Here is a 72,089-nt window from a genome sequence, read left to right as displayed (position 1 = left end):
TTATGGTGTCGATATCATGTTGTTATGGTGTCGATGTCATGTTGTTATAGTGTCGATATCATGTTTTTATGGTGTCGATATCGTGTTGTTATGGTGTCGATGTCATGATGTTATGGTGTCGATGTCATGTTGTTATAGTGTCGATATCATGTTGTTATGGTATCGGAACCGTGTTATTATGGTGTCGATATCATGTTGTTATAGTATCGGAACCGTGTTATTATGGTGTCGATGTCATGTTGTTATGTTGTCGATATCATGTTGTTATGGTGTCGATATCATGTTGTTATGGTGTGGATATCATGATGTTATGTTGTCGATATCATGTTGGTATGGTGTCGATATCATGATGTTATGGTGTCGATATCATGTTGTTATGGTGTGGATATCATAATGTTATGGTGTCGACATCATGTTGGTATGGTGTCGATATCATGTTGTTATGGTGTCGATATCATGATGTTATGATGTCGATATCATGTTGCTATTGTATCGGAACTGTGTTGTTATGGTGTCGATATCATGATGTTATGGTGTCAATATCACGATGTTATGACGTCGATATCATGTTGTTATGGTGTCGATATCATGATGTTATGATGTCGATATCATGTTGCTATTGTATCGGAACTGTGTTGTTATGGTGTCGATATCATGATGTTATGGTGTCGATATCATGATGTTATGACGTCGATATCATGTTGCTATTGTATCGGAACTGTGTTGTTATGGTGTCGATATCATGATGTTATGGTGTCGATATCATGATGTTATGATGTCGATATCATGTTGCTATTGTATCGGAACTGTGTTGTTATACTATTGGCATCATTAAACTGTATCGCTTTGTTGTTTGTTATATATTTTAGGAGATCACGAAATGCTGGCCCTAGTGTCATGTATTACGGCCAAACCCAAAACAAGGTTTTTTCTGCTGTTCCTTTTTCTGAGCAAAGGCTTGGCCAACCGCAAGAATTCAGCTGCGCTCTATTTTTTTAAACATTTTTATTTTAAAGTTAAGTCGATGTGGATCAAATTCAGAAAAGAAAAGAAAACATGGCGACAGATTATCATATGTCATCAGTCAGTCACAGTCCAGTGCGTTGAAAAGTAGCGGTAAGGTGTGCTGATCCCAATAGAAATCGGATATGTTGTTTTTTGTTGACTACTAACACTAAGGACAATCATGAAACTGTTTTGTCAGCTAAAAAGCTGTATTTGGTTATAGCATCTGAACTCCTTAAGAAACATAACAAAGAAACTAACGACGTGACAACAGAATATTATTCAAACTCAAATTCGATAAAACAGGGGTAAAATATGAACACCAGAAAAGTTTACACGGAGACTCTTCTAAAATAGAATAGGTGTCCCCTGTTTCACAGCACACATCCGCCTCTAAATTTTGGCCAATCCAACTTAGAAATGTCACGTTCCAGGATGAGAATAAGGAAAGCATAGATGGAACCATTAGGTTTACAACCACGCATTAAAAACGTCCAACTTCTCATCTGATCAGTTCGTTGCGATCCAAACGCTTTCATGCCATATTTCTCTACAGTTATACAACGTCATTACATCGTCGCTTCGTTTGGGGAGTTTCACTAATGGAAGATTTTGGACCGAATAATGAACATCTGATTAGATGCAATATCACAGGACTGTGTGAGGAAAGAAACGTTTTCTGAAAAACAAGTCATGAATTAAGTCATATATTTGTTTGCAATTAAAGTACACCATTACATATATACAACCTGGCGTCTCAAATAACATTCGTATCTCAACTAAAACCAAGCGTTGCAGAAGGGTAAGTATATTCTGTTTCATCGAGGACACCTGCCTGTAATCCAATTATTTGGTAAAAACATGTCTACGTTTGTTAAGCAAAAAGAGTCACATATGTACGGACTTATAGAAATATATATTTATGTTGTGTATTGCCAGTTGTTTTATGGATAATTTAGATATTAAATTTAAACGTGAAGTTAGTATTATTTTAATAGAATTAAGGCTGTTGCTGATATTGTCATCAAAAAAGTCAACAAGGGGATAAACATTAAAATCTCTCTCTCTCTCTCTCTCTCTCTCTCTCTCTCTCTCTCTCTCTCTCTCTCTCTCTCTCTCTCTCTCTCTCTCTCTCTCTCTCTCTCTCTCTCTCTCTCTCTCTCTCTCTCTCTCTCTCTCTCTCTCTCTGTCTCTCTCTCTCTGTCTCTCTGTCTCTCTCTCTCTCTCTCTCTCTCTCTCTCTCTCTCTCTCTCTCTCTCTCTCTCTCTCTCTCCCCGCCCCCTATCTCTCTCTCCCTCGCTCCCCCCCTCTCTCTCTCTCGCTTTCTCTCTCTCGCCCCTCGCCCCCTCTCTCCCTCGCTCCCCCCTCTCTCTCTGAAAACTCCATGTTATTTTTCATTACTGTAGCAACTCTAGTTTGATATGATATTAGTCTACGTGTCCGCTATGATTCATCAATAATGTTTCGATACACAAGTATAATGAACGGATCCTCAGTCATCACCTTGCCTGCATCCATCACGAAATCGCCTTAGACAAAGAAGTCAGTAAAACTGGGATATTTTTCGCATTGCACCAGTGCTGAGGATTGTGATTCAAATTTCATATAATTACACTAGACTTTTATCACAGAAATGTTCCAATCATTAGATTTGTTAAAGCTAACTCAATTTATTCCAACATTGGAAGAACTTGAAATGCCATTTGCAATGTCCAACCTTTCTATAACAGTAATTGTACGTGGATATGAACAAGATAATAAAAGGTTATTCGTGTTGCTCAGTATTAAAACAATCCTTCATTATCGGGTTTAGCTGACTCAAGCACCATATGAACTTGATTTCATCCTTTCCGTTTTTATTTTTAGGATCATATGTCCGTAAAAACTTATCGATACTAAATTAATCTTTGATAAACATGTACAGCAATTAGCCGCGTTCTTCTGCCCGGGCATGCGCTTTTTGTCAATCATTACCTTGCCACCGCTACATTTAGACTGACAAGTGCTAAGTGGTCATTTTCGCGTTCAAAGGTCAAACAACTTGTTTACTTTCCTGATTCCGCTATTTAACCATGTTCAGATTATTATTTCTGAAGTCTCGGCATCAAACCAAACTTTAGAGTAACTTTGGGATATACTTATCTGAAAAAGTCAACGTGACCAGATTGTAAGTTCCTGATGTCTAAAGAGACCTTAAATCTAGGTTTTTACTGGATATCGACATACACCCACGAACTGTACGTGCATGAAATTGCATTGCGCCAGCAAACTTGCAAAATTTGATTAGTCAAATTTGATAGTATCAATTAGTGTATTATCTTATCTTGAGAAGTCGCCCCTCCCTTAGTAGTAACACTACTAGGGGATGAATGGTCTCCTTTATTAGCTGGTTATCACTAGTCTGCCCCGTCCTAGACGTTGGGCAATCAGCCTGGAGTAGAAATTGCTGTTCAAGATCTAACGATGTTAATTCTAACAGTGTATGTACCCTTGTATCAAGTCAAAGTTAACGATAAGTACTAAAGCGATGCTCGGAAATTCCATAAACTTGTAGTTTCAACCGTATATATGTCCTGACATTTTGCGGTATATATTTATTAACATCCACATGCAAAGCTAAATAACGATCATGCATATCGGGTGTTATTGACATTTGAGTCTTTATAATTTCGATTTGGTGAGTCAACAACCACTTATCATAGATATGTTCGAAACTATTTTGGTTAGAAATAAATCAAGAGACTAAACAAAAACCGAGCATTTCCGTCATGAACTTGCACTGCATAACAACATAGCTTAAATGCAAACAGTAGATCGCACAAAGGTTTGAATACGGCAGACGCTTTAAACAATGTGTCAAATATCAATATAACTGTTAAACTATCGGTCATGCTATCATGCTAACAAATCATACCAAATTATGTTACTTTGTATTAATGAAAACGTTGAATATTTGTCCGTTAAACTTTACAAAACATTACATTGCTTCGCGAAGTGCAATGTACAAACTCGGTCATGTTTATATTACGTAGTCAATTTTATTTCGTCCTACTACATACAGTTAAATTCCAATGTAGTATTATGGCTTTTCCGCATCACTCGCTACGTATCGTTCGGATACACCTAAATTGGGAAAAAGTCATTGTGAGTTATCATGGTTCAATGGATGGACTAGCACGCTTTGTGTGTGTGATTTTTGGAAATTGACTCATTTGTTGCTTAAACTATAAGGTTAGCTCAAGCTCTCTGTAATAACAAACCTCCCCCATCAAGCGAAACCTTGTTTGTGTTTAGTGACGCATTGTAACCGTTCAAGCGTTTTAATTTGTCGGTACATGAACTCGCAATGTTTACGTTTTTTCCTTGTCTTTTTATTTCATGACGTAAACACTATTCTTGTTTATCAAGATTTTTCGAATGAAATGTACTTCGCGTGCTTCTTGTTACACGTGGAAACCTAAGGTGTAGGCGTATATCGTACGACTGCAAACACATGTTCATCGGTCAATTTAACACTCTGATCAAATCGGCCTCAGGATATCCATGTCTGAGATAGACCTCACAAAATACATAATCGCCTAGTTCCTGGGATGAGATAGACGAACAAAATGAGGCATCTTGTATATCCTGGGCTGAAATAGATTCTACAAAATACCCCATCCAAAATTTTCGATTTAACGCAGATAGCCTAAGGGCTGCATTCGTTGTCGACGCATCCCCACCACAAACACGCCCGCTGTCGTCTGCTGCATTTGTTATCACACTCATAATTCCATTATTCACGGCGTAATCCTTTGTACAATTTTCGTCGGCTTCTAATTATGTCTCTATCATTACAAAAGAGCCCATTTTGACGCGTTTTTCAGTCGATAACATATCAGTGCACGCAGTGAACTTACCGATAGATCCATTGGTTGCGCTTATTTTAGTAGTTTATCAAGGATCGCTCAACGTCTTATCTCATTTCGCTCATTACGAACCGTGTCGTAATCGACTGCTTCATCAAGGTAACAATTAATGTAGTTTCTCACTAATTCTAGGATAGAATGTATCATGGAGCACAATGTCAAATTTCATAAATTAGTGATATCTGTTTCTAGGTAATCAAATTCATGACGAAAAATGCTGGCTCTCCAGAGATGTCCTAATATATTTATATTTCCAGACACATTTTAAAATGAAATCGATTGTTTAAAATAATTCTAATTTTTTAAATTTTACTACCATTTGTTTATTTTGTGGAGCATGGTAACATGTTTGTTACATTAATATTTTTCATTTGAAGTGTATTTCGGCAGTTATATTTTTTTCTTATTTGGTTGCAACTGTGCGTTATTCAATTATACAGTACAAATGCTATTATATAAGCTGTTCATAATGTTTCATAAATACATCCTAGAGGCTATTTGCTTTTATCCCTCAATCCAGTCATTAGGCGTTCAGTACGTTTGCAAATAAACTGAATTACTGTGAGAAACGAAACCATAATGAGCAGTGTTGAAACTTAAACCATCACTTTTAACGATGTTTTACTATGCGCCTACGTTTGTTTTCATCCTGTATCTGCATTCATTTCAACACGTTTACAATCTTTCATTGTTATTTTGTAAATCGTATTCCATCCCTAGACTAATCAGGAAATCGGAAATTCTCACCAGAGTTGATATATTCAAATTACTGATGTCACTTATATAGATACATCGTAGATACACATACATATGTATGCACATTTCACAGGAACAAAATTTCTCCCCAGAGAACACCATTATCAGCCAAAGTCAATTAAACTTTGCCATTTGCATTGGAAATTAGACGGTCTTTGTCGGATACAATATCTACTTGTGATCTGGCAGTGGATTACTTCCACCAACCTGTATTCCTCGGAGAGACAGCCGAGCCACACGTCCAAGGAAAACCGGTCTTTTAGGATAAAATCATGACGTTTTACCGATTGATCATATATGCGTTATTTGCTCTAAAAATAGACAACTTAGTCTTAAAATCGGCTTCGGATCTGAAATGAATAGAGATCACAAGGCGTAAATCTTGAATAATGACAATATGAAAGAGTCCCTAGCTTCGAGACAAACGAATATAAACTTGGACAAACACAGATTTGTAGTACATCACAATGCATTGTAGGATACACACTAAACACTGGCGGAGACAACGGGCGAGGCTATCTGAGAGATCGGCGCTAATGGCGTGTACATACCACAGGGTCTTATATAACGCTGCAAAATGAATGTAGTTTACATGGATACTTATGCTTTAGACTAACGGGGCATTAGACGTCCTGGGAGTCCATTAGCACTGATTAGATAGACAGAATAAACCACTGCGATGTTAGTACATAGCAACAACAAGGGAGTCTGTAGGACTGAAATAAAATGTTAATTCCAGTTCAACGTCTTTTAAGAGAGGAAGTAAATGCAAATCTTGGTTAAACGGAATGAAATTTGTGCCGTTATGTAAACGAAAAATCTTTAAAATAATCAATTTCAACTAAACAATGGATTCAAACATATTTAACGGACTAGATTATCTAAAGACACAAAACAGAGAAAATGTTAGTTATATAAAAGTGTTTGTTCATACCATGTTAGCTGATATATGTATCGAACCGACGTGGCTCTTTGATTAATATCGTCCATATATGTGTTATTAGATCAAAATCGTCTTGTTTTCAAGAAAGACCACTTTGGGTCGTCTAGACAGTTAAGAATAAACATAAACTGAATGTGTTCTGCAGATATGGGTACATGTATCATATAAAGACATTCTCTTTGCATATCACCTTGAATGAGGTTAAAACTTGAGGTGCTATTGAGAACAAGCCGGAATTGCTCTATGTATTCTTATCCCAAAAGAGCTTCTATTCACAGAGACAGATGCATCCTCCTTGTTTTTAACTATAACGTCCCTTACAACATCTGCGTGTTAAACGTATTGTCCAGTTTCAATAATTGAATAAGCATGTACGATTTTCTGATAAATGGCGGAGTTTAATTCTTACCCATTTCGATGATTGCAGATAAAGGAAGTCGACAACCTGATATGTATCTACTTCTCTACTTTTAGACTTCGCGCTATCGCCGTCCCACTAGGAGAATGACAGGGAGATTTGAACTAATATCTCATAGTAACACATTTTAAAGCATTATCACAAGACGATTTTCACTAGATATGGCGCCTCTTTACCGCCTCAGGTGCTTCCGCCTGTAAAAGCGGAGTGCGAAAAAATGTTCGAACGTTGAGTAAGCCGTAGGCTAGTATCATCATCTATACAGAAATGACTTCTTTTTTTAAAACTAATAGAAGAACAGTATTGTAATTGCGGTATGATATAAGGTTTAATGGATTTCTTGTTGTTGAGTATTATAGAAGTCTGACTCAACTCTGGCCCGAAGACAAAAGAAAGACACTTTTTTGCATCACAGGAAAAGTCACACTTTCGTGAAATAAAACATCAATGTTATAACGCTATATTCCTTCCGGTGATATGGTTTTTTGCTCTGATACTTCTTTCAGATTTTCATTTAAATGAAATATTTTCTAATATCCCTTAAAATCCCTTTTCTTGACTGTATGATGATAACCGATTCAATTGCCTGGGGTTCCCGCTCTCGATTTCATTAAAGGTATGAAGAAAGGTCATTCCATGTGTAATTATCGCCTAATTGTGATGAAATCTTTAGATAATTATGTAATAAAAGTTGTCGCGTGATTTAAAAGCAATATTGAAAGGAACATAAGAAACATTGTGACATTATTAAAGTATGGTATGATCCTGTGGGACTTCAGTGGTTCAATCGATTATTTGTTGAAACAATTTGATTGCCATCATAATGTTAAAAGAAAACAACCCCGGGAAAATCTGAAGACGGTACTTACTCTGTTTTAAAACAACACAGAAAATACCAACTGAATTCAAACTCAGAATCGATAAACTATGGCAAAATATGAACAAAAGAAAGTTTTACATGACGATACCTTCTAACGTACAAGAACAAATAAAAGAAAGTGTTCCGGAAGAATGAGCGTCTTCTGATTCCTCCACGACATCTATACAATTTAAATAGTGGACAGTCAATTATGTAATATCACGGCAAGGTTAACAACAACAGAACTGTGGTGTATACTGACGAGCATCGAACACGTCCAGCTTCCAATTGAACAAGGAAACAGAATATTTCCCAACGAGATTCCTGTAGCAACCATTAAACTTCCTCATAGAGAAAAAAAGACATGTATTGAAATAGTTACGTACATCGTTTCAAAATTAAAGGTTTGTCTTTGATACATCACAATGAAAGTGTTTGGAATTTACAAAATCAATATATCTCAAAGTATCCATTCGTGAGTTATCATATACTGTATCTATTTTATTTTCTAACAGGACAAACCCAAGTTCGATGTCTGGAATGTATATTAATACACTTTTTTAAAGAAATGTCCTATCTGTATTGGAATGCACGCTGCGTGCTGAAACAGAAATGTCTGCGTTCTATAAACAACTACATCAAAGTCATATTTCCATTTGGATTTTTTTCAAAGATAGTATATTTAAGTCAAAATCAATGAATTTCTCTATATTCGCACCGACAAAGTTTCATCCTGTGGTTTAAACAATAAGAAGCTTAACCAGTGTTTGTTATTTGTGTGTCATTCCTATTGACAGGATGTTGCTATAATCTTATGCACGTGGCCACATTTCACGTATACAATACCTATCGACTGAATAAGTAGATCCCAGTAGGAAAGAGAAAGTGATGTCACATATGGTCAAGAGCATTGCCTCCATTATTGTTTGGTCTGGTAAATGTATCGATATACATCAATATGTTTTCTTGTATCTCATTGCGTCAACCCGTTGAACTATTAAGATCTTTTCTTCTCCATACTTATCTGATATGTGCAACGTGCATTTTTTCACAGTTTTAGTCATAGATGATTCACTAATACATCTATATACAGAATATATTTGTTGGTTTGTTGGCGTCTAGTGTCATGTATATACAGAATATATTGTGGGTTTGTTGGCGTTTTGCGTCATGTGTATACAGAATACATTTGTAGGTTTGTTGGGCGTTTTGCTTCATCTATATACAGAATATATTTGGAGCTTTTTTGGCGTTTTACGTCATGTATATGCAGACTATATTTGTAGGTTTGTTGGCGTTTTTGCGTCAGCTGTATACAGAATATAGGTGTAGGTTTGTTGGCGTTTTGCGTCAGCTGTATACAGAATATAGGTGTAGGTTTGTTGGCGTTTTACGTCATCGCCGAACATAAGGGATTGAAGTACAGTATATATAGACTTCAAGTTTTTCAAACGAAGAAACAAGATCGATTTCAGTTTCTTCAATATTTTCAAGACAGGAAACACGGGAGAAGCATTAACCAGACTCATGTATAGCAAATCGTTGTCTACTGAGAGTTCATTCTGTGCCAAGTCGGTACGTTATCATATACAACATATTAATTTCTCCGTTGGTACAAGAACGCTTGTAATGTTTCGAAATGTTCATTAACTACCGGGTCAGATGTTCGGGTCATACCATGTTCATCAAAGAAAAGGGGAAAAGGGGGATTCAAACGCTTTGTTGATTATTAAAATTGGAAAAAACAATTCAATTTCTATTGAATTCAAAACCATAATCTCTATTTAAAATTCAAATATATATCCAAAAACATTGTGTGATCGTTGCGATACCAGTATAACCAAGCTTAAGGCACCGTTTTTACAAACAGGAACCATGTGTCACTAGTACAAAACATGCTGTAAAGCGTGTTAGTTTTTTTCATTGATAGGTAACAGCGGGTATTTACTTGCAGCTGATTGGATGTCCTATGGGAACTTTAACCAATTTACACCTCCGCTATGCCGTAACGCTACAGAAGTCTGCTCAGCGCGCGCTCTCTCAGGAACCATTTTGCCCAACCTTCAGAATTTCATTCATCATACTGTTGTGTAAACAACGGAAGCTGTTTAAACAGACGGATGATAGAGATTGTAAAATAGAATTTAACCCAGTTCAGAGACTTGCATTCAAATCCACATATTTTGTATTATATTTTACCAGCATACACGAGATACACACCTGTAATCGAAAAACCAAATTAAGGTGAATTAAGTAATGTTCACAAGTTAAACAAAACAAATGAAGTAAACTGCTTCGTTTTCTCAAGAACTCTTTGGCGGTGGAAAATTTCTAAAGCGGCCTTAATAAAAGTGAAAATAAACACAGTATTTACCTACTTACGTCATTACGAAATATTAATTTACTTGGTGGTTTTGTTTTCCTAATACATTGTGATTGAAAAATAATACAAATACAAAATGAGTTTGTGTGTCTTAAACCATTCATTATATTTATGTTTGTGTTAGTGATGGACGTATTTCTGCGATGTTTTTGGCAAACATTTGACGTCTTGGTATATTTCGGACACCAATATCACCTGATTGTGGCATTGTATAGGAGGGGGAAAGCTGAGGTGGTGTTCCCATTGCAACTTTAAGAATCTTTCTCTCTTGCTCTCTGCTTTCCTTCGTCTATTTCATCTTAACACCGGTCTCTTTTGTTGGTAATACGTAAAAACTTGGACGAAACAGACCTCTCTGCCAGTTATCAGTACTGCGATCGTACTTAATAGAGTACTGAGAGACAGCCCATCATCAATAATAGAAAACACATCACATATGTATCCCTTAATTCGTTAAAACGTTTGATGCTTTAACTATCATATCTAGACGCTAAGGTAACGAGAGAAATAATGGCACTTTAGGTTAGTCAATAATAGATGTTTGTGTCCGGGCTGTGCGGGACTAGTATACATACAGGACTTCGGACAAGAGACAGGTCGACTGACGTAGCTTTAAGTCAATAACACAGATAAACACAAACATTGATATGGTAGAACTATGTGTCTTTATTCGTGTTTTCGGATAAGACGAGTGTTAAGTACATACTTATACACCACTGGTAGATAACTATAGTACCCTGAAGTCTTTTTGACTTTACAACATTAAAGCGAGTATATAAGTACATTCGTATATTACGAAATCACATTACTTGTATAATATTAACTCAGTATAACCAAGTGCATGACTCCTGGTTATCGGTCTGTCCATGTCATATATCTAATATAAATCTAAGACTTCCATGATTTCACAGACAAACCATTAGTACTTGTTCACAATGAAACAGCCCAGCGAAAGTGGGATTAGTGTAGCTACGTCAAACATTTATTCATCTGATAATATGCAGTCTTAACAGACCGCGGCGAAGCGTGTGTGATTCTATCGTTATTATCAGTAATACTTTATGTCGTGTTTTTTACATAATCGAACAGGTTACATATTGACAATGTAAGTAATTTGTTGGTTATCAGCATTGTCAACGTCCGTGTTGTGAAGCCACTGTACAGCGGAGCAATCTTCTCCAGTCATCTGTAGCACAGGCAGGGGCGAGAGCCGATCTACTATAACTTGCGAGTCGATCTACGATACACCGCATTTCAGCGCCGTGGCTGCTCAGCCTCGGAATCTTGACTTGGAACAGCTTCGGGGACTACTACAGTAATAGTCGTGTATACGTATGGTACCCAACATACTTCTACTGACAATGCAATACATTAGAGTGATCGGGAATGCTTGTGTGCGCTGTATGATACCAGTAGAAGAAATAGGTAATTTGTATAGGTCTATTTAAAGGTTTGGTGAGAAAAGGAAAGTATCACAGAGCTATTGTACTTCACTGTTTCGTTCAGGGGTTTGACACTGGCAGAACTATTAATGGGTACATTAAACATTCACGGGAGGTGACACTAAGGGTCTTTACATGACTGCTGGAATTACTTCCAGGTCCTGGACGGATGGAGAGGCGCCTTGTAACTACCGTGCGCCCTCAACTGTAGCGCCCATACCTAGTGTTGACATTTTCAGTCCCAGTAGCACGTGTATTGGAGATAAAGCGGCAAAATTGTGTGTGAAAAAACCTACATCTGTGACAGTCGGCTTACTTCTGCTGGTGTTGTGTGCAAGTATAGCTTATGATGTGTAACACATGCTCGGGACGTTCGTGTCTATAGAACGAATTATTTGTTGAAAATATATATACATATTTTATCAATAACGGAATATAAGGGCTTCGGTGGATGTAAAAAAAATGGCCCTCACCTGTATAACATTTGAGTTTACATTCCAGAGTTCCTTACACATTCGGAACTAGTTTTAGGTGTGGATTTTACGTTCATGGAACCATATAGTAATGGGATATGGAGATGTCCCTGTTCGGATACTTACCCTGGCCACTATGGGATTTATCATAAAAGTCGTCATTGATGCTGAGGTGGGTACTTTTCTGTTTTTCATAAAATATGTCAGACAACTTTATTTCAGGGTAAAAAAGGAAACATTAAACAAGAAAAAATACCATGAAGTTGAAACTAATACCGAAAACGCGTGAAGAGTGTGCAAAAAGGTTTCATCAGTTATACATAAATGTAACAGATTAGAAAAACATTGCCGTTTTCTTGGGAACATAAAACGAAATGTTAACCGCCGTACATACAGCACACGTGGGTCTCATCGAGTTAAAAATAATACCAAAAATATGAAAGGAATATCGTTTTGTTTGTCAACCTAAATGATGTTTTCTTTGAAAACAACTATCTGTCTACAAGGGTCTGGCGTCGATCTGCTAGTCGAAACAGCACCTGTTTTTCTCATGCACTTGGTGTAGCCGGTCTCGTCACCCTCGGCTGTGACGGGGCCCTTTCAACAGGCTTCTCCGTGACTTGCGTGTTATTTAAATTTACAACGTGTATTTAATAAACATGAACACTCATTAGGACAGCCAATGCAAAATTTCCCTGCACCACCCTTGGTGTCGCAGTGTTTTATGTAAACACTGTCTGTGTTTTTTTACAAATCCGTCAAACATTGCCAAACATATCACATCGCTGGTTATTTTACAGATAATATGGCACTAGGTCATAGCATTAGGCCACGTTGTGACCCCCAGGGGACATGCCCATGACCCTCGGGTCAAAATATCTCGTCTTATCTCCCCGTTGCTTGGCGTTTTTACATCTGTAAGGGCAGGTGCACGGGCTACTGCCTCTGGCAGACAATGTACACACGTTAGTACGCTTAAGTTGACAGTTGAAACGTCAAGAAACTTTTTTTATCTACGTACAACAAACGACTTGGTACTATATAGTGTAGTGCATCGTAAACAACAAAACTGCTGACAGATCTCTCACGACCTACTTGAGATGTGACTGAGATCTACAACAATTAAAGAAAAACTTGGACACAATATTGCCTGTAAAATAATGCTTAAATCGACTATAGTCCTGTCAGAAAGTGTCATATTTAAAAATAAGTTGATGGTCCGTAGCTAATAAGGTTAGTCTTCAGGAGGAAATTATAATTGTTGAGGACAATGTGTACTATTCTCTCGTGAGAGTGCGCGGCGGAGGTCTTTCTTTTTCTCCATTCATCCCAGAGACGGTCGAGAGTTGCTAGGCCCAATAGTTCATTGTGCCTATCTGTCGGAAGTGTAGCTGATGAGGAGATTTAGACTGGAGAGGACCACTCGCCCTTCCGGCTGTCACATGCTAAGAACACGTCGATAATCATGTGCAATGGTCGAGTGCACCTAAATATGTGTTAACGAACGGACGGATAGACAAATTGATTTAGACCGGAGGTGGGGGGATAATATTTTCCACCTACCTGGTATGAACCATATACAATACCTGTTACAAAAAAATAAATAAAGCATACGTCATTCCTTGCTAATGTGTCGTTTCTAACGTATAAATCCAAATTTTGGCACTTTGTATTAAATGTGAGTAGGGACTAAATTGAAAGGATTTTGTATGCTTTGATCTATGGTAGATATGAAAAGGTAGTTAAGCCTCTATGACAGTGTTTCAGGTTCACCGATGAATGTCACAGACCCTTAAGTGTTACTTTTATTTAAACAAAATTTCACAAAGCGAAGAGGATCTCATATCTCTATCTTTGATCAACTTGACCACACGGGCACGCAGTTTGAAATGTGACAAAACCCTTGAGGCTGATTATTGTAAATTCGATCGTCAATCATTTTCATTTAGAAGAAATCAATGTTGTATGTCTTTGATCGTTTCTCTCAAACGTCTCAGATCGACATTACAAAGGCAGGTGCATAGATATTTCATGGAGGTCATTTATATCGGGAAATGTAAAGAAATTGGTCTTGTGTACAAAAAAAAAACTTACAGGTAAAATAGGTTTGTAATGCTTCATCGCTTTGTATAAAAGATTGACCCTAGTTTGAGTAGGACTCTAATAGCGCCCGTTCAACAAAGGCCAGGCTGGGGGTCATTGTAACTGATTTATCTAAAGTTCAGGTGAACGGCTGAAAGGTGTGCCTGCTTTACATTTATCTATAGTAATTACTGCGAAAGGATAAACACATGATGGGATGAGAAAACGAATGTGATAAGAACTGAAACTCTCTGTAATTGATATTAGTGTATTATAAAGTGTACCGAACAATGACACTCTCGGTAAATCGTGAAATCCGATCAGACAAATTACATTCCGAGTAAATATCATACGTGCAATTCACGGCGTTGTGAATAGGTCATATACAAAACACAAAGTAAGCACGTGTCGACATTGTAGTACTGGAAGACTGTGAATACACATGTATTCGATTTAAAAAAAAAACAAAAAACAAAATTGGGGAATGAATTGTCTTTATGTGATATTATAATGTACTTCTTGATGTTATCGGTATTTTAATTGTTAAATCAATATTATCATTCTGAAATCGATACTGTAATATACCAGTAATATGTTCATGTATATTGTGTTATTATCGATATAGGCGAAAGTCTTTCAATATTCTTCAACACTTCTGGTTGTTAATCTGATTGTACTTCAGTTTCTGGTCTGGTATTCCACAATACGCATGATTAAATAACCCTTCAATTTATCCTCTTTATAAACATCTGGTGTCAGAAAGTCAATAGGAGATTCCGGATCCTTTCACCAAGTCCGTTTTGTTGTTTAGTTAGCAATGTTTACAGATCGATGACTGGGTAAATAAATTGTTTGATGTCGCTGTCGGCGTCCTGAGAACGACACATACCTCTGAATTGTAACCAGAAACACGTCTTATTAACAGTCGCTCTATTATTTACATGTTTCACAAGTCTTTTTTTATTTACTTATTTGCTAAATAAATGTATACACGCAGGGATAGCGCCAAAACACCGAAGGATGCAAATTAACGTCTATAATTAAATCAATTCTAGGCATTTGGACTTCTTCAAATCTCGTAGTAGGGATATGTGGGATTACTCTTTCGAAAACGTGGCATGTAATCAAATGAGTAACGCGACTTTCAACCTTCCGCGACATATTTACTGACGAATACGAAGAGACGGTACCGGAGTACGTTTCTTTTCAAAATTTAATAAAGAGAGGGAGAGGGTTAAGAAAAGTTAAAACAAATAATGCGAAGGATGAGCGAGGCCTTATGTTTAACAGTTTTAATTCCAAATAAACTGTTGTTTGTTATGCAATAAACAAAAGTTCGTGCATAATTTATACTTGCGAGTGTAACGCAGCTACAGGGCATCGCTGGTCTTGTTAACAAACGAGGAAACACGAGTGAGAGGCTTGTAATTAAATACACACGGTAGGATATTAATTGTGTAGGAGTTATAGTTTCGAAGTATTATTACTTACATATGTCATAAATATATCCATGCATCTGAGGCCACTGTAATCACTACACTGACGCGTAGTAAGATGCTACTTTCGGCGTTATTTGTACAACCTCAATGAAGTTTGGTCGTAAAACACTCTTTTGTAAGTTCTACTGTCACATGTCACTTACGAAAAAGTGTATGTCGCCTTTTAATGATTTCTACAAGCTCCCGCTCATGTACGTATTTATACATTGATGTTGGTAATTAGACACTGTAAGTATTTCGAGTTAACCGAACTGATCTGTCGGACAAAACATTGCCAGATGTCATGGATTTTATCTTTGCAAGGCAATCCACATGACGTTCATCGATGCAGTGACGCGAAATGCACCTGCATTGTCTACAACAAGGGGAATGCGCTGATTGTTTCTGGCAGACACGGATAGGGGTTTGTCGGCGGCTGTGCATTGCCTGCGTGTTTGTATGAACAGTGACTACAGGACAGCACTAGAAAGCTACTGTAAGTCCTACTGTTTGGCATCGGTGCATACCTCCCTTCCAGATCCCCCTACCTCATCCCTGATCACCTCACATACTCTAAACAAAAGCGTTCTACAACACTTTATCCGTGATTTGCATTGCCATTTACCTGAATTCCTAGAGAAAGCGCTAAATATATACAGAGTTCTGCGTGTTCTTTGCAAATTTCGGCTATACAGTGCATAGGTAAACATCCAAACGAAATAGCTGTCAAGTTTATTGACACACATGTGACTTACATAAACATTTGATTGTGTGTGTTACGGACGATCGGCAGCCGTTTTGTCTGTACAACGAAACACTCCCTGGCCGAGGCACGAGCCAACTGGGCTCCGGGACTTCCTCACGCAACAGTATAACACTACACGCGCGAGGCTACCAAAATGAACAAGTCAGCCAGGGGCATCCAAATTGCAGTCTTTTAATTAGGGATATTAATTATCACCATGGGTCTGCCCCGGAACAAAGCATTGTTGGTGTGTGGCACGATGTGATGAGCCTTTCCAAAGTATTCAATTAGCACGATAGTCGGCTTTACTCCTCCTGTTGTGACAGACGATAGGTCTGTCAGTGCTACTTTGCCCATGTTTTTTTTTCAATGAACTGGACCCACCCGCATGCATTAACCGACTCTAATTGATATTTTGCTTGTAACAAACGCGCCCATGCCGTGTAAATAGCAATGCTTCATGTTATACATAACAAAGAGACTGTTTTGACAGAAAACATTTCTCCTCAATATTATATTTTCACCCAACACCATACTCATCCCGTCGATGATAAAAAAATAGAATATTTATCTTATCGACGGACACATCTTGACCGTTCATAATCTAATTATGGATGCACGCGCTTCTTATTAGCACCACGCGATAACATTAGGCCTAAAATTAGCTGGTGACAAAGGCGATAGAATTACTGTCACACCTCCCCGAGGGATTTAATATGGATTTTCGTCCTGTACATATCGAATGTCTGTCTCTCCTTAAGATATGGGGCACATGATTACGCGATAGCATGCATGGCTAGGCATATGTATGTCGGTTAGTTACACAGTTTAAACATTGTTCGGATGTGTGTTGCAGATATAGCGACAGTCCTTGCATATACTTTTTATTCGAATTAAAAAAAAAGACATGTAGAGTCACACACTCTCAGCGTCCTGGCTCTGTGTATAACCGTTTATATCGCGAACATTGCTATGCCAATTTACCACGACGAATATATCACCATTTGATTAATGTTGCGCACGTTACAAATGTTATCCAAAGTATTGTGTCATGAAAGTTAAACTATCCGAATTCTTACAAATCTATTATCACATTATTTTATCCGAAATGCTACACGTTAAACTTTTGAAATTATATCTACTGTATCTACATTTCCATTATACGAAGTGGTATATGTTTTTCCCGAAAAAATTGTGTGTTTATAATTTCATTATCCTTTTTCAGGATATGATCCGTTTTTGCTGTTAGATCATTCCATTTACTACCCGCTTACTATGACAATTTCCACTGTATTGTATTGGCTGCAGTACCAATATTTGCTTTTCATATTTTCTTGCTAGATTGTACTGAGATCAAATTACTCCTGTAGAGTACAAACACAACTTCAAAGTACACTATCATGTTCTCGCCGAGTCTTGTCCTTGGTATAAGCTATCGATGTTCCATGAATAAGTAACGCTATGCACTGATGTGTTCCATATACCGCGTGCTTTGAATATTAGAGTGCATTCTAATTCCTTGCGGACGGTGTTAAAGCGTTGTCTGTTTAAGTATTTATTATCATTTTAAGACGACGATACAAAATTAGAAACAATACTTGATATTTTTATATGGCGGTCAAAAGTTCAGAAGATGCCAGTAAACTGGCTATATACATCGTAACACTCGATTTTAGGTATTGAAGTAATTTTGCAACGTCGTACGTACGGTATGCATATGTACATGATCCTTGGGTAATATCTTATGTAAGTCCCTGGCACCCCCGGGCTTGTTGTAAATGGGTGTAGATATTATCAAGGAACTCTAGGGAGTTTGATTGCTCGCACCCGGAAGAAACGAACATACACACACTGATTACAAGAAATCTGACAGGAGTGTTAACGCCTCAAGGCTAATGTAAGGGGTGCATTTCCATCGTTACACAAGTCTGGCCTTGGGGATTTCTCTAAGTGGATCGTGACTCGAACCTTGGTCACTGTTATGTCTCTTGGCAACGTAATCGTGTCGATCGCGGACGAACAGATGTTGAACTCTCGACGATAACGCCGTATGCATTTATTGTGCACGGCAGACTGGTCCTGAAATATTTCGGTTGAGAGGCAAGTATATTCCTCCAAAATATTATGATCTGGTCCCTGGTGTTACATACGTATAAAGGGGCATATTTCATACATATTACATAACAAGGTTAATGTCTATATTTCGTTCAAAAAGAACATTAATTCTTATTTGTGGCAATCCAATACCGAACATACCGTCTGTTGAGGCAACTAACATATGCAATTTCCATGTTTACGAATTCCTCGTGTATGCATATGTCTGGAATTCGATGTTCCTTTTATCAGGAGAATATTGATTGCAGTTTTAATCACGAAGATTACCGGCATCACCGTGTGACCTGCACGCGCCCAAGGCCAGCCTCGATCTCATGGATCAATGGTTGCTGCGACTCAAGGTTGTGGCCATGGTTCCCCCGAGCGGGTTAATAAATTTTAAGAAATCAATTATTATTATAACTTGGAGAAAAAGTAGTTTATCATTAAACACCACAAAACATCATCCGTTATCTCAACGACTTTTTAAGAAATTATTTCATTAATTGAAGAGACATACAATCATCAACAGAGAAAAAGTAGGCGGTGTTTAACAACGAGGATAAAAGTTTCGACATAGTTTATCTGAATTATAACTGTGTGCTCTCTTACGCTCTCCGTACCAGACAATACTGCATGTCTACACTATGGTACCACTGACGTGCTATCTGCAAAATACACAATTATTTTAATACGAAATCAATTTTGCTGACAGCCAGTGATCAATTGCCGATGTCAACATTAAACGTGGGCTATAAATCTTCACTTTTAAATAGTAGAGGCCTTTTTTAAGGAAATGAAAGTGAAAAACATAATAAACAGTGTGTGTTTTGTAATCTCTGTTTCGTGTCAAAATCGATTAAAGACAATTTCGTGAATTTTAAATTTGAAAATTATTTTTGAACTTGTCTGGCTTTGAAATAAAAATTGATGGAGTGCTTTTGCTATCTGTCATTTATCGGTAGTTTTCATCTCTATTGTACATCGTGTTTTTTAAAAGGTTAAAATATACGCACTGCCTGTACTTGTTTTTTGAAGTGACACACAGGAAAAGTTAACAAGTAAATAATGTACGATGGTATGTAACAGTCCTGACGTAAAATTCTGTCTAAACCAATTAATGTCACGAGTGACGGGCTTAGGTCATTTCCACAGCAGGTATTCAATTATCCTAATATTTCTATCGATATTGATCAATTAAGCCTATTCAATATCGCAGTAGTGTTGTGCGAAACGAGAGACCCCGGTAATTAATGACCGTATACAATTTCCCCTTACACATCATGTCCATTTCAGCGCGTACCTAACGACCACGTAAGATTTGTTATTGCACAAAGGCGTAATGGAAGACCAACAAGAATGGACAGAAGACTTACAGCGACTATTGCGGTTATTGGATGGACATAGCGCGCGAGAATCGTGTATATAAATGTCTCTTGATATAAAAAGTGAATCTTATAGGGGGATAGACTTACACTGGAAGGATTCTTAATAATATCATGCCACGTCAGATTTACTGTATGATCAAGACCTGTCTGTATTGCATTGGCATTTTATCAAATTCACACGAGAAATGTATAATTATTTTTTCTGTGAAAGATAAAACAGATATCCGATAGACGTTTATACCCGTTAAGGCCAAGACATTATACGTATCGCATTGATTTTATGTGTCGTTACTTATGTTAACAGCTTTGTAGACTATAACAGCAAGGGTATATACATTGAGAACAACATTAAAGTGAGTCGACACTAGACTTAACGTCCAATACAATGTATTATTATTATGTTCCCCATAACACCGCAAACGTCCACCACGATTCGCCGTAGATCACGTGATATACAGGCTGGGTGGGGAGCGGAGTTGGGGAGATGCTTAACTCTACGTCCATTTGCATGATGTCTAGCCTCAGACCGGTATCACTTCCTTAATGGTCATTTCGACTTGACACGAAATACTGGCCTGCATGTAATTAATGACAGCGTATTTAAACCCATCTACTCAGGGTATTTTAAATTCAAATTTCCTTCACGCATGTCCAGACATAAACACTATTGTCAAGTCGACGATGTTTTAGCATAAATCAAGGTGCCATTACGGTCACTGAAACTGACACTATCACGCAGTGGACAGTGTAAAGTGTGTCCGGGATCTCCGTAATGGACCATATCCCTCATCTCGTGCACATTTTGTGGCACGCGTGCGTAACGACGCGATGCTGGTCATTCGTGAAGGTCAATGTGTCTCGAGTTATTGTCTTAGATGATGATTAATGCTAACTGGACTTTCATTACCCCCATTTTGGATGCGGCGGTCAGCTTATATTGACCTTGAGTCTAATACAGCATTTACTGCCAGTAATAAATTACCTTGCCATCAGCTCTTCTCCATACCTTAAGAACACGGTGATAGTTCGCCTGTGATGAAATATACAATCTTGAATATTTTTTGGGTTACACCATGTCTCTTCAACTCTAAACTTTCAGTTGAGAATTATTGTGTTTGTATTTTGTATATACTTGTAACGATGAAAACGTCTCATTACGTGTATAGAAGTCACGACAGTTTGATCACCCCGCCCATCTACAGGTTCGGGGTATTGATGATTTTGCGTTTACATTCTATGTACCTAACTGTGTAGATGTGCCCCTCCCCACACTTACAGAATTATGGTGCTTCAAAAAGACCAAAATTGATCGTCTGCAAACTCTTCTTGGTACTTACACGTGTCATCCTTTCTTCTTCACCTGTATACTTTGCGCTGCACAAATGGCTAATGTTTCCTTTAACATGAAGAACGTGCGGTGATCTAGCACATTAAGTCATGTATAGGGACACGTCTCCACAAATAGCCTAGTATCTCATTACATACTAACGACATTCTACAAGATTCGCTCATACAACATCGACGCTTTTCGAGATTAGAAAGCGACACATCCGTTAACGGTTTATTCCCAACCCATTTCATCAGTCGCAACTTCATTAATTGTCTGTTAATTCACATTCAGCTTCCTCAGGAGTGCAATTCAACTCTACGCTCTCTCTCTCAGTAATCTACAAGTGCCCATGATAGTGAATTTAATAATCAGATCAGCCGTGAAATCAATAGACATAGCTATAACCAAGGGTCCAGTTTTATGGGGCTAACCTTCTAAATACTTTGTTACATATACCACCTATTTCATTACATCCTATCATGTTTATAATAACTAACGTGCCGTTCCCTTCTAATCAGTGTGACCTTTCTAAGCCATTGCCTTCCTCATTACTGATTTCTAATATCTACAATAGATGGGAAACTGCAGTCCAGCGAAAAATATCGCCTTTTGTCACCTACATTAGCGAGAGTCGGAACAATTTGTAAGCGTCCTTACAACCTAAATGACTCTGTTTTCATCTGCGAAATCAAATCAAAGAAAAACCGTGAGACCGCTAATATGATCTGGCATGGACAACAACGAATCTTCATCCTCGGGGTTCATTCGTGTCACTTGATGCTGTCACCCCGCAATCTCTCGTTTTGTCCCGACCGTGTTGTCTGCTCCTTTGGGAGAACGAAGCTGAGCGAGAGTCTCGCGAGAGCGGAATAAACGACAAAAACCTGATGGAGGGTCGAGGCATCCTGTATAAAGGTTTGTGTTTGGTAGTCCAGACATGTGCTATGCTCAATCAATATTATTTTATTCAATTCTTCTAGAAAAATCTACCGATATTTAAAATCCTAGTCGTGTCGCAGACATCGCGTCTACTTGAAACATAATTATACACATTTCTGAAAACGTTCTGCCTTAAGGTGGCAAAGGTTGCCTCCAAGGGGATGTGACCTGCCCGATTCCTGTTATACAGCTCTCAGCTTATTTGAGCGAGTCTGAAGTTTTTACAAGAAATCTACCTCCAAAGAGCATGATGACACCGGTGTTGCGTTGTTCTTAGTCATGTCGTATTATAATTCTCCAGGTTATCGCGAGGAATATAGCAATGTGTCTTTCGAATAGACATCCTCCCCCTGAGAATGTCCGTGACCCATTTGTGACCTTTTTTTCGTTCCACTCAAGCACAAGCATGACCTCAAACTATTTCACCAAATGCCATTTACAATAATTTTGGTAAAAGCGTAACTTTAAGACTTTGATACCTCAATTTGCTCGGGGTGGGAACAATTATCATTCCGCGCCGTTTTACAGAAACCAACTATCGTCAACCAGCCTTCGATTATATATAAATGCGAAGTAAGTTCTTGTGCTTTATTGTCTAAGGCCTTTTTACGTTGCTCGCCAAAGAAACTGCTGCCTTGCTAAGTAATAAAGACTTCTGTGTTTAGTGTCCCTTTTCTGATGTTTATGGTTTGTAGACAATTTTCTTTGACGGTTTAAGCATTTTTTTTTAGAAAACGTTGCTGAACAAAGATTTATAGAATGTTGGTCCAGACAACTTTTAAACTGTGCAATGCGTAATGGCTCCTGTAAACACACAGTGTATCTTTTAAAAGAGAAACGTTACAGAAAACTCCAAACGTTATGTTTTCACATTAATGACGCATTTTTAGTTTCTGGTTTGGACGAGTTCTATTTTATGATGCGTAGGTCTTTTTAGAAAACGTGTTTAAATTTTAAAAAGCTTTTTCTTCAACAGTAAACGGGGTTGATTAGCATTTAGAATGCTTTGACGGTACCTATAGTGTTTATACACTGTAACTATATAGAGACGGGTGGAAACACTGTACATAAACTTATCTTCTGTTCTTCTCGTGTATTTCATATGTAATCTCTATACATATACATCTATATGCAAACGCAGTATTCAAAAGCTAAACCCGAATACTGGCATTTAATTGGACGAAAAACCGCAAGCCCTTTTTGTGTCAGAGAGGAAAATGATAGTAGGGAAAATCACCCTGATATATCAAATGTTTCATTAAGTAATTTATGATTCAATCAATATATATGTATATCAATAATTTGAAGACCACACTTCTCCTTGACATCACTAATGGACACTGCTTCATTCCAGCGTGAATACTTCGCATGACAATCCACAGTTCCCACGTCCATTGATAAATTATGACCAAACACCATATAACCTACTTCCTGTCTCGTGTAAACACGATAACCATTATACATAATATACCATCGCAATGTTAACATGGATTCCATTTACCAGTACCGGATGTTCACTTCCATTTATTAGGAACTCCTTAACCGAAATCTTTGTGATTTTGAGCTAATATGAGACATTCATTTTCTTTCGGACAAAGCTTTTTTTCATCTTTGTTATTAATTTTCTATTGTAATATGCTACACGCTAGTCTTTCCTGTAATTTCACGTCGGTAATGCTGAATGAAAGAGTTCAAGGAATATTATACTTCCTTATCGTTCCATTGATAATTCTACAAAAGACTTTTTTTATCAGTAACGGTCACAGACGACTATTCTGAATTATGCAATAGCTTTTTCTTAAATGACATCAGATGTTATGCATATTTCATTCTTTTGACATAGAAAAGAAACTCTAATATATATCAACATCTGTTTTCAATATTCCATTGTGTACTGGGTATTTCAAGTTTTAAGAAAGCACTGTATGCAATTTCCATTTCACATTTGTTGTCTGTACTTAATCGAAATTCGGCAACAATTCATATCCTGTTACATTGTGATGGTAATCGGTACCACATTTACTTAGATTAGATATAAGCAATGTCAAATACATCTGATTTAAGAGCCAATAACATCCAATTTCGTTTATATTAAGTCATTCCCCCAGACGGCGTTAGATCTGAAATTTACACATCAACAATATCTGACAATGGTGTGTATATAGATAGTTATGTTGCTGTGTTGTGCAGCACTTTCTTTATTTCCTTCCTTGATTTGACGATAAAGAACGGAAATTCGTAATATTTCTCGCTAATTGCAACACGAGTTTCCAACATGTTGCGTTTCGGAAGCTTGTTTGCAACAAACGTTTCAGCTTCGTTAGGTATCACCAAGACGCTTGGGTCCGTGACAGTTAGATTGATGTATGGTTACGACGAATGACGATGATTCTATTGAGGCAGAAACACGCCCATACAACTAAGCTGCCTTTAGGCGAATCCCGGGAGGTTTAACACGAATAAATACAACTCTTTCGATGGGATTTTACATAATTTGTGGTATGAAATTGATATTTCACATAACATTCTTCAGTGAATGCGATGCTATATGGCGTTATGCCTTCACAACATCCCCGTCTCCCGCAGTGTAATGGTTTGATGTATGGTCCGTCGGAGTAATACTAATATTTAAATGGTATGTTTTAGAATTAGGAACACCGTGGTTGGGCCTCGATCCGTGTAGTGAAACAACGCTTTTTCATTTAGTCTTTATTTTCGACACTTTATTTCAATTTTGATGACAATTACGCTATTTCCTGCGATAGAAATGGTTGTAATATCGACAGGATTGAAATAAACGGATTTTATTTACCTTATTTATTTGCCTTCACAAAACCATGAACATTTTATGAATTTAAAACAACAAAACACAAAAAATATAATATATACATATATATATGTCGATTCTCAACACCTTTCAATCAGTCAAAAATCCCATAAAGACCAATGTTGATAGCATTACGATGACGGAGGTAGCCTGACTCAGCAGTACATCATATCCGGATTATCCTTTGGTCGTAATTCCTACATTGTCATCGAACCTCCTTGAAGGTCACTGAACCGCCCGGATGAACATCTTGTGGCAAACCCTCAGATTAAAATGTTTGCCTGCTGTGAAGGTTCGCCATGAACACAACATAAGTATCTATGTTATCCCATAAAATATTTAAACACACAATCAGTAATAGGTGTCAAAGAGGACATTTATGCCACGCGGGCTTGACAGTTATCTCCCATTTTAGGACTAAGTAGGGATTTTCTCCACAGCAGTACTGGACAACATTTTACCGACGGCGCATCGATGTTTGGTCACGTGATCATACACACAATAGCGACATACACATTAGTGTATATAGCAAATACAGACAGATGTTCAGGCGTCATATTGATCAAGCTAGACCTGTACATGTCAATATAACATGTGCTTGTTTTTTCTTCTCATTCATCTAAATACATGAAATATTGATTTTCTCATTAAAAAGGTTCATGCTATGAATATTTTTCCCCTTTGTAATACTTAATTTGAACCGATCAAAATATAATATTATTTATTTTTATTTCTGTACCAAGCTAATTGATATAGAGCTTTTTGTTTTATCTTAATTATTTGTTTTTAGCAATTAAATTTATTTCATTACCTAAACTGAATCCGGATTGTGCTGATGACAATTTTTCTACTCCTAAAACCATGCATAATTCCAACCATTACGTAGCAGTGCTGTCGGCTGTACATGATGTATTACTTAACGTTGTCGCTAGTATGACTAATTACTTCACCTAATAACAGAGCAATTAAAATCCTAAAATGTATTAATGCAGATATAAGTTTTACAATTTAACATGCATAGGTGTAGGACAGCATGTTAAAGAAATACCTTACAAACAACGTAGACACCACGGACAATGTTTGATGCTGATAAATATTGTTATTACAACTAGTTAGTTGAAAGGAAATGCTGGCAATGGTGATGAGCAGGGACCTAGAGTATCTTTCCGTTAGATTGTCTGTATGGCTTCTCTCACGCCTGACGATTCACACTACAACCACAAATAAACTTACGACAGATGTATGTGTCTGACATTTATTTGTTATGAATATCGTAACAAGGTTCTCTCCTGGGATTAAGCGGAAGGACTGCGTGGTGCCTTAAGTGAAGTCTCCATATTAAAGTTGTATTATAGAAGCAGACTGACATTGGAAAGTGTGTTACTGACACAATCAAGTACGCTAGTTGTTGTTGCTTGTATCAATGCGTGAAAGCTCATAAAGAAGCAGATTATTTACGTTTTTTTTATTCTTAAAAATGACATGTGTAAAACAAACATCTGTCTCACGAGCACAGGTATGTGAACCCGTAGATTAGGTCAAATATGCCGTAGTTACATTAGCTCACTAGTGTTATATCTATGGGGAGGTAATGAGGTTTTTTTGATGGGCTCACTGCGGCTCCGAGTGGATCCCAGCAGTGGAAATATATACAGTTTACAAGCAGTTACGATAACGGTTATTTGTGTATATGAAGTTTGTTTTTAAAGTCTACATGTCTGAGAGTGTTTAGGTTCTAACTGTATAACATGTGATGTATATTTATAATGCAAGTCAGAAAACGAACTCTTCTGTACCAGGTGATCTGTTATCAATATGTTTTCCATATGTTGTAACTCCAAACAAGGCAGTATTTATATATAAACTTAGATATTTATAGACATTTAAAAAAAAAAATGTAGTCAGTGTTTTATGTTGTCACTTTGGATTTTATGCGACGAAAGTATGACAGATCCAGTTAATAATTGGGATTTTCAGAAAGTCTCTGGAACATTATCGATGTTTGTTATAAAATCTAATCACTGAGTTATGACAACTATGAAAACGAATCCTATTTCTTAAGAAATATCAACACATTTGAAGCGGGAATGAACCAAAGTACTTTACAACTCTATATAAAGACATTTGTCTTCTGTACCCTCGATGCAAAAGTGTTCAAAGGTGATTCTTGGAAATCGGCCCTGTTCAATATTGAGGTAAGGGTATGTATCAAAGTCTGTATATGTTATGCCCTGAACATCGTTTTTTTAATATTTAATTAACTTCATACGTAGAATTAGATACTTAGCGTTAAAATGGTTCAATCAGTGCATATTGGTTAAACCCCATGAGAAACCATATATAGCTGTAGCTTAACTATTCTTTCTTCCGGTCGATCGAACTGCCCCTGCCAGTCTAATGGACGGCTCTCCCAATGTCTGCCGTCCCCTGCTTGGTTTCATTACACGTAATTACATAACGCAATATACACGGATTTGTTATTGGAGTATATAGCCGCTGCTCAGTCTGGACTCGGTATTGTACACTGCAATGTCAACAGAGGATTCTGTGTCTTTAATCAATTCCTCTCAGTTTGATTAAGATAATATTGTGACAATATGATGTTATGCATGGAAAGGGTCAGTCGGTACGATCCGTCTAAAAGACGGGATCACAAGAAAACACTGGTCTTGTTATACGTTTATCTTAAGTGATCTTGCTTCTCTGAAACGTCCAGTCAGATGGAAATGAGATTGGTGTTTGTCGCTTTTGATACGATCTAATGGTTAATTTATCTCGGGACACTTCCACCAAATATCCGACATGTGTCCGAGGTTCTTTGTAACTTATTAAGTGTCTACGGTCAAGTGCACAGCCAATACTCGGGAATTGCGACTAATGACATCAAACCACTCCGTCGCTCTCCAAATCGATCCAATGGTTTCCGTAAAACACCGAATAGACTGGACGCTTGAGGGAGTATGAATGATTTCCGACAATTTCAAACATTCGTCCGAAGAAAAATCCGAGTGCTTTTTTTGTAAAATGGTCATATATGGTGTGTTCGCCCGCCGTTTTGGTGGATTATGATTGTTTACCCATAGCTTGTGGCATATGGCACGTCAGAAACATTTGTCAATTCATTTAGATTCCCCTGATAACGTGTATTGAACAAATGCCATAAAAATCTGACCACGGGCTCCTAAACTAACGGTGTGTGTTAATGAACACCCTATAGGCACTGCGATGAGATTTCCGATAGAAAAAGGTCGTCAATAGTTCGGTTTACTTGTCCAACATTATAAAAAGCGAAAGATCTATATAAAGACATTATTCATACACGCTTTTTGATTCTACTAAAGCCGTTTGTTCCGTTTTCTAATGCGCAATATTTCATTTTACGTTTCCTCTTTGTGATGCCCTGTTTGAATAGTCAGGGTTATTTTGAGGTGGAACCTCCTCGTAAAAGCTTGTGACCATCCCCACTGAACAACATACAGGAGGAACATTACATGTTGTCTTGAGAAATCAGAGTAAGATTTCTTGCCCACGGATATGCTCAGACCTATCCATTTCTCAGTTTCATGAAAGATAGAACCCGCAATGGTAGTGAGTGACGAATCTTCACCTGCTTTGGCTAATGCTCTGTCGAGGCCCCTTTATAATATGTGCGATATGACGTTTTGATTGATTATCTGGATTAAAAAATACAATCACTAACGTAGCACACATTAATGTTTAATTCTCCATGAAATTCGTGATGAAATCTGACCAGTGTTTCAAAAAGTGTGTGAAGATTTTCAGTCATTGGCTACAGCGAATATGAAAACCCCGTAGGCGCCTCATTTTTGGTGAGTGTCTTTGATAAGAGCGAGTAGAACACGTGACCGGGGACTCTGGGGAGCAGTTAGTAGTTGATGTAAGGCCTATGTGTCAGATACGACTGTTGTTTGACCGCTTCTGACCATCTCTGACATAGTTTCCGTTCGGATTAACGAGGAAGAGACAATAAAACGCACATGAAACAGTTATACGAGGCTACACTCATCCCTTGTCGTAACTTCATCTAAGGTCAAGGACGCCTGTTTCTATTTCTGGCAGTAGACATAATGTAATATTTTATAGAAAACACTCATTTATTTTCCGAAATATCCTCCTAGATTTTAGAATGTAGGGCCCTACTTGACCCTAATATATGCAAATCTGAAATTGGTATTAAATGGTTATATTCACATATGTTTTTCGTGAAACTTTCAAACAAGTCGCTATATTCGTATATCTTCATATTGTGTGGTTTTGAATTTATCACTTCATAAGAAAATTAAAAATTTAGATCAACTTTTCACATTTAGTTTTGTCGTTTTGATGTACTGAACTTTCTTAGTTGGTTTTTTAAGGCGTAGATTAGAACTAATAAACAACAATAAGCAGGGACGTTATCCATAGCTTTGACAGTTAATGCCCATGACACATGACGTTGTCGGGATGACCTTACAAGGGCCACATCTACCCTGTATCAGCTCGCGGGCTGTTTGGCCGGATAAACGTTATCAGTAGTGTTAGTGATGGTTTACTGAAGCAAATCTGTAATGGAAGAGGGTTGATGGAAGGCTTCTCGCCAGTATACTATATCAGTGCTTCCACTTTCAAAGCTTCTATGAAGGTTAACACTGGACCTGTTCTGACAATTTTATGTCTAGGTGAAGGCTCGAAAAAGTTTTCAATGGCTTCATTGAAGGTCGTGTCACCTTATGTTGTAACAAAATGTCTCCAAATGTCACTCTTACTTTTCCTAGATATATCCGAATACCATGTGAGTCAGAGCGGAAGAAGGTCTTACTGACCTTCCAGAAAAACCGGAAAAAATCATAAACCAACCTTGAAGACCTAGACAGCTTTCCGACACACCGACGTAGATAATTTAATTTGCTGTGCTGTGTTCTAGCTTACACATGAACTATACGTGTATCTTTTTGAATCTGCCGGAAGTAGTTTTTTATTAAATAAATTATATATAAAGTTCTTGTTACATGGATCTCAGTTCGATTTACGTATATACATGTACATTGATATCTCTTTCCATTAGATGGTCGTTCCTGTAATTTTCTAAACATTCATTTCCAAAGAGCTCTATAGTTTTCTTTTCTGAATTGTCCGTCCCTGAACGCCTGTTGCATTACTGAACTACTGTGTTAATGCTTAAATGGCTGTTTTGGCAAAGCAGCGCATCACAAACAAACAGTTTTGTGTGAAGTATCATCACCGTGGAGACAATCGCCGACGAGATACACCAACACGTTCTCATAAACCTTGTAGAATTTTAATTTATGGTTACGCTTAAATCTACACAATTAGAAATTGCCATTCTCCAGTCAAGTGAATTACGAGTCAATACGTTTGAACTTAAAACACTGTAGTGTAAATTCCAAACCCGCCTTGATATATAATACATGTTTCTAATGAACAATACCGAAACGAATGTGTACGAAAGAAAACAAGGTTTCCGTTACATCTGGGTTGGTGGAATGCTTTGAGAGCTATACAATAATTCCAAGTGTTTACAGGACGTAAACTTAAGAATAAAGCTGTGCCAAGCATTTAGTGGTTTTCTGATAACTACATGTGATATGGTTATGACAGTCTTACAGAGAAAACAACCTCCTAGATATAGAGGTTCACTACAACCATGTTTTAATTCTCCCGGGAGTCGTTTTATGTACGTATGTTTACATTAAAAAGAAGGTGTTGAACTTACACTATCCAATACAGAAGCCATTGGCTTTATTTAACCGTGGTAGTTGTATAAACCATACCCTGGTCAGATATTGCCCAGACCCCGTGTAACACTTACACCGTAAGTTGATTGAACACATCGATACAAGCGGCCACCGACCTCGGCAATATAAAGATTTCACAAGTACACGGCTCCATCACCAGCCATACAGCATGATTGGATATATGGTATTTGGTCTGCGATGTTCTGAAAGATAAATGGCGTCATCCACATGTAAAATGTAATTTAGTTAAAATGCTCGAATTTTTTTTTTTCCCAAAAATGTTATTGCCAATTTTGTAATAATTCATTGAAATTGAATTCAGACATATCCGAGCGTTCTTAAATTGAAACTTAAGTACACTGCCACGTGTTTCAAGTAATCTAGGCCGTCAGACAACACCAATGAAATCGTATATGTTTATAAGGATCGAGTATGCCATAAGGACATAACTACGACAAATTGTACGCACAGGCCACACTTTCAAATGTCATGAAACGGCCAATTCTTTGATATGATCCCCAGTATTGTTTCTATGGTAACACTTTATGATGTATGATTATTGCAGGTCAGAATGATTGTAGCAAGTTGCATTTAGCTGTCGTCATGCATGTACAACATTGTTAGACTCGTTACCGTTAGATGCTCCTCGTACCCTGTAGGTCAGTAAACTAGTTACTGTAAATCAATGAGAGACGGCAAATGCGATCTCTTGACTTGCTGTCTATATTACTTTCGGAACATCTTCATACTTATTCTACCGTAACTTTTTCATTTCGGATATGTTCCCAGGGTGGTCTTCGTTATATGGCCTCAGCTAATGTATGACTTAAACCTCTTTAAAGAGCACCTGCTTCATTTCATACATGACACAAATTCACCCACTGGATGCCATTTGCGTGATGATAAGGGTAATGTTTTAGTTATTGTATGTGCCATCTCACAACACTGTTCTGTTCATATTGAAACTAAATTATACTAAAATACTCCCGACAAAGCATTATGGTACACCTAACTATTCCAGGTTTGATTAGGTTATTGGAAGTTTCAGAGTTTCTACACATGGTGCCTTTCCGATGGATTTCAGTGATTTGGAGTTATGCATACGTGAATTTCGGCTATTGATTCTGACTTTGGCCTCTAGAGGGTCTGATTCTGGATTCAAGCCGCCAAGACTTCCGTGCCACCACGAATCCGTCATCGCAAATATCCTACATGAACGAGAATCATAGACAATCGTATATATATGAATGTGATGTGGAAATCCTTTATACTGATTTTTGTGTTTGTTTTGGTTTTCCTGACTGAGGATTTACAACTCTCTATAGAATAATCAGCTGTACTCAATAGAACATGCTGGTACTTGTCCAATCTTTACAACGGAATAGACACTATGTAATAGAACATTTTTATTCAATTTCAAATTATTGCGATTTGTGTAGTTTTCATCAGTATCTTTCAATATTACGCTTCTGACACAGTGAGACAAAGACATACATCTAACCATATTAGGCCGTATCTGTCTTTCTGGAAGTTGTTTTCGCCAAGACTGTTTTATCTCTTATTTACAACCATTCTATGATATCGTTTTGTGACCCCACCCGTACTGGAGAGTCCTTAGTTCGATATCTTGAGACCGAGCAGTACAAAAGTACGTCTCGACGCATGTGGAACACTTGATAAACAATTTTGTTATTGATTAAGATAGACACTTGACCATGCCAGGCTTTTGCAAGATAAGACACTGATTCGAAACAGTGACAGCATGACGCAATAACGAATGATCAATACACTGACCAATCATATCAGCACGTTACGACGTGAAAGTTTCGTATCAAATTTCTGTATATTGTGTGTATCCTGAGACAAGTCTGAGATGTCTACAATTACATGCTTAAACCTTAAAATGTCAGTACGCCAACAAGCGTCAGCGCCCTCTGGCGGCGTTGTCCAATATGTGGCTAAGAAGTGACGTGACTCCATATTGATTTTTATCATGTGTATCATTCATGTTAGGATGAACATTATGTTTCTATAATGATTATACCAATAATTTGTTTTATTTTCGACCAAAAGTACATTGTTATTAGATACTGTTGACGTCTCTGCCCATGTGATATGAGATTTAACTTGATAATGAAACAGGAAGGAGATCTTGAGCTCTCCTGGGTTTTATCAACTTAACATATCCGCTTTTTGTTGTTTTGTTTGCTATATTTGCTGTGGAAATTCATTTCAAGCCCGTATGTATGTAGAATATAAATCATTGATATCTAAATATCTCTATAATATTTATCACATATTTAGATTGTCGTTAAGCTGAGACACATATACACATACACGTTCACGTGAGAGACTTTCTCTTCGAAGCCGGAAGACTATTTCTCTGGAATTCTACCTTGAGATGCAGGTGGTGTGGCTTCCTACAGCGGCAGGCAAGATCAGTGTTGACAGACCTACCTATGGGGGGAAACTTGGATATATAGTCAGGAATACGGATACAGACTCCACATGTTTATTTCTCCGTCCAAATCGATTTCAAACACGACCTACCTCAGAGAACAGACATTTGAGAGAAAATAATGCACAGGATGGGAAATTTAATGGGCCACGCTAGGATACTGAAACGTTCTTAATTTCCCCGTCGTACAGTAGTATATTTATCTACAATGGCAGACAGTGTCTTGATCTCGATGACTCCGCTTCCCTGTGCTCATATTAGGTAAAATCTTATGAAAAAAGCTTCAAAAAGCCTCTATCGCTGTTAACATAATTTGTTTGTAATTGACCTTGACACTTGAGCTCCACACATTTTCCCTGAGTGCCGTCATTGCTAATTCGCAAAGTGATTAATTGGCCAGACATGGTCAGCAGTGTTAGTAAAGCAAGAGAGCAAATGTGTTGTACGTGTCAACTTTAATCTCATCCATCTCCCCCGATCCATCATATCTTGTAACTAGTGTCCATCTTTGACATCCCTCGGTAAGATATCGCGGCACCCGCATCGCATAGTTTAAACGTAAATTGAATCAAATGTGTTTATTTCATTATACATTTCATTTTGGTCCGATATCAGCTGAAACAAACATGCATCGATCATTTTATAGACATGGTATACATATCATGAAATTAGTTGATTAATCTACCAGCCGTTGTACCATGCAGCTGTAGGATTTGTTCCCTTGCCCGATAATGCCACCCCTGCGCTGCTGGTTTCTGGTTTTATAATCCAAAGTTTTTTGGCATAAGAACATCCAAAAAGTACACAACCATGAAAAGCACATGCAATCAATGTGCGTGATCCGCGGGAACTACCTGTAGAGTTAGCACGATAAAATGTTAGGGGTAGTATCATATAAGATCTTAATATTTGTTCTCTTCAGAACGTCTTAAGAAAAGTACCTCACTTCGGTTAAACGATATCATACAAGCTGACAGCGCATTCTTTGAAAGCGGTCTCTTATCAAAATCTCCAATAACTCTAGCCATGTGCATCAATTAAAAAATCGTGCATCCTGGAATACATTTTTATGAGTTTTTAAATAGAAATGATGCTTGGATTCATGTTAAGATAAGCCATTTTATACGTGAAACCCTACTGTGTTACTGAAGATATATGGCACGAAATATTCACCTGATGACACCCTCTAACTTGTATAGTGATAAGAATAGTAACGCGTGCATTACTATCACTAGTATTCATGCAACATGTTATTTTAAAAACAACACCGCTGTGAACAAATAGATCGGATCTAGTATCGTTGAAGGATGGCTGAAGTAGCATTGTTGTGTATTCGTTACACCGAGCTTCACTTCTTGGAATAATTTTCGTTTGTTCCGCGTTATGATTATTGGATAATGCAATATCCAGATCTTGGCGAAATGATACGGATCCGAGATAATATCAGTGTTCTGTATTGACTCTATTGAAAAATCAATAAAAATACTGTTGATGTAGTCAGATATTTTAATGAAGACGAAACGAGGTAGGCGGTTTGCCGGCTTGTTATGAGGGCTGCCTTTACACAGTTTTAACTGGGGATTGTCACTAGCAGGCATGTATAACGGCTTCAAACTGCTGGTTCTCACAAAAACTGGAATCTAATTTGTTCACCAGGAATACACCAACGATATAATTGTAACTTTGATCTATATATAGACCGCGCTCTACATAAGGTGATATTAGGAGCGCGGTCGTACTTGTCTTTATTTCCACATGGAAATTTGGCACCTACATTTGTACGTAAATCTTTCAGAACAGTAAGAGTATTTTCAAGGGGAGGTAATCAGTTTTAACCATTATTCCACAAACATTTAAACAAATTTTATTTCCACAACATCAGTAATGGTAAGGCACAAGATATCTCAACGACCTCTCTTGTGTTAAACTTTAAAATGTTTTATAAATATATAACATACAATTTATATATTTTTAATTACGCTGGTGTTCAAAATGGAATGAAGTTCACGTGATTGATATATAGCCATGTTTATCACGTTCAATACGTTTGCTTTCTGCCGTAGGAAGTGATCACAGTCCACATAACCAACAAACCAGATCGCGATATAAAGGATATTTTAATCAATCATGGCGTATACGTTCTGGGTCCTGCAATAAAGTATGTCATAAATCTGGTTTGTTTTGTTGCCTAGGAAACCAGGTTATATTTTTCAATAAACCAGGTCTCATTTTAAGCGCTTGGTTGTGTTCTGTCTAACCATGTATACATAATAAAATTATTATGGTGTTCACTAAGATTTTGTAATGAGGAACTACATCTTTATGCTACCGATACATGTAAATATTTATTGATTTCGATGGTGTGACGATTCGTGTCTGAACACCCACTGGAACCTTGAAGACCCAATAAGGAATTGTAATAGCGTTCAAATGATATAGACAAAGACATGTGCCCATTGTAAAAACTCTAAAAGTTACACATGTGAATCATGTTTTGTCTTATATTTTTGGTGAAGTAGGTTCCGCCCCGGTCGTGCCTTCACCATTGATGAGAAAATGGGCATGGCTCTGTGCCAAGTGTCTCCTCATAGGAATCATGAAACACACATAAAGAATCCATTTCCTTTTCTATTTCTTCCTCTAGTGACGTGATATGAGCTTCTGTACTGAAGTACATCACTCTCTCCCATAACGCTGCAGTAGATGACCAGTTAACACTATCCTCCAAAACGTTAAGTACACAAAGGCGTCCACCTTCTTCTTTTGGTGTATAAAAATATGATGGTAAGTTTGAAGACAAATTGCATGACAATAACGTCATCATTGCGAAAGTCATCTGTATAATTATACTTTAATTTGTTTACTTTAGGAAATGATAATTTTCCATTTTACCGAGCCTCTGGCATGTTAAAAAACGTGTCAAGTTTTTAAAAATTCATGTGAAATGTTTCCGCTTTTTTAAATTGCAAGCATCCGTTCAACTTTATTGACAAACATAAATCTAAGTTTGCGATAGTCTAGCTCTTACATGTCGTTCTTTGATGACGTCACAATAGCAAACATTACACGCGCCGTGAACGTCACAATGGGAACAATAAATTCACAAATAATAACGTAGACATATATCCTTCATGCAAATAATGGAAGACTGTGGCAGTGAATCACAGCGAAAATATGAAAGAAGGAATTTGATCATAACAAAAAGTTAAATCCAGCTTATAGGAACAATAAAGAAAATCCGGACTCATCTACGCTTGGCAAAATCGGCTCATCTCACAGATTGTTATCTGGTTCAAACTTAAGACGATTCTTTGTACATTTGGGACACATGTAATGTTTATTTGTTCCGTTTGGTTTTGATAAATAGCGTTACGTTTTTTAGGTAATCTAACAGTTCGATCATTTTTTTATGATTTTTGACATTCAAATGCCAGAGATCAAGAGAATGAAAAAACTATCATCAATTTGGAAATGAGAAAACAGGTCATCATAGAGCCTTATATTTAATGATAGTACATGACAGTAACGCCACCTATTGGTGTAACTGGACGATTCCGCCTTGGTGTTCCAGTGTTATGAAGTTATGAAGTTAAATCTAACGATCCTGCAGTGTTATCTACACGAGAAACCCTTGGGGATGTAATAACCATTCCAATTTGCCAAGACGTGTCTATTATATAGATTTCTATTATACGTTTCTGTGATTTTTGACATTCTTCCCGACAGTAGCACATATTGTTTCTGTCTGGTAAGTGTCATTCTTGGCAGGCGTTCTGAACCCATGTCTCTCACAGTTGACGATCACAGGAACTGTCATGGTCCGCTGTCCAAGGTCATATAAACGACACAAATCCTTGTTAAAAGTTCGGTCTAGACTTAAGGCAGAAGTGGGTACGATTTATAGATGGATCCGCTATGTTCGTGCCGCGTCATGTTTTACTCGCCATCCAGACACTGATTACACAACGACTGGAAACTCATTCTACATTTGTAATATGGAATCTGGCAGTTGACATTTGCGCATGCGCATTTTTCACACCCAGTTCAGGGAAAGGGGGATATAGAAAGAACGTGCCTGACAAACGGGAAAATGTTGCTGATTAAGACAAAAAACGTCATAGCAAATGATTTATTCTAACCCATAACGATTTGTCTGCAATGGAAACAGTGAATATCTTCATAGAGCGAAATCAAAATATCTAAAAAAAGAGAGAACATCAACAATTGATATTAATTTGATTAGATAACGTTTAGAAATACTGCAAAAATTTTCATTTTAATTACAAAGATATACACAGAACATCAAGGTCCATCACGTGATTTCCTAATCTTTATCGAGGTTCACGTGTTAAGCTGATTGTGAAGTTTTCCAAAAGACAGATTCGATGGTAGACTTGTTCACGTATTGACAACAAATATGTATATAGTTTTAAGTGACTTCCTGTGTAGTTTTTAAAATAATTGGCAGTTTCGAAAGTTTCGGTTGGAGCGTATATCGTTTAGACCTGTTGTGCGCATCACTTTAATGCACTTACTCCAGGAAATTACTGCTAACGCATGCGCATTAGACTACCCATACATTTACCATTTCAATCTTAAAATGACAAAATCGATTCTTAATTATACGTTACAAACTAAAACGCCTTGATTCAGTTTGAATAAAGTTTTATCGACTTGCGTCGTTTTCAAAATTTGTAACTGTATTTATAAAACTTTGACATTTGAAAGCATATATTTAAACCGCAATATCCTTTTAAAATCTAGAGCGATATTGTTTCTTCCGAAAATGCCCTTTGCCAAAGGTTGTCAAATCCTAATGCAGGATTGCAATTTGTTTTTAATTTGATAAAATAGAATATCAATACATTTCCATATTTTGTATAACTCTCTGAAACTACCCAAAGACCTTGCTCAATATCTCAAGAGAGAGGCTCTTCAAGGACTTAAAACCATTCATATATAGTTACCCATAACGTGTGAATAACGTCAGTGCGTGACGTCAGCTTGGTTCCTAATTAATAATGCCGCAATGAAGATCCTTGCCTATGGGAATTCTTAGATGAGCCAAGCTTTCCACCATGACGGATTCCGGGCCGGGATCTGAGCAGTGATGTGTATCATTGTCTCATCCGGGTAGCCATGCGTAATTTGCTTACCACCGTCTAATCAGGGTAGCCGAATTCATTGTTGCATTTGCAGTCAGATCTCGTCCATGGAAACTACATAACTCGTGTCTCTTGTGTGATTTATCATCGTATTTGTCCTTTTTTTTTAGGAAATATGAAACATGAAAATGAAGTAAACCATCTTAACTTAACTCTGAGGTAGGAGAAGTACAATGTACGTGTAGGTACCGTATCAGAGGTCAGAGAAGTACAATGTACGTGTAGATACCGTATCTGAGGTCAGAGAAGTACAATGTACGTGTAGATACCGTATCTGAGGTCAGAGAAGTACAATGTACGTGTAGATACCGTATCTGAGGTCAGAGAAGTACAATGTACGTGTAGATACCGTATCTGAGGTCAGAGAAGTACAATGTACGTGTAGATACCGTATCTGAGGTCAGAGAAGTACAATGTTCGTGTCGATACCGTATCTGAGGTCAGAGAAGTACAATGTACGTGTAGATACCGTATCTGAGGTCAGAGAAGTACAATGTACGTGTAGATACCGTATCTGAGGTCAGAGAAGTACAATGTACGTGTAGATACCGTATCTGAGGTCAGAGAAGTACAATGTACGTGTCGATACCGTATCTGAGGTCAGAGAAGTACAATGTACGTGTCGATACCGTATCTGAGGTCAGAGAAGTACAATGTACGTGTAGATACCGTATCTGAGGTCAGAGAAGTACAATGTACGTGTCGATACCGTATCTGAGGTCAGAGAAGTACAATGTACGTGTAGATACCGTATCTGAGGTCAGAGAAGTACAATGTACGTGTAGATACCGTATCTGAGGTCAGAGAAGTACAATGTACGTGTCGATACCGTATCTGAGGTCAGAGAAGTACAATGTTCGTGTCGATACCGTATCTGAGGTCAGAAAGTACAACGTACGTGTAGATACCGTATCTGAGGTCAGAGAAGTACAATGTACGTGTAGATACCGTATCTGAGGTCAGAGAAGTACAATGTACGTGTAGATACCGTATCTGAGGTCAGAGAAGTACAATGTACGTGTAGATACCGTATCTGAGGTCAGAGAAGTACAATGTACGTGTAGATACCGTATCTGAGGTCAGAGAAGTACAATGTACGTGTAGATACCGTATCTGAGGTCAGAGAAGTACAATGTACGTGTAGATACCGTATCTGAGGTCAGAGAAGTACAATGTACGTGTAGATACCGTATCTGAGGTCAGAGAAGTACAATGTACGTGTAGATACCGTATCTGAGGTCAGAGAAGTACAATGTACGTGTAGATACCGTATCTGAGGTCAGAGAAGCACAATGTTCGTGTCGATACCGTATCTGAGGTCAGAGAAGTACAGTGTACGTGTAGATACCGTATCTGAGGTCAGAGAAGAACAATGCACGTGTATATACCGTATCTGAGGTCAGAGAAGTACAATGTACGTGTAGATACCGTATCTGAGGTCAGAGAAGTACAAGTACGTGTAGATACAGTATCTGAGGTCAGAGAAGTACAATGTACGTGTAGATACAGTATCTGAGGTAGGAGAAGTACACTGTACGTGTAGATACCGTATCTGAGGTCAGAGAAGTACAATGTACGTGCAGATACCGTATCTGAGGTCAGAAAGTACAACGTACGTATATATATCGTATCGTAGGTCTGTAAAATCTCACGCGCATACAAGTAATTGTGTTGTGACATATGACTTTAACATTTCCGCCGACTTCTTCGCTGATGTCACGTGTGATATCCGTCATGATCACCCAAGCATGAACTGGTTCCCGTCCGATCAGTACGAGGTGTATAACACAGAGTCGAACAAACCTAAGATTAAGTTATAATCATGTATAACGTGACATTGACGGACGATTCATGAAGTATTGATACTACATATATAACTATAACATGTTCGTTTTGGAATTTTGCTGTTATAAATTATTCTGAAGGCAACTGTAGTTAATCCTGACCCTATAGAACGCATTACGTACGTTTTTTACAATTAGGATATACATTTCATTGGGTTCTTCTTACAACATGTAACGGATCTCTTACTTCAGATTTACATTTCACAACATAGTTTAATGAGATGGTACGGTGGTACCAGTTTTGAAGGCATTTTTTCACACGAGGGCGGTAACAAGCTGAGACGGCACCAATGATGTCCTCGCTCCGGCTCCCCAGACTTGCACAGTATTATAGACCTACACCTCTGACTTCACGAACCATATCTCACGTCCGATTGATCTGAATCTCGCAATATCTCGGAAGTAACCATCAGATAAAAACCAACTCTTGTATCGACATCTTCACGAGTTACAGCAATATAGACAAAAACTACAAACTTCCATTGTACATAATTGTCAAAGAAGTAGTTTCATTCATAGATTAGTAGTTATTGGGTTTGGTAATATTTCATCAATTGATCAGAACCTTTTTAGCAACTGTAACAAATATTCTGGGAGAAATTAACATTGTTTGAAAAAGGTAAGATGGCAAATAAGTTCGTTCTTTTGAAAACATGAATATCGACATGTATGTCTTTTTCTTGCCATTTGGTCACCTCCTGGACAACTACATGACGTACAGTATATTACCTGTGCCTAGTAATAAGTTTGTATGAAAGGTGCATTCCCTTGTGTCTTGTGCGCGTTTGATAGTGGTTCGATTTTTTTCTCTGTCGCCTAGTAAATATCCACATACGAAGCCGCTGGATTCACCGACGAGACTTACAAGTACTAAAGAGCTGTATTATGCAGTTAAATTAATTACAGCATTTTGCATATACTGACCTAATATAAAATTGTGCGGGAATGTTCTATTGATTTGCGTGTTTTTTGAGAAAGCCTCGTGCTGGAAATCACTCTATTCGGGGGCTATACCCACATTAACCTTCGTGTCTGCTTTGTTTTGCGAACCTCATTTGGTGCATTCCCTGGAATATAACCTTACTATTATGTGTTAATATATAGGGCTCTGAAGCTGTTACTTGTTCCTTGACTATAAACTTCCGTGTATCAGTGATGGTAAATGTCATATCGATGTACATCAATTACACCGTATTTGTACGTAATCAGCCAGAATGGGATATTGGCAACGCATCATGTCGTATTGCCCTCGCCGTGTACTTCTACAGTAGAGGCGGTTATTGATGTCACTTTTCCAATAGGAAGGCTTTGTTGAAAGTTTTAGGAAGAACTGTTTTACAATGCCATTATAACGACAACTAATATGTACATACCATTTCAGTTAAATGAAGTTGTGGGGAAAACGAAATCTACACAATACATTGGGAATGGCATGAAAAATTGGGTAAATAGGGCGAACTCTTCATTGCATAGACTGTTTGCTAACGAGGAGTTGTAGAGATTAAATCTTCAATGAAATCAAGCATGATAATAATTAATGCCAACAAATATTGTGGAGAGGAGTCGGGAGAATCACATCTACCCTGGATTATTGGCCATTGGGAGAGTGTCTTCCTGTTTGAGGAAGATACACATCTGGAGCCTACAGAGTGGAACTGTTCAAATCCGAGTCCATTTATCAATGAGGTTTCTATTTGTAACAGTTTACCGTAGCCAGTCGGGAAGCTAGATTGTATGTGGAAGTCAATACCATACGCATTACAGATAGATACATTCGGATGTATGCTGAGACGATTTAATGTATTATTTGACTTAAACTGTAATGTTACTATCATTGATGCAACTCACAGCTGTTCGTGGAAAATATGCAGGTTGTTATGTTTGTTTTAACAAGAAGACAATTTCAAGTTGTTAATTATGATTTTTTTAAAACCCCATTTGCGAAATTTCCTTTGTAGTCCATGCTGACAGTCCTGCCTGTAGAAAGGGACGCAAACTGTTAAACACTGCAGCCGTCGGCAAAATTAGCGCATCTCACAGATCGAGAAAGGTCATAGAAATGTAACTAGTTTGCATTCCTCTCCTTAACTGACGGGAAAATGATAATTGGAAAACGACAGGGGAATACAATGTCTTATTTATTCAAATTTTAATCATTAAATCTACAAAAGGCACGGAAGTTAGAACCCATTCAACTGCACCGTGAACACCACGCATGCGTTAACACAGCCATGCTGTATTCAGTCTTTATGTTTCCCATTAGATCACACAAAAAAGGATATTAAAAAACGTCATCCCTTGCAACAAATGAACATTTAATTGACTCATTACCGACAAATCGATATGATCTTTTAAGACGCACACAAAGACAGCTTCGGAAGTCTGAGGTCAATTGCTCCCCCGCTCCGAATATCCCTTGCCGCGACATGCTTTCGATCCCAACCAGTACACATTTACAATTGTATGTTTGTTGAATGGGATTTTCCAGGTGCAGCAAAGGATGAGGGCGATGCGGGAACGACACCAGTATATATCACTCGTCTTATCTATGTCGGTGAGGAGTCGGGAAAAGGGGGCATATATGGCACTTCCTGAAAATAAAATGGACGTTAGACGGATTGAAAGAACTGTTGATACTATTGAAACAGACAAAGGAATGCCATAATCGATTTCGTCTTAATTGGGTCAGGGTTGCGTAGTCAGGCGTGATCTATTTCAGCACATACCTTTTCCCTCGTCGATACAACGTTAAAAGGCTATTAAGTCTATATTGATAGATGCTTTATACGAGATACTTTTTGTTGCCGATGAACGCCCAGAAAATATTCACAAAGCGTTATTAGTGTAGATATAGATTGTACATATGAAAGCATTCTGTGATAATATTTTTTTAGAAACTTGATACATTTAAGAAAACCCTTTTAGAAAACAAAACATTTTTAGATTCCTTAACCGTATTACCATCGCTACGTTTGCCCAGCATTTGGTAAGAACGAAGTAAGATACTTTAAGTGACGATACTTAATGACTTTGTCCGACAGTATATCCATGTTACAACGCCAGCTGTGACACCTGAACCCATCAGAAACATGTCCTTACGAGGATGGATGACGTATATATACCTGATTGAACTTACCCAAAATAGACTGGAGTGACCTCCATATTGATTCGCGGGACTATATAAATCGGACGTACATGGCATGTACAATGAGTAGACGCCTACCGTTCTAAGATATTTAATAAAACAATGAATGAGTCCCGTGTTTCTCCCGCTCCTGAATAACACCAATTAAATCTCAATTGTGATGAATGTAATGAATTCTGACCGAATCAATAATTAAAACAAGCAATTAATCTTTCATATGAAAAATGTCAAGTTACTTTTATAAATATGTACAAGCTAACATTTAATCTTCATACTCTAATAATGTTCTGGGACCAATTTTATATTTTCAAAATCAATTAAGAGAGTAAACGCGAACAAATTGTTCAATTTTTTTTTTGTTTCATTTGCTCCACATTTCAGCCACTGACTAACAACTGATGAGCTCTATCCCATATAGTGAAATGCACTAAAAACCATGTATAAAGTTGTACATTTCTGATAAATAAACTAATGGACAATATAATTTTATTGGAAGTGATAAATGATTTAAAAGTCAGATAGTGCCATCTACCGGAGTTCTGGCGGCCTGAATAATCCCGAGTCAAACACAACCACAATCCATCCATTGAACTGAGGATTTCGTCATTCAAAGGTCGATAGTAGATTTGCATGTATTCCTTTTTTTACAGATTCCTGTTTCGATTAAGTGAGACATATTTGTATCTTGCTCATCTCCGCGCTATCAAGCGTGTGACTGACAACTGAGATTGAATATGGGTCATACATTACAACAAGCATGAATCACATGTTGATCTTCAAACGGTGCACGTGGTAGACGCAATCTCACTTCCACTGAATCGAGAGTTCCGCAAGGCATGAGATTGTTGTCAAATTGGTAGTCACGTGAGGTGAATCTCTCCCATATATAGCTCCCTGCTGCAAAAAGATGGTTACATAGGGATTATTGTCATGTTGACCTTTAGACGTTGTCAATGCAGTCTCAATCTCGCTAGGTTTGATTCTGTTAATTTTTTGTTTTCATTTTAATTGTACGGAGAGCTTCTTAAGGAACAAAGGATGGTGTCCTTAGAAGATATATAGGGTCCAGACATATATGATGCACTCATTTGTTCATAGCGACAACGGTTGCGACAACAATATAAATAAGCAAAGGCGTGTTTTATGCCCAAAGATCATAGGAATCATACGTATTGTGTTTTCGATAAGATATTTATGAAAGTATCAAGTGAACAGTTCATATTAGTCAGCGTGAATCTTTTGGAATCTGTGATAATCTGACAATGAGGGGTTCGGATGTATCATAACCTCTAGATTACCCGTAATCTATACAACAAACACGGGCTTTAGATTTGAGATTAACAATGGGAAGATGTCCACGTATATCCTTGTTGTCGTTCGCTTCGGATGAAGCAATTTACCGTGCAGGTCATTATATACGAGGCTCAAAAATAGGTCGATGGTTCTCTCATGCAATTACCGATAAAAGGTCAAACTGGAAAAGCCATTAGGATCTCCATTGCCCTAATTAATTATTGAATGAAACGTTGATAAGAGGTGTGTGAAGTATCGCGTGGTTTTTTATCACCGCTGAACACATGTTGGAACATTGTTTAGCTTTAAAATTGTATTCATTCCTCGATTTTTTATGTAAGTGAATTCTGCGATTGAACACATGTGTTGTATCGTCTCTCCAATCCACGGCACGTGTCTTTTTGTTCGTTGGCGATTTACACGTACACTTTGTATCTTTGGAATTATAACCACTTAAATCGGTTGCTCTATCAATCAGTTTATATCAAGTAAACCATCTGCCGAATGAAAGTTGGCTATTTTGTTATCGACGTACACAGTTCTAGGTCAACTCCCTACGACTTAATCTCCGGAAAGACAGCGGCGCGTATGTTGACCTCCATCGCGAAAGAAATAGCTCGAACATATAGATTCTTAATAAGATGAGAGTCGTATTTATCGTGTATTTAACACTTAAACAAGTGTCTTATGTTCTCCTTCGTTTGGGAATCCTCGAAAGTACACTTAGGAGATGCGTTTACTTTGACAGCGATGTGTACTGTGTGAAAGGAACCCCGGATTATCCACGCCATGGTGCTGCCTATGTGCCAATCATCCCACCGTATCCCTATGTAAGAGCTTTGTCAGGGGATCATCACAGAAAGGGAAGCCTTGGAGACCAGGTTATTCACCCTTTTCTCGAGTTTGGCAGAGCAACACTCAATAATCGATGCAATGCCTTTTTTGTCGTCACTCTTTGAAATCCTTGAAAATTCCCGAAGGATCGAAATCAGTGTATAAGAAGACACAGCGTCACACATGCACTCAGTTTTCCTCATAACGTTAATGCCTCGCTCGCTCACCGAGAATCAAACTTCTCCATTCTTACACATTTTTTTTAGTTTTTTTTTCATTGACGACCGTCTTACTGAAATGTAGCTGCGACATTGATATCGGAGATATACACGATAAGGGCCGCTGAAAGCCGCTTCAATCGCTACTTCTGTTATGTCTCAACATTGTTAGATCTGCTCTACAGGTGCTTGGGCAAGAAAAGAGCTCTAGAAATGTAATGTGGCTCCTATTGCCTTGACTGTATCTATAGAATGAAGATTGGGTACATAAAACCATACGCTAAAAGGAGCTCTGACACTTCCGGTTAAATACCACACATAATTACAAGCAATCAGTAGAAGTATGCCTATTTGTGTCATCCTTGGCTTCTAGACCTTTGTCGTTGTGCTCCTACGAGTCTTTCGATGTTTCCTGCTTGTCGTTTAAGTGTTTCACTCTGTTTGGAATTGCATACGTATACATGATATAATTTGTTTTCGGAAGCAGTTGATTGCACTTTAAAGTAAGCATAACGGCATTTGTACTAATTTTGTGCTAATATAATTAAGTCTGTTAAGTGTGTGAATTGAAAATGTTCACCAACACAGTTCTGCATCATGATGACTTACCCGAAAGCAACCAACTGTAGTTATTTTGCATAACACAAGATAATATACACTATACTTAGGTATTGTCGATGTTATCGGGAAATTAACTTTATGCAGAATAAGCGATTTGTATTGAACAGCACTATTCACAATCTTCGAAACATCTCTTGGATCACATGCTGTATCGGAGTTTGCTATACCTGTGTTTATTTTATCATTCAACCGTATGTTACAAACATCGTTCCTTCCAAATCTTAAGATCAGACATCATTGAAGTTCGTTAGTAAAATACCTCAGATGAAAGCGAGGCTAACGACGATTGCAATAGGAGAGAAAAATATTGCGTCGTAAAAGTCTAACATTTAATCAAATATTGAAATGTTGTGCGGTACAAAGTTTAATTCAAAACAAAAGACTGTTTGAAGGTCAATGTGATTTCGATTTATACTGATTATTTGTTTGCAATACTTTGGAGGTTTAGATGAATTCGGGGATAAGCGTGGCAAGACTAGAAAATTTACAACAAAAGTATCGTGTTTGTGAGTTACTCGATACATTGTGGCTTTGCTGCACCCACAAGAAACTGTTGCAGGCCATCGATTTTCGGAGCATTTATATATTTCTGTAAACTTAATTTCAGATAAAATCCATTTTACGGCTGTACGTTCTACACATTTAAGACATAAGCCATGTAATCAAACGTAATGCACACACATAGAGCAATACTTTCTCATCTCGTCAGCAATACCAGGGTTTCTATCGTCGCCTCAATCGACTTTACCAGAGAGTGAATATAACCATTCCGTTGTAGAAATGTATCCTCTTTGTAAATGTTGTCTTTCTTGTGTTTTACATACAGTCATTTGTGTGTTTGTGTTTTTCCTTTATCGCAGTTCGTCAGTATAAATGAAACAAATGATAAACCGAAATTGTGTTACAAAATGCGTTATACAAGATAAAAACAGTCGGTTAGAAATGGAAACAGTATCCGGACAGATTTTATGGGGTCTAGTGGTACAAGTCTTGATACTCCATCAATAAATATATTTAACTGTTTCAGCGTCTTTCTACAGACACATAACAAGTAATCCTTCTTAAACAATTTCCTCCTTTGTGCGGCATTTAATCATCTTTCACTGTTTGTTTAGCTTTTGTCAGTAAGTCATGATAGTTTTGTTATCTGATATTGACCTAAATAGTTTTACATTTGTATCATCTAAGACACAAATTGCTGTGCTCGAGACGGGTACATATATGTCTGGTTTCTGTTTCGTATTAGTGTTTTTTAATAACCTTTCATTATCCTTGTGATCTGCAGACCACGTTTACTCCTTCATAGTGGTGTCGATAGCTACGGCCATAAGACTACCAGTTCTTCCCATGGGTATCGCCATAGCATGCAACAGCTGAGTTTTTTGTCACCAAATCCGAGTGTAAAAATCACATCTCTGCTCTTAGTATCTTCGGTACCACACCTCTGCGTTAATTCTACGTTTCGCTGTTGCCGCGCAGAATTCTGTCTGCTGTTTCCCAGTCTCACGACAGGCTGGAGAAGGCTGAATGTTATGTTATACCATTATATACGATAAATGAAAGCTTGTTGAATTAATGCGTTATCAAAACATTAAATCATTTAAACAAATACTACACCATAGACAATATCTTTACACTAGAAAATCGTCTGATCTACTTTAGAAAATGGCGTCCGATTTGCCACCAGCGATATCATACTTCAAAAAAGCGCCAATATATGTATCGGCTGTCACGTCTGTTGTATTATCCAATCATTGCAAATGTCAACTTATCACGTACATCAAACATAGCATGAGTAGAGCACGCGTCTCGTGTGATCCTGGCCATCGACCCTTGGCTAAATACCATATTAACTTAATTGAAATAAATATTAGCGGACCCACTGGCACATTGCGAGTGGTTCTTTATAACCACGTGAATGTTCACTTTGTCAGTAATTTGCCGTTCGTTTTACGTGCCACTACAAGCAAATGCTATGTTTCCCCTGTGGAAAATTGGAAATATTCAGGGAAAAAAAATGCCTGTTATTTTATACCTTAACGGAAGTGATTATATTCTGTGAACGGAAGTCAGACTATAATCTCTATCCGGAGAATTATTTACGAGTGATTACGTAACAATATATCGATCATAAACAGCCAATATTATGTCTCAACACATACCACCAGACAATCTGAAAACTTGGTAATGGAGACTTTTCATGGGGGTGTTATTGTTATTTGATAATGTTATGGAAGAGATTACAAATACATTGGTGAATCGTTCGAGAAGCAAGTAATTCAGTAAACGTAACAAAAAAAAACATCCTGTTATCTTTCAATTCCGGATACTCATACACCCTTCAAACATTATTATACCTTTTAACTTCTTCACTTAAATTGTATTGCCATTGTTTATGCAATACAGAAATCTTTGACGATGTTTAAAAGGAAACACTAAATTCTACCAAACGCATCAAGTATGCGTAAAACACATCTATAGCATTTGTGTGATAACACTTAAGTATACATTATACAATATACATACAACCTTTGCGAGATCTGGCCTTTGTATACTTTTATTAGTACTGGTTCTATGAACGGCTGCCAAAATAACGATTAAGGTTTGGTATATAGGGACGAGTAGATAGAATATATCTTGTAGGTAAGTACAGACCTGCTAAAGCACCACCCAGTCGTTGTAAGTATGTATTATTAAATAATTCAATGTTTGCATGTTTCTGTAAGTATCCTGTTTTAGCCGCTGGGGACGGCAACACTTGCCTACACTTCGTGCTGTACAATGCTATTAGGACAGTTCAATATCATCCACACGTGCTAAAGCACGACGGAGGTAAGTACCGGGATAGATGTTTCACGTATCGATCACAGTGGTATGACATGCAAGATAGTCAGCAAACTTCACAAACAGTTTCATGAAATTTACAATACCAACCGTTGCAGTACACTTGTGTTTAATATTTACAACGCCAGGCGTCGCAGTACACTTGTGTTTAATATTTACAACGCCAGGCGTCGCAGTACACTTGTGTTTGGTGTTTAGTATTTGCAACGCCAGGCGTCGCAGTACAATTGCGTTTAGTATTTACAACACCAGGCGTCACAGTACACTTGCGTTTAGTATTTACAACACCAGGCGTCGCAGTACGCTTATGTTTGGTGTTTAGTATTTACAACGCCAGGCGTCGCAGTTCACTTGTGTTTAGTATTTACAACGCCAGGCGTCGCAGTATACTTGTGTTCGGTGTATAGTATTTACAACGCCAGGCGTCGCAGTACACTTGTGTTTAGTATTTACAACGCCAGGCGTCGCAGTACACTTGTGTTTAGTATTTACAACGCCAGGCGTCGCAGTACACTTGTGTTCGGTGTTTAGTATTCACAACACCAGGCGTCGCAGTACACTTGTGTTTGGTGTTTAGTATTTACAACGCCAGGCGTCGCAGTACACTTGTGTTTAATATTTACAACGCCAGGGGTCGCAGTACACTTGTGTTTAGTATTTACAACACCAGGCGTCACAGTACACTTGCCTTTGGTGTTTAGTATTTACAACGCCAGGCGTCGCAGTACACTTGTGTTTAGTATTTACAACACCAGGCGTCACAGTACACTTGCCTTTGGTGTTTAGTATTTACAACGCCAGGCGTCACAGTACACCTGCGTTTAGTATTTACAACACCAGGCGTCGCAGTACGCTTATGTTTGGTGTTTAGTATTTACAACGCCAGGCGTCGCAGTACACTTGTATTTAGTATTTACAACGCCAGGCGTCGCAGTGCACTTGTGTTCGGTGTTTAGTATTTACAACGCCAGGCGTCGCAGTACACTTGTCTTCGGTGTTTAGTATTTACAACACCAGGCGTCGCAGTACACTTATGTTTGGTGTTTAGTATTTACAACGCCAGGCGTCGCAGTACACTTATGTTTGGTGTTTAGTATTTACAACACCAGGCGTCGCAGTACACTTGTGTTTGGTGTTTAGTATTTACAACGCCAGGCGTCGCAGTGCACTTGTGTTCGGTGTTTAGCATTTACAACGCCAGGCGTCGCAGTACACTTGTCTTCGGTGTTTAGTATTTACAACACCAGGCGTCGCAGTACACTTATGTTTGGTGTTTAGTATTTACAACACCAGGCGTCGCAGTACACTTATGTTTGGTGTTTAGTATTTACAACGCCAGGCGTCGCAGTACACTTGTGTTTAGTATTTACAACGCCAGGCGTCGCAGTACACTTGTGTTGGTGTACACTTAGTATTTACAACACCAGGCGTCGCAGTACACTTGTTTGTTGTTTAGTATTTACAACGCCAGGCGTCGCAGTACACTTGTGTTTAGTATTTACAACGCCAGGCGTCGCAGTACACTTGTGTTTAGTATTTACAACGCCAGGCGTCGCAGTACACTTGTGTTCGGTGTTTAGTATTCACAACACCAGGCGTCGCTGTACACTTGTGTTTGGTGTTTAGTATTTACAACGCCAGGCGTCGCAGTACACTTGTGTTTAGTATTTACAACGCCAGGCGTCGCAGTACACTTGTGTTTGGTGTTAAGTATTTACAACGCCAGGCGTCGCAGTACACTTGTGTTTAGTATTTACAACACCAGGCGTCGCAGTACACTTGTGTTTGGTGTTTAGTATTTACAACGCCAGGCGTCGCAGTACACTTGTGTTTAGTATTTACAACACCAGGCGTCGCAGTACACTTGTGTTTGGTGTTTAGTATTTACAACGCCAGGCGTCGCAGTACACTTGTGTTTAGTATTTACAACGCCAGGCGTCGCAGTACACTTGTGTTTAGTATTTACAACACCAGGCGTCGCAGTACACTTGTGTTTAGTATTTACAACACCAGGCGTCGCAGTACACTTGTGTTTAGTATTTACAACGCCAGGCGTCGCAGTACAGTTGTGTTCGGTGTATAGTAGTTACAACACCAGGCGTCGCAGTACACTTGTGTTTAGTGTTTACAACACCAGGCGTCGCAGTACACTTGTGTTTGGTGTTTAGTATTTACAACGCCAGGCGTCGCAGTACACTTGTATTTAGTATTTACAACGCCAGGCGTCGCAGTACACTTGTGTTCGGTGTTTAGTATTTACAACGCCAGGCGTCGCAGTACACTTGTGTTTGGTGTTTAGTATTTACAACACCAGGCGTCGCAGTACACTTGTGTTTAGTATTTACAACGCCAGGCGTCGCAGTACACTTGTGTTCGGTGTATAGTATTTACAACGCCAGGCGTCGCAGTACACTTGTGTTTAGTATTTACAACTCCAGGCGTCGCAGTACACTTGTGTTCGGTGTTTAGTATTCACAACACCAGGCGTCGCAGTACCTTGTGTTTGGTGTTTAGGGCGTCGCAGTACACTTGTGTTTAATATTTACAACGCCAGGGGTCGCAGTACACTTGTGTTTAGTATTTACAACACCAGGCGTCACAGTACACTTACCTTTGGTGTTTAGTATTTACAACGCCAGGCGTCGCAGTACACTTGTGTTTACAACTCGCAGTACACTTGTGTTTGGTGTTTAGTATTTACAACGCCAGGCGTCGCAGTACACTTGTGTTTAGTATTTACCAGGCGTCGCAGTACACTTGTGTTTGGTGTTTAGTATTTACAACGCCAGGCGTCGCAGTACACTTGTGTTTAGTATTTACAACGCCAGGCGTCGCAGTACACTTGTGTTCGGTGTATAGTAGTTACAACACCAGGCGTCGCAGTACACTTGTGTTTAGTATTTACAACGCCAGGCGTCGCAGTACACTTGTGTTTAGTATTTACAACACCAGGCGTCGCAGTACACTTGTGTTTGGTGTTTAGTATTTACAACGCCAGGCGTCGCAGTACACTTGTGTTCGGTGTATAGTAGTTACAACAACAGGCGTCGCAGTACACTTGTGTTCGGTGTATAGTAGTTGCAACGCCAGGCGTCGCAGTACACTTGTGTTTGGTGTATAGTATTTACAACACCAGGCGTCGCAGTACACTTGTGTTTAGTATTTACAACGCCAGGCGTCGCAGTACACTTGTGTTTAGTATTTACAACGCCAGGCGTCGCAGTACACTTGTGTTCGGTGTATAGTATTTACAACGCCAGGCGTCGCAGTACACTTGTGTTTGGTGTATAGTATTTACAACAACAGGCGTCGCAGTACACTTGTGTTCGGTGTATAGTAGTTACAACACCAGGCGTTGTAATCAATGTATAATTTTTATTTTATAAATTCGACATTCCGCTTCTAGTTTTAACATATATTTTCATGTGTTTTTGGTTCTTCAACCTTACAGATGTTATAAGTCCTGGCCATAAATGGTCGCCATTACAGCACATATATGAGATAGAGACATTGTCATTCAAATACTTATTGCTTTTATGTGTTGCATTTTTATACTCCTGCTTTATTTCCGGATGTAAATTCATCAGTTCGCAGTGCGCATGTCGGAACTTTTGACAAACAACAAATGTGAATGACCTCGTGAAGAACGTTGCTCTGCTTTCATGATTAGTGTTATAATAACCAGTTACGTAACGAGATGTGGAACCGACAATAATTCAACAATCTCGAGAAAAATGTAAACCAGCGAAGGTTATAAAAAGAAATGTTCTAAAGATTCTTTTAATTCCTTTTACATTCTTCAAATACAACCTTCCTTTGCTAACATCACTTGTTACAACATTTCGCAGCAATTCCATGAGACCTAGCATTGTATCAAGAGAAAAGCAAAGCATTGAGCCTAATACGTATAAACTTCTCTAACTTTTTTCTACTAATCATGGTACAACTAATGTGAAACAGTTGTAATTGTATGCGAGGAAACCAAGCATCCTATGAAAAACTAACGTGATTGTGCAATTGACCTTATATTTTATCGTAATGATAGATAGCATTTGGAATTTATTTCTCTACATGCGATCGTAGAATCAGCAAAACATATTCATAACGTTATCTAACTATTCATATCATTTTTGTATAATTCAAATTATTCGTATGCCGCATCACGTATTATTGTCGAGTCAGATTGCTGTAAACAACGCGTGTAAACACATCTAGGTGCCATGTCACCGTTGTGAAGAGAAAAGAAGGGATTATTAATGTTCATGTTTGCGTTTACAAAATGGTTAAATTTGAACTTTTTTTTTTGTAATAAATACATCCGTATTTATTGAATTACGATGTTTAAGAGGAGTTGAGTTACAATCCGAATCTTGATCTTCATCTGTTTCATAGTAGACGAGCACCCGATCACGATAACGACCGATAATTTGGGGAAATTGTAAAGGCAAGGGTCATTATGTACAGGCAAAATGGAATATTACTCTATTCAAAATTACACCATAATATTTGACAGTAAATTTTATCGTTATGTCGTTAACGTCACCGGAAACTGTACATGATTTAAGACTTCAAATACAATTGTCGCTTGGGTGCTTTGACCTTACACGCACCTACTAAAATCCCAATGCTATATTGCAAAAAATGTTCACAGAACAAACGAGTTTTCTACCCCTAACTGTTAATGAAATTTCAACATTTAACATGTTAAATCAAGAAATAAGTTTTTGAATCTTCAATTACATATTAACCAGAAAAAACGTCAATTTAAGATAAAATAATATAAGCAAGTAACACCATCCTTAAAATTATTTTTATCTTTAATGCAAAGATTTAAATCGGTAACGAGTATCACATGCACTAATGGTTGTCACATGTGATGCCTTATTTAACGCGCATGTACTTCTACATGTGCGTTGGCATGCCCTGGAGTAAGAGATGATAGAGGAGTGTCTGTTGTAATCGTGACTCTGATGGACTTCCACAGAATACAGATACAAACTAAATCAAATGAGAAACATAGAGTTATATCATTGTTGAAGATAATTAGACACTAATTTGTGACAACTTCTGTACAGTTTTAGACTCAATTTCCATAAAATTGTAGTTTTCTAGAACCTAACGAGCACACAGAGGCCCGCCCAATCTGTGATGAATAGAGCGTAAGGAATAAAGATGTAAATCATCGCAGGTTTTTTAAACATTGACTAATTAGAACTACTGGAATGAATTGCCCGAGGTAGCCTATTAATTGCGCCTAACTTCGATTTACTTCATTAATTCTCTTCAGTTTTAACTTTTTCCCTGTTTTCTATGTTTTCACTTTATGCATCCACACAGTTGACTATCCTGTGTATATGGTGTTATTACACAAACAAATGTTGCCTAACCACCAAAACATGTTATCATGAAAATTGTGCCGACGCTTTGCAAGTTATACAAAATTCTGATGCTGAATCTAAACGATTATATATATTAATGGTTCAACGAGATTGTGAACTTTTGCCAAAACTATTTTATTTAATGAGTGCGGTGAGCCGAGGAAGCATTTTTTAGATTCTGTGGAATCATACTTGATTGTTGGTACTGTCAAAATAAAGTCCCGGCCGTAAATCATCGGGACGCTATCTACACAATAAAGTTTGCCTACTCCCAGACGAACTAGAACAGTTTCCTGTGTGGTGGCCCATAATATTGTACATCTGTGTAGAGAAAGGGTATTAAAAATAACAAACTGATGCACTTTAGTAGTTTGTCCACATATATATACCCCATGCTATATAGACATATATGTAATAGTGGAATCCCCTAGCGTCTACCTTACTCTGTAGATACTATTTTATAGTCTATGGTAACAGTGACGGAATGTTCTAATTCAATTTTTGTCTGAAGGTTATCAGTATTGACCATGTTGTACCATTGTTGTAACCTCATATTACTCCATTTGGTCATTATTTACCTTTGTCCTTGAACTCTTGAACTGAATGATTCAGTGAAACAACAAACAAAATATACATGTCAACAGAATCTGGATAATTCAAACACATAGACGATGAAACTCGGACAATCTATAAATGAAAGAATAATTAACATGGAAACCCCTGAAAAAGTACAAGGAGTAGGAGTCTTCTGCTTCATCGAGGACAACCGCTATGCACATATTGCTCAATCCAAATATGTAATGTCACGTTCTCAAATAAGAACCAGGGTAACAACATCGAATCCATCAATCATACTAAACGAGGATCAAGCACGTCCAGCTTGCAGTATGAAATTTGGACGACAATAAATTTTTCCTACGATCTTCATTCTACTTTTTTCGAATATTTTGTATAGGGGAGGGTTAGCATAGTATAGATATACTGGTTATAATGATAATTCAGAAGTTTTATCAGTCGATATGGTGTCTCTCAGTTTGTAGGAATATCTACAGTCTACAGTTTACGAACAATCACAAATTACCCAAATGAGTACATAAGTTGCTCACAATCACACAATTCAGATCTTGAAATTCACAAATAATTGTATTGAGACATACAAAAACACATTTTGATAAAAATGAACGAGATTTGTTTTATCGAAATATCGATTATAATGCATCATTTAGCTAATTCTCACTCTTATGATTCACCAGTGATGCATACAGAAGGCACTTAAGGAAAATCGAAATTAGAAATCAATGTATTCTTTTATATCTCGTCAGAGATATTAGGGGCCTAGAGCAAGGGGATATATGATACTTATTGTAACCAAATCGTTTGAAATCTATTCATCAAGTCACTATAACTAACACGTGATATTCACCTTCCCACACATTCACAGCTTAATCAGACATGCATCCATTATCTAGTCACACATTCTAACTACTAAACCTATGTTCACAAATTAAGCATTCCATCTTCATACACTAACTGCCAAACAAATGTTCAGAAATTATCCATTCTATTTCAATACACTCTAATTAACTACTCTATCTTCACACACTCTAACTACCAAACACATGTTCACAAATTTACCAAACGAAATAAAGTGACAAATATCAGAATTCACAAAAACAGTTAAAATATTATGCTAACTACACTTAGGTTGTCTAGTGATGACCCATTATCCCCCATATATTATGTTTTGTGTACATTACTGCTAACCGCTAGACACTTTACTGTTAAAAGTTGTTGGAGTCTTTCAACCGCACGTTATACCAAGTCGATACTCATTTAACACTCTAGGTGGCAGACCCGTTGCGTGATATGTAAATATAAAAGAAGGTTAATACGATATCTGATAAACCCATCTGATAATTCTTAACAAAGTCTGGAGTCGAGCTTTTCGCCTTTCGTCAATGACCGTGACAAATGGTTGCAGCCTGCACGCCTGCTGGCGACTCTCTGGTCAGCCATCCGTCTACCTTCACACCTTGGTCTGCCTGTTTAGTTTCTAATGTAATCACAATCCGAACACGTGACTAATCTTACTTGCTTATATGGAACATAAGCAACTAATTGCGTCGTGTTAAAAAAATCGTAGATTACAAAGTTGCTGGAAATTTTCTGCACTCCGTTCGCCATGTTAACTGAAAACGTATGTAGGTAAGTGGAGATTAGAAATATTGTACCAGCTTCGTTCCCTTTAATTAAACAAAAGTCTCCGAAATTCAACACTGAAGACTGATGACGTAATTGAGAATTTTGGTGAAATGAAGTTTCGACACCTTTTCTGCTGAACTGTCCTTGCTTTAGTGCAAGTATCAAACTTATTATGGAACATATTTTGCATGGGACGTCAACTACGTTAATTAAGAACACCACAGTCATTGTGTTCCAACGCTCTTTTTTCGATCTCCCTTGAAGTATTACAAAGGTCTTTGTAAATATCCTTTTCAGCTCATATTTTGACTTTGTTTCATTGACCTGGGTCTAGAAGTTTTTTTTTGCGGTTTCAATTTACGGAAAAAGCAGCCTGATGATTTGTACATATACATAGCGTGGTAAATGTTTACTCTTCAGTACGTTTGTATATAAATATAAAATTGTGATATACCTTAAATAAAAAATCTACCATTTTTATGGCATTTTTATTTATATATATATGTATTTGGTTTTGCCATTTTGTCAACATTTCTCCTTACTTTCCTCACTCTCCATTCATCAAATTTATCCGGCTTATACTCCTTAAATGTGATGTTGATGTCTTTCGTTTTACTTCTACCAGAGACCACGAGATGGCTCAGCGACCCTGGTCTGAACGATTGCTACAAACGTGTTGGTATATAGAAGCCATTAGACACCACTGCTTCCTCTAATCACATTTCAAAAGACCATCTAACCATGTTACAAACAGACTCTTGGTCTTATTGATGTGCTTTTTTGCAAGTGTCATAGATGATACTGCAGGACAACGCACATATCCCGTATGCTTAATCTATTCGGATGCATGTTTTGTAATTAGGTTGAAGACATCGTTCCCCTCCATGTCTGCAATCGACTCAAGGCCAACCACCTTTGTCTAAAATTGACTATACCAATAAAAGAAATAGAAAACATATTGTTATATATATGGTACGGTCTTTGATGGTATTTTAAAGAACATATTTTACATTTTAATGGTTCCCTTTCAAAATAAAATGTGTATACAAACTTGGCAAAATGCCTTGCCCGTATCCAGGCGTGTGGTAGCTATCACTGTGTTCCACAAGTCTGTCTTTCCTTGATCAAAACATTACAGTGTAATTGCGTTTGTATCGGCAACCATTTCATTTAAAATTCAGCTGAATTCGAAACGGGATTAATATGGATGTGTTTTGTCACCAATGAAATGCATTTCGAATCTCAGTAGAATCTGATTTTTTATCCAACGTACCAAATAAATCTTTAATTATACATGCACTCCTTTGATTCTTCGTCGCTAAGCAAATCCTCCGTCAGAAGTGACACAGGTACAGTTGGGCTGGGAATTCATTGCTTCCAATTGATTCTCCTTTCACTAATGGGATTCTCTTCGGTTCTAACTCCAAAAAATATTTTCCTAATTTCCGTACGATCTTTCGTATTGAGAAGCCTTTGGTATTCGTAGTTGTATTGGACGGGAAGTTTAAAATTCAGTCTGACAAAGTAGTGATAATCCCCACTACAGTTTCCATTAGGATGGTGCTAGTCAGGCAATCTTCAATAGTTATTTAGGAGGATGACATATTCAAGAATCGAGCGTTTTATTTGCAGAGCAACAAGCACGAATTAAATTTGAATTCACTTTGGATTAATCCTGTCAAATGTCATTGGGGGTAAAGATCGGTTGCCATGCAAACTAGCGGAGTGACCGAGAAAACAATAGCGACCACCTTTGTAAAATCAACGCCGTTTGTCTTTGACACGGGCGCGGGAGGGAAAAGTTACACGAGATCTTGTTTGTTATATCACATAACCAACCATGATATTCATGAAATATTTGTACAAATGTCAAATGTGTGATACGCAAGTTAGTGATTAATCAAAATATAGACGATGACGTAACGTAAAGAATAGAAAATAGCAAAACAAAATGGCTGCGCCCCTTTGATATTGTCCTCCTTACGTTGACTTCAAGTCATAGGATTAAAAGTGTCAGAAATATGTTTTCACTTTACTTGAGATTTTATGGAATTAGTCTCACCGTTTCAATTTCTACCCGTCTATGTTCGTAAAAATAGATGCTTCTAAGAATAGTTTCATAAGATTTCATAATTTGTTTTTACATCAAAACATGAAAGAAAAACCATAATGAGCATAATAATTGATAGAGAATATAACTGACTAATGTCAGTCCTTCTGGAGATGCATTATTAGACCAGTTGTTCCTGAAATGCGCGTTTTCTGCTTCATCGAAGACACCCGCCATGTAAATTTTGGACAATCTGAGTAAATAGGGTCGCGTTCTCAAACGAGAACACGATATACAGCAATCTAACGAGCATCAAACACATCCAGCTTCATGCCTCTCTCTCTCTCCCCTCCCTCCCTCTCTCTCTCTCTCTCTCTCTCTCTCTCCCTCTCTCTCTCTCTCTCTCTCTCTCTCTCTCTCTCTCTCTCTCTCTCTCTCTCTCTCTCTCTCTCTCTCTCTCTCTCTCTCTCTCTCTCTCTGTCTCTCTCTCTCTCTCTCTCTCTCTCTTGGAGATCCCAGAATATAGCTTTCCAGAAATGAAAAATTCATAATAGGTATAAATACTCCCACTGGAAACCCCAGAGAAACATAACAGCTGTATGATTCAGTCTAGTTCATTATTTGCCTCTACTGTATCTTACTCACAATCTTTCATAAACGTTGCCATACTCTCGTGAAGAATAGTAATGCTTTAAGAATTTTTTTTTTAGAATCTGATCTTACCACTGACTGCCGAAATATGCACTATAGTTAGTACTTACTAAAAGTGTCTAGTTTTACAAATCATTTTAAGGATATAAGGACTCGTTATATCTAAATCCAGATATCCATGAAATCGTTTTGTTCGGTGTGCTTTGTATTTGCCTCACTGTCTTTCAATACGCCATGTGTTCTGCTATGTAATTCCATCACACCTTGACGTCATCCATGTTCTAGATCGTATTGCTTTTGGCAATAACCATTCAGCGTGCAATTCAAAATCATTTCTTGTTTCCAAGTGCCTTGAATAAGCGATACACAGATCAGACCTCTCAAAATCCTTCCGATGCCCCTAAGACTATGCTCACTGACGTAAAAATTGTGAGAATGATTGGTCGATCCGTCTGATAGATATCTTATGGCACAACATTTCCATTTTGTTACTTTTAATACAGACTCCAGTGAACATCGGTAATTAAAGACCTCCCCCGGCAATGATAAGGTATGCAAATGGCACGATACTAGAGAAATTATTCCAAGTCTCAAATCTCGATAACTGCATCAAACAGTGGCCAGTGTAAACGATGAAGTCGGACTGAGAGGCGATGACATAACTAGAGAGCCATATTGAGTCATCCATTGAGAAATCGCTATAATTACACGCAGAGAGTTCCAATGATTGGTCTTCAATTGCCTAGGATTACGACCATTTTTTTGTCTTTGACAACTGCGGCCTCATAATGCCTTTGTTTTCAATGGCATTGCGACCCAATTTAAAAGAAACTGGAACATGATTAAGGTTCGTCGGCGATGTATTAACGAAACTCACGCTGCGAAGTCATGTCAAGTTAACTGAGAGTGACGATGTTTTGACACTTCGTTCTATTATTCGCCGGCATCGAAAATATATATTGAAAACCCGTCGAGTCCAAGCGGTCTGTTTGTGAAGTACATTTGAGGTCACGGCGTTTATTGCTAAAGCTTCCACGACAGGTCTAGGCGGCTCGCGTTTAAATAATGATACAGAACAAAATGCTTCTACTTTCAGAACAATTTTTTTTGTATCATTTATTGATTTTATTTCACATAATTGTCAAATTAAGAATATGTCGTACATAACAGATTGCAATTTAGTCGCTTGTATTGGGGTCAGACTACAAAACGCGGACACAATAACATTAGTCAACGGATTTAATGATGGTTCTGGCCGTTAGGTGTCATAGCAATAGTTGTAATGATAACGATGACCGTTTTATGTGTCATGTTAGAGTAATGTACGGAACCCCTGTGTTATCAACCAACCACAAATCCATTGTCTTAATTGCGGAAAATGTAGACGTATCATATAGTTAACTTTTTATAACATACATTATATAACACGCTATTGGCGTGGAATAATATCACTACCATGACAGGACAATGAATCCGTGATTCATTCCTTTTTCGAATTAGAATACTTAAGATCATCACATCAACTTCATTCAATCAATCTGTTTTTTAATGTGAGATTTTCCATCAACAGGATTACCTACGCTTAAGAAATGGATATTGTGCGTGCTTTTTGCACGAGTTTGAGATTCTGATAATTAATGTTGTCGTTTGATGAATGGTAATTGCTCTAATCAGACCATTAATCGAACCATAGTTCTTTTGATGACAATAGCTACTCAATTGGTGAAGCGACAAAAAGAAATCTAAAATATTGTGTGCTATGGAGATAATTTTGCTGAATTAATTCCTTTATTGTGGTCAGTATTGACAACTAGAAACGACAATCGTGCCTTTTGTCAAGTGGATTAAGGTAGCATCCTAGCGATAATCAAACTACATCTGTAATATGTTCTTTTCTGTCAAATCACGTTTTTCTGTTGTATTTTGTCTGCTGTGATCTATGGCATTTTAGTTTGTTTAGTTGAGTTTGTTTACGAAACGTATTTTCCGACTAATGCGTAAGGTTACTTCTAACTGAAAGAATCTGGGAGAGGGACCATATGTGTAGATTTGGAGGAATACGAAACAACATTATTGTGATTGAATGACCTTCTCTTACCGGATCTTCGAGTGAATTTTGACCAATGATTTATCTGTTTTCATTTCAGGCCGTGGAGGCCAATGTGTCCGGATACTTCGCCGTCGTGCACCCCGGCACCTGCCCGTCCTCCTGTAATCCAAAAAACGTCATTGAACCCGACAAGATGTGGGACGCCTTTCCCTGTCCACCACCATGGAAACGGGAATTGTTTCTGCAGCTCAATTGGACCCGTTTGTCAGAGCCGGCAGATAGACAGAGGGTAAAAGACAGGGTGGCAAAACGGTGCAATATTAACCTAAAAGAATTACAGAACGCGGTGTTAGAGAGTTCTGGACAGTCCCTCATCTTCATCGACTGCGATGCAAACTGTTTCATCCCCATCCTCGCTACAATCACCTGTGTTGTCTTCCTTTTTGTCGCTCTAGTTGCGTTCTTCTTTAAAAGGTGAGTTCATTTTTCATATAATTTCACAATAAAAATTTTCATATGCTGTTCTTCGTTACCATGGTAATTAGTTAACCGAATACCAAATGATTTAGATAATTTTATTCTGTGTTCCATAGACTGAGATTATCAATTTATTTCTAAATTTTTGATTTTTTGATTTTTGTTATTTGTTTGTTTGGGTTTTTTTTGTTTTTTTGTTTTTTTTTTTTTTTTTTGGGTTTTTTTTTGTTTTTTTTTTTTTTTTTTTTTTTTTTTTTTTTTTGTTTTTTTGGGGGGGGTTTCTTGGGAGGGGGAGGGGGTTGCGACTAACATCAAGAAGAAAAGATGACACTGAAAATCAAATACAATGTTCGACAAACTGTTGAAGATTCAGTTCAGCACTTTAGGTCGATATACATTGTCTCCTGTCGAAAACATAAAATGCATACGTATGTAAATGAAGTGGTCAGTCTTAAAAACCATATCAACACACATAGAATGCCTCATATGTCATTCTGGGGACAGAAAGTAGAACCAAAGCCCACTTTTCTCACAAAATCACTGTCACCTGCTTGGATACAAAATATGAATAAAAAATGTACATTATCATTACATATAGATGATTGATTCAGTTTAGGAAGTAATTTCTGTGTCGAATACTAACACGCGATTCACATTAATGACCAATCATTGATAAATATTAATATTACAGAAATATTTCTTCTGTAAAAAAAAATCGAATAAAATTTAGAACAGTCTCGAAAACACATCACACTTTCTCTAAGTGTCATTTACCCGGATTCTTATTTAAATACTTGTTTAGAAAAATACTGTTGAATGCATTAAATATGCGGGTTCTGTTTTTGGAAAATCTCATTATTTGAAGCGAATTGCGACCATGTGGGGAGATTTTAATGTCATGTGATAATGAAGTAAGCCAACAGTTTGTAAACGAGCAAATGTGCTGGGCCTGCTTGGTATGTGGTGATAATATAATAGTGAGGAACACAAGGACAACACCAGTTGACAAACTGGCCTTCGTCTTTGGGAAATTGGTTGAATAAACGTGTTATTCCTTGATGCTGTCCTTGAATTACAACTAATTCCCAATAAACTTGAATGTATTGCCACACAGCTCACCAATACATGTCATGCTGGTCTATGATGCAACTCTCAAAGGGATACTGCCACGTCAATCCTAACTCTTTAGTCTATTTAGAACATGGCTCAATGAAGTTTGTCTGGAGAATTACTATCTATACCAACTCTATCGGATAATGTCCCACGATGTTTTCTGTTATATGAAACATATGTGGTGACAGGACTAGGAGAAACGAGAAAAGGGGGTACGCTAAAGTTAACCTTGTTAAAAGTATTTTTATGGCTTCTTTTGATTGTGTGATTTTAACTAGAAAAATATATACATAAGTAAAACAAATTGGATACATCAAGTTTTACAACATTGAAAAAAAATACCTCGTATACATTAGTGCTTGTAGGCATGCGTTTTGCCATCTTTGCACTTATTGACCTGGGCCCTTTTAAAACATCTGGCTGCAATGATGTTTTCTAACAACGTTACATGTGCATTTTATCTGTCTGTTTGTTCCACTTTAGTGGTAGGAACTGTATTAATGATTTACACTCGTAATTATGGCACAGCTATAAAAATGGAATAAACACCATGTATTTGTTGTCGATATTCAATAGGCTGTTTAACATGGGTTATGGATGGAAAGTGTGTGCCGTAGGCTCATATCACGTTTCCATTGAAAACGTGAAGACTAGATATCAAAAAAGAACAAATCAATGATTGGACTAGAAGATACACTCCACCAACTATCAGTATACGATGGTTACTCGCTAGTTTTATTTCTATAGATACAAATCATAGCCGTACCATTTTATCTGTGTTTTCCTTCCCGCCACACGATAGTGTTATCGCGATTTTATTACAGCACTGTACGTTGTAGCGTTACACCTCCGCGCCCCGTCAACAACGGCCGTGGTGATATGTGTAGTACGTCAGAACGAGGCAATAAAAACAATGGATATGTACACGGTTGTTGTGTGATTCGCTACATCATAATAGTTGCAAATCATGGGCCTTTACTACTAAGTAATGCCCCCCCCCTCCTCCTCGCCTCATTGACGGAGATGGTTCGTGTAGCTAACTGCACTATACAATGTCATTCTAAGAATATATTTCAGATATGAGATATATATCGAAAATGTCAAAAAAGTGCCCGGCCAGGAATGGCAGTGAACAATAACATGTATGATCTGACACCATGTTTCATCAACAATGACAGTGTTTTCGTAGTAAGTCACATATAAATTAAAAAAAGTCCCAGTTACAGTCAGATACATCCCTAAAGTAATTACACCTCGATGATTGAGTGATTTTATAAAGATATAGAAATAAAGAAAGAAGTTTCTGATGTTATGAATGCCCTGTGCTCTTTAACAAAGGAAGTGCCGTTTTCTGTGCAGTATGTCAAACTCCAAGACACTATTTTTAATTTCATTGTGTGGGTAGTTATGTATGGATTGTCTCCCAATGTTAATAGCGCTGACACGAGGCTATAGAATCAACATTCGCCTCCATATGTACAACATGACGTCAGCATGGTCGCAGCTGCATTGTACGTTAATAAATAATTCTACATATTTTGCTCATTTTTTTTCTCGTCGATTGGTTAAAGTAACCTGGAATTTAGTTAATACTCTTTGACCTTGATACAAAGCAAACTATTCCTGTAGTTAAAATGTAGCTTTATTTCCCGTTAAGGGTCCAGCTACTTCTGTCAATATTGAGTCGTCTTGGAACCGATCATTCTTCTCTAAAATTCTGTCACATTTGATTCATTGGCATTTGAATACAGCCGTCTTAGATAGATGCAAGTGGGCCGGAATCTGCTTAAATTGTCATACTTGATTGATCAATCTAACAGTAGATACAGGAAAAAAGGGTCCTTTTAATTCCGATGGGCAAATATTTGAAATGACTATGCTATATCTGCCATCAGGGAACTATATTTAGATTTCAAAGATATCAGATTTATCTTCACTCAAATGCATCTACTCCACAGTACATTCGAAACCATTTACTCTCTTTCTATGTATCAGTGTAGACGTGATTTGTTGGGATTTGAAATGAATACCAAACCATTATGACGTAAAATAGTAAAAGCTACAGACAATTAATACCCCATCGGGTTTTCAGAAACATCCAATTACCTTAACTGGCCCCGCTTGTGCCTTGTGGGCCAAGCTTTCTTTGTATCCGTAACTCGTAACATACTGTTTAAACCGCTCAAATAGAGATGTTCGTCTGGACCAATTATGTATATAACATCTTAATATCCCTTGTGCTGCTGAAAGACGTCTGTAGTTTGGAGAAATATGCATTGGAGAAAGGATGAATAGTACAGTTGGGCCTCATTAAAGAAAGCTCTCCTGAACTACTCTTTCCGTCCAATGGATTTCGGATATCGGTAACCATTAGATTGTCCGTGGTAACGAGACCGGACTGATCTAACCCTAGCATGGCTAGTCTGGATAGGCGTGTCCTAAAGTCATGGCTATTTCATGGAGTGGTTTCCTCTGACCCAGCCCATTAGACACTACTCCTCTATCTTGTTTAATACAGAGACAATTTGGAAGGTTGTTAGTATAGTATAACGATATTGCGAGCTGTAAGACCTATATGTCGACTGAACTGCTGACACCGTAACGATAATTGTTCACCCGTAATAGGCATTACGCTCAAAGTGTTCCCTGTAAACCCTAGTTAGTTTTTAGGAAATATATATGGTCTTTCAAAAATGTTCAAAAAATAATGTATCCTTTTGATTCACATGCCACTGCAAACATTTTTAACCAATCATTATCATATTTTTAGGCAACATCGGGCAAGACTGAAGAGTTCCGAATTTCCGACAGGGACAACGACCCCACATACGGTCGCGAGACAGGAAAACCATCTGTATATGAGGTCCCCAGATGGATCAGGAGAAATGATACCCAGACCGACAGAGGTACGTCATTTTTAATCTTGATGATTTTGGTTACAACACAAATCCGTCAGATCCGACGGATGTGTTCACAAAAAAAAATGAAGAAGAAAAAATAATAAAACGAAGCGTTGACGCATTTATAGATATAACTTTGTCGAAGATTGCCTAGATATTCAGAATAGAAAAATATTTGTGACAATATTTTAACATGCAGTAATTATGATTAAGATTCGTGTTTTGTTTGCTTTTAGTCCGTCCTAGCCGACGCTGGTGTAGAAATTCGACTTTTAGACAGTCAACCAGAAGAAAAACATTTCATCATTCCGAAAAGTTTCGACCGGTTCTATGGCTCTCAAAAAGGAAGTAAATATCAGTACAAACGTGGAAGATTGGATACGCCTCTCCCAGCAGAACCTTCGGAGGACACATCCGCTACGTACAGTGGGACAGACACCAATCATACCGACCATACGTACGAATCCGTCCGCGGAAGTATATATAGCGGTTCACTTAGGTTATCAGGGTCACAAACCGGAAGTTCTGATCAAAAGGGCCATCCAGCGGTGTTAGATTTTTGGACACAGAATATCCCTACTGATCCGGCTATGTACAAGTGTGGGTGTCCAAAATATGGCACTCAGTATACCAGTGTATCCCAAGGTAATAACAGTGTTTATTACGACAGTGATAACTATTCTAGTCATCCGTACGACAAAGTTGATCAAAACGTTTATCCTTACAATTACTACGGGGACAGGCGGAAAATAGTCAGTGACACAGAGACAACGGATAATCCTCTCACAACGAAATGGAAACGCAAACAATTCGCCAAGAAAAGGCGATTAACGGAGCCACATATGAGACAAGATTTGGAGTCGTCTTCTAAAACACGTGGGAAGAAAAGTAATTCTCATGACTTTGATAATATCCCTGGGGTGGGACCCTGTCAGTGCGATCAATGTCGGTTAGAAGAATATCAACGGGAGTTAATGGCAAGACAAGAGGAGGGAAATATATATCAGTCAATAGAAAATGATTTACGAAACTCTGGCTACATATACGGAACACAAGACTATGATTCCGGATGTAACTGTCAGATGCCAGAAGTAGACCAATATAAGGATCAATACTGGATGCAGACACCCAATCCCGTACAACAACGTGTGTGCAATATTTGTGTGAATCCAGACCAAAGAAGTATGTATCAGGTAGGCGGACGAGGCGTTACCCCGATGGTGCCTACTCCAAGGTCCGTTCAAAGTGAAGGTCATTCCGGAGTGGACAGAAACTCTTTCATGTCCCCTGAACTATATAACCTTAATCAGTTTGAGGACGATAGACCAGATCACAGAAAAAGACGCCGAAATAAGTCCGCGACAAATCTAACGTCACCGGGTGCTTCCATGTCTGGGACGGCGTTCTCAGATTCGTATTCCTCCACTGATCGTCCACACCGCACGAGAAAAATTCCTAAAACGAATGGCTCACTTTACAAATCAAAATTAATGAATAGGTGATGGCGATATGTGCATGATCTTAATAACAGTATTATTTTTCCATCTTTTACCCTTGTGCTCAATTTAGACCAGTTATCTGCCCCTGCTTGATGACATTTTGTCTTTGGAAGCTGGTATGGATTATCGTTGCCATTTTGTTGATAGCACGTGTTGACTTTCGTATTTTTTACGCAAGTCGGGGTTGATGCCTAGTGCCTAAAGTCTTGCCATAGCATAAGCATTATCAAATATTGGAGAATTTGTTTGTGTTTTTATTTATTTATAAAAGCTTGGCCAGGGTCCTTTGTGATATTTCCCATGATTAATATTTCTTAATATCAATACTATTGATACTTATCAAAATCATGTTTGTCATAAAAAATATGAAAAGTGAGGCATGCGATCAAACCATTAGTTTCTGATAACCATCCATTGAAATAAAATCCATATTAAGTAAACTTAAAACAATCGCCGTCTATTTACAAATTATCGTGGAGCCTGTGGTTTGATCACGTGACCAGAAAACTGGTTTAACTGTTGAATGCTTTCATGTATGATATATCCCATTTTTTAAGTTTTTTGTTCAACAGCATCAATTATTACTATATATAAATTGATAGAAAGACCCTTAATCAAAATTACTCCTTTTTTGTGAAATATGATAATTATTTCGACTTGTGGTTATTTCCCCATAGTTAAGTACATTCTGACGTATGTAAACAAAATTGTAATGCAATAATTTCAGAACCTTTCTAGTTATCATTAAAAGTATTTATCAGGGTGTCATCCATACATGATATGGTGTTTAAATGCCTCATGTTTTTGGATTCGTAACGTGAGTTGTTATATAGTATTAGGTATGATTGTAACTGACGTTAAAGATTAATATCATTTGGCTAAGCGAAACTTGTCATTCATAATTAATATTGATATAAATACGTGTTGTTTGTTTCATGTGATGATTTTACTGGCTGGTCTATTTCTTCGTCATGTGTGTTTTAAATTTCCATTCCATTGTAAGGTTATAAGCGGCTGACTCCGGCACAAGTGTGTAAGGCCGATTACAGTTACCAGTCAAAATCCTATTTAGCTTACCGACATATGACGACATTATCTAAACTAGCTATTTATTTCAGAAATTATTTTAGTAATAGTTAATAAAGTAAAGCAATTTTCCTAAAATGTGAAAATGTATTTGTTACCTGTCTGGTGACATATATGTAAAGTTAGTGACCGATTTTATTTTATTATCTATAATTATTATTTAATTTCAGTTGTTGATACAATTTCAGTAAACGACATGAACAAAAGGATGAAAGATGGATATGAAATGACACAGCGAGGAGCAGAGAGCTTCGCAATTCATGAAAAAAATTGTTATATATTTGTAAGGCTCACTGTATGAAGATATGCAAGCGAAAAAAAACTGATAATGAGTTTTTAAACGTCATATATATGCTTTTCTTGTGTCATTAAGCTAGTTAATGGTTAATGAAGCTGGAGCTGGGTAATTACCGCTTTATTGATAACTGCTATGAAGTTGTTTACAGTTTGATGATTGTCAGGGTATTTTAAGACCAAGTACTATACATCCTGGTGCTAGTGTTTTACATATTACAGGGTATATGTGGTATCAGATTTTATTTAATTAACACATGGGATTACATTAACCAATCAGCCCTCATTTATTGAATGACATGAGTGTATTTAATCTCCTGCAATGCAGTTGGTTTATTAAGATAAAATCTAAATATTTTATATAATTTACGTTCATTTTATATTGTTATTTTCAGATAAAAAGCATTCTTTCATATAATTATGATTTTTATTCTAGTCTGATGTCACAAATAAGAAAAAAATTGATTAAAATTCTAGTCATATTCCAGTTTTATGACAATCAAGCGTAGTGTAAAATAATTCCATTTCACTGACTAAGAGTTACCTCCCTTACCTATGTGGCCAACTGGTATAAAGTCCTGTATTATCCAATAAACGTTTTGGACATCGACGATTGGGGTGATGGTATCTATATTCTAAGTTGATGAGATGAAGACACACCGAGGGATTGTTCAGAAAAAGACTAGATACGCCGAGGGCTTGTTTAGAAAAAACACTACAAACTTATAGTTTTAATTTTGACATCAACTTAATCCTCTTTGTATTGAGTATTGTACACACTCACATTTTCTAACCAAACGCATAATCGTATATTATAAGAACAATATTTCTAATTTTGTTGTCAATCCTTGCTAAATTTACATTTTAATGAAGGAAGTTAGGTCATAGGAAGTCATAGAAAATTATACTGGAAAAATGTTTTCTAAACCTAGTGCGTCCCATTGTATTAAAAAAACAATTGAAATAATAAGAATGATCCTGGGTCACAATATATAGGTTCCATTATAAATGTAAAGTATGCAAATTTGGCACAATTTGTTGGACATCTCCATATATAGGTAAGACTCAGACGAGGACCGATACTACAAGGGTGATACTAGACTCAAGCCATGACACATGTAACGCCCACAGAAAGCATGATTGGGATCAATTTTTATCAGCATCCGCTTTATTACGCAATACCCTTGATGATGAATTATACGTAGTTTATAATATTGTGTTGTAATAGGTCATACAGACGATTGGATTACATATAGACAACAGGATCGGTCGATTTTCTGTGTATTGTCTTTCGTCTGCAGTATTAGCTATACAGTTTTTTACAGACTTTTATTACGTGATAAAACATCAAACAATTCTGTCTAGACATCAAGTCGATGAAAGAATTCTCTCTTCTATTCCATTTACTAATTGACGTTTAATTCTAAATCTAGCAAAAAAAAAATCAATTCTAAGAGATCTTAAAGTAGGAATCCTCCCAAATGTTATAAATTGTCATAAAGTTCGTCAACTGATTAATAAATCATATTTGTTATTTACGGAATAAAGGTTATAAACATAAAAAAGTGTATATTATAAATAATCTTAGAATTTCATTCCATTTAATTACAAAGAGTGGTCTTTTTAATCCAATATTTTGAAGACATTTTGATTAAATAAACAAACGCACGCACTAATGTGTCAAGTGAAATTTCCTTGGATACAGCACGTGTGATGTGGTAGTCACAACATATACCATGACGTCGGCAGCTGTCTTCCACCAGACTGCAGACGAGTCAGTGCATAAGTTGATTAGGTAGGTGAATTGGACTGCTCAGCATCTGGACCATGTGTAGTCTGACACTTAATAGATGGAATAAATATCTCTTCGTAACATCATCAACAACACTACTGAGCATACTTATTCATTTGGCGTTTGTTTCCTTTGATGAAACATTACTTTAAACACTTTCCATACGCTCATGCTGACAATAGAATTGCATTAGGTCTATGGTATAACCAAATCATACATACTCACACGAAATTTTGATTTATTAACAAGGAATATGGCTAAAATTACAGCAATCTTTTATCCGTTAAATTAGTTCATATTTCCTTCTTTCTTTTTTTCCTTTCGTAATTATTATTTTTTCGTCTGTTAGACAGAATCCTGGCGAACCAAACATTCCAAACTCCAGATCGTTTTGAAACATCATATTAACTTTTCCCATTCTTTTGATATTGATGTTCATGTTGAGTAATGAGCTCTAAAACTTTCATATATTTATGTACAGAAATAAAAGCGGATGTTCGAATAAGGTCTGCGGTAGTATGGATTTAGATAAAATACGATATCACGATCAAGGGGGACAACTTATGTTGTGTGTTGACTTTCATTACCTGCTGTTCAAAGCTTCCTTTTAAGAAAACGCTGAATCTTTTGGGTTTTTTAATGTCCAAATGATATATTTTGTTGTTTCGGTATATATCAGAACTTCAAACACTTGTTGGTATTTGTATATTGATATTTTAAGGAAGAACTAGTGACTGGTAATGTTCCTTAGAGAACACGTGTTTTTGTTTATTGTTCCTACATGGAGATACGACAGACGGTTTAACGCTGATATTGGTTTTATTTGAAACTTTATAAGAGCGCGATGATTAAGCTCATTATATTTAATCATTTATAGTAGCTTCATATTTATATCCATGTTGACCTTTTACATCCAGTTGAGCTCCGGTGCCAGAAGCAAATATTTAGCCAGGAAAACAGTTATAAATGAAATATATATGAAATATATATATATTTTTTCATTTCGAATTTTATTTCTTCTTAGATTTGGAAGGCATGGGCGGTGTTGAATAAGTTTTCATTTCGACTCGGTGTCTCATTTGTATTTGTTGTGCCTATCTTCTTGTTTTTTTTACCACAGGATTTTGGCCTTGTGCTTTTGGCGATAATTAAGATTGAACCTTTATCAATATCTCATTTTTGTTTCTGACATTGGAGCCAAAAGAAATACTCAAAGACTAAACTCGATGGGCAAATATTGAGGATTTGTTGTGAGAAATAGGCTATCAAACGTGTGCAATATTGATGACGTAACTCCATAGGTTATGTTATGCTGTACTCTGCCGATTGGGCCGTTGTCCCAGAGCGTA

General features: G+C 37.5%; 1 protein-coding gene across 2 annotated transcripts; it reads left to right on the top strand.

Moving 5' to 3' along the window:
- Window positions 1–11,555: 11,555 nt before the first annotated feature.
- Window positions 11,556–71,053, top strand: LOC132551457 (uncharacterized). Of its 2 annotated transcripts, none has more exons than XM_060215599.1 (4): window positions 11,556–12,359; window positions 61,677–62,053; window positions 65,940–66,075; window positions 66,306–71,053. In XM_060215599.1, exons 1-4 carry the CDS (start codon window positions 12,279–12,281, stop codon window positions 67,569–67,571), a joined length of 1,860 nt encoding a protein of 619 aa, XP_060071582.1. In that variant the 5' UTR covers window positions 11,556–12,278; the 3' UTR covers window positions 67,572–71,053. The 2 variants fall into 2 exon arrangements, with proteins under 2 accessions (XP_060071582.1, XP_060071590.1); XM_060215607.1 differs by lacking the exon at window positions 11,556–12,359 and adding an exon at window positions 16,156–16,243.
- The last annotated feature ends 1,036 nt before the right edge of the window (window positions 71,054–72,089 follow it).

The sequence above is a fragment of the Ylistrum balloti genome, unplaced genomic scaffold (assembly GCF_031769215.1).
Source record: "Ylistrum balloti isolate Yb309-2 unplaced genomic scaffold, AGI_CSIRO_Ybal_v1 Utg369626, whole genome shotgun sequence".
Lineage (NCBI taxonomy): Eukaryota > Metazoa > Mollusca > Bivalvia > Pectinida > Pectinidae > Ylistrum > Ylistrum balloti.
This window is presented reverse-complemented; position numbering and strand designations above follow the sequence as displayed.

Excerpts from the sequence above, each read along its gene's own strand:
- LOC132551457 (XM_060215599.1), top strand. The coding sequence starts at position 12,279 with ATGGGATATGGAGATGTCCCTGTTCGGATACTTACCCTGGCCACTATG. Across the intron at positions 12,360-61,676 it reads AAGTCGTCATTGATGCTGAG|GCCGTGGAGGCCAATGTGTC; the intron begins GTGGGTACTTTT and ends TTTTCATTTCAG. Across the intron at positions 66,076-66,305 it reads TGATACCCAGACCGACAGAG|TCCGTCCTAGCCGACGCTGG; the intron begins GTACGTCATTTT and ends GTTTGCTTTTAG.